Source organism: Gobio gobio (assembly GCF_949357685.1).
Source record: "Gobio gobio genome assembly, chromosome: 23".
NCBI classification, from domain to species: Eukaryota; Metazoa; Chordata; class Actinopteri; order Cypriniformes; family Gobionidae; genus Gobio; species Gobio gobio.
The window spans coordinates 44,379,082-44,451,170 of record NC_137119.1 but is presented as its reverse complement, the minus strand read 5'-3'; the positions used below and the strand labels follow the sequence as shown (position 1 = coordinate 44,451,170).

At 45.9% G+C, this 72,089-nt stretch overlaps 2 protein-coding genes across 2 annotated transcripts in view; both read left to right on the top strand.

The window, feature by feature from the left end:
• The window catches only part of l3mbtl4 (L3MBTL histone methyl-lysine binding protein 4), an 88,153-nt gene extending 79,877 nt beyond the window's left edge, over positions 1–8,276 (top strand). Inside the window, exons 19-20 of the mRNA XM_079806420.1 lie at positions 4,320–4,382; positions 6,898–8,276. Coding sequence (XP_079662546.1) covers positions 4,320–4,382; positions 6,898–7,053 — 219 coding nt within the window. The 3' untranslated portion in view covers positions 7,054–8,276. The remainder of the gene's footprint in view (positions 1–4,319; positions 4,383–6,897) is intronic.
• Positions 8,277–24,658: 16,382 nt separating this feature from the next.
• On the top strand, positions 24,659–66,953 carry tmem200ca (transmembrane protein 200C-a). Its single transcript, XM_079805863.1, has 3 exons — positions 24,659–24,939; positions 58,601–58,796; positions 61,650–66,953. Exon 3 carries the CDS (start codon positions 61,671–61,673, stop codon positions 63,201–63,203), a length of 1,533 nt encoding a protein of 510 aa, XP_079661989.1. The 5' UTR covers positions 24,659–24,939; positions 58,601–58,796; positions 61,650–61,670; the 3' UTR covers positions 63,204–66,953.
• Positions 66,954–72,089: the final 5,136 nt, after the last annotated feature.

The following is a 72,089-nucleotide window of genomic DNA, read 5'->3' as shown; positions in this document are numbered from 1 at the left end:
CTGGAGGTCATGTGATCCGACTCAGAGAGAATAAACACTTCCAGTGGTTTACTGGCTGTCAGCGCGCAGTAGTTTCAGGCTGTTTGTCATGGTGATGTTGGGCTGCAGAGGTGAAATCGAGCCTCTTCATGCCGCCGGGGACATGATGGGATGGTTGTCATAGTAACCAGGTGCGGCTGAAACTCTGACCCCGGGCCATGAGGATGAACGGAGCGCAGAGATAAACACACACGGCACGTGTTGAACTGCAGGCTGTGTAAATATCAGCCGCTCGCTCCTCAAACAGGCTGAGGGATTGTGGGATGGTGTGTGAGGATGTGCAATTCGTTAACTAAACGAGTTCAGAGGTTTTGGCTCACCAAGGCGGAATTGATTTGGTCAAAAATACAGTAAAAATGTGGAAAAAAAAGATGGCAGCAGATGGCAATCTGATTTCTTTCAAAGATCTCTGGAATGGTAGTCTGTGGTGATTGGCTGATACCAGTGGCGGCTGGTGATAATTATCTCTGGGGGGGGGGGTTTACCTTTTTACACATTCATTTCCCACATATAATTGAATGAGGAAAGGAAAAACAAAAGAATATAAAAAAGCATGTTGACCACTTGAACATACGTTTGTCTCTCCTTTCTGTCTGGCCAGCACATTTCTCAATAACTCTGACTAAAGTCCGTCATCTCAGTAGTGTCATGACGTCTGCATTGTTCAGATATTTGAGGTCTCTTACCCTCGCTGTCCACAAACTTCAGTACCGACACTTAGAAATAAAAGACAGGAAAGCAATAAAGGGCATTAACAACACATCAGCCTCCTCCGTTTCTCATGAGTGTGTGAAGCTCAGAGTGCAGCTGCTCTCTCATTGGCTGATGCTGGATCTGTAAATCGTGTTGGTCTGGTTCGGGATTCTTTTATCCTTTGTTTTCTTCCAGCGAACGCCTTGTGAAAGGATTGGGTTAAACTGCTGCCATCTCTACGAAACTGATCATCCTAAAGGTTTTGGCGGAGTCGGAGTGACGTCGCTCGCGCACTTTCGCTTTAGTGGCCAAGAGCGGAAGGTTGAGTGACAGGTGACGAGAACCAATCAGATTGGATAAAATAACACGCATTCTTATTCGCCAGGGACGCAGCGACCTGCGTCTGGAGGAGGATCTTTAAGAACCAATCAGAGACCAGCTTCAGGTCACATGCTGCCCGTAGATTTTTAGACTCTGATAGACGTCCATTAGTCCGGCGTCCCTCACACATGAGACATATTGAAGAACATATAAAATAATTCAGCCATCAAAGCCCGTTTTTATTAAATGCTGAGGCTCTTACTAACAGCGGCACATCGTATGAGTAAACTATTTTATTTTTATTTCACTTTTACATCATTTTTGAATACATGTATATTTCTGTAATTTTGATGGGGGCGGAGCCCCAGCGCCCTCTATTGACCAGCCGCCATTGGCTGATACTCTAGAGATGATATTTGCATGAGTTCTGTTGTGGAAGCGTCTCTGGTGTGTCTGAATGTCGGCTGTCGTTCGAGCTCTTCTAACTGTGCCATTAGCATATCAGACGAACACAAGCTCTAAATGGACATGACCAGGTCATTTTGCAGCGGTCAGAGCATCTAATGGATCCGGCCAGGAGTTCTAGTTCTGTCCCTGTGCTCTCTGGCAGTATGAAAGCCGGATCGATCTTACACAAATATAGATCGCTTCAACGTTACGTTTGAAGGCTTGTATTAAAGGGTGTGATGGTAGAAGAGTCCGCTTGGATTGAGTCTTAATCTGCGGCCGCTCTCGGGTCATTAGAGACACACACACGTCTTCATTATCCGCAGCAGACAGGCCTTAAATCTGCTGATGCATTGGAGACGCGACTGCACATCAATGAGCGCATGCAGCAGAACTCAAAGCGTCTGATCTGAGGACTGCAGAAGGGCGATCTGGTGTCTTGGCACTCATGCTGCTTTATAATAAATGGAGTTTGTTTAATTAAAGTCCGGCGCGGCTCCAGAGACGCTCTTCCTGTGATTGTGCGCTGAGGGGTTTGAGTCCGATCTGAGCACATCAGGGATGTCCTTCAGAACCTCTTTAACCAGAACTACTGTTACAATCACGAACGGAAACAACAACAGCGTTCAATCTTCATTAAATGACACTAAACCCACCAGTAGGTGGCAGCAAATCATTTTCTTAACGAGTCATTGCATCATTCACTCAGACGAATCATTCACTCACACGATTCGCTGAAGTGAGTGAGTCATAGAATCATTCACTCAAATTAATCATTCACTCTGACGATTCGCTGAAGTAAGTGAGTCATTTGCGATTTGTTCAAAACGGCTGATTCATTCAGGGACAAAGCAGTAGTGAGTCGTTGAATCATTTAGTCAGACAAATCATTCCCTCAGACAATTCACTGTAGTGAGTGAGTCATCGAATCACTCACTCAGACAAATCATTCACTCAGACGATTCGCTGAAGTGAGTAAGTCATAGAATAATTCACTCAGACAAATCATTCACTCAGACGATTCGCTGAAGTAAGTCATAGAATAATTCACTCAGACAAATCATTCACTCAGACGATTCGCTGAAGTGAGTGAGTCATCGAATCACTCACTCAGACGAATCATTCACTCAGACGATTCGCTGTAGTGAGTGAGTCATTGAATCATTCACTCAGACAAATCATTCACTCAGACGATTCGCTGAAGTGAGTAAGTCATAGAATAATTCACTCAGACAAATCATTCACTCAGACGATTCGCTGAAGTGAGTGAGTCATCGAATCACTCACTCAGACGAATCATTCACTCAGACGATTTGCTGTAGTGAGTGAGTCATTGAATCATTCACTCAGACGAATCATTAACTCAGACGATTCGCTGAAGTGAGTGAGTCATTTAATCAATGGCTCTAATGTTTGGAACTGTTGGCAAATGAGAGGAAAAATTAGACGATATTGATTTGTAAAGTGCAAGTCCCCTAATAGCCTATTAACTTAATGTCAATTGAATTGTATAAAATCAATATCACATTTGCAAACGTACTGATATTCGGGAAAACGTCACTTTTGCTCATATTGCTTATAAACATTAAAAGCGAGTTCTACAGAGGCTGTTTCTGGAAGCATTTGTGTTAATTTTGGAAGCTCTTTTTTGGGCAAGCTGGCTCTGGTTCCTCCATCGATGGCCTCCTCCCTCACTCCTGCGGATATTCTTAGCACAGATGATTGTTGGAGATCCCTGAGCGGAGAAGATGTTTCTGAGTGTGTTTCTCTGTAAACGCTGCAGGATATTCTGTGCTGCTGCTGCTGACGCTGCAGAAGAATCTCTCTCACACAAACACACACACACACAAACACACACACACACACACACACACTTCGGCTGAGCTGACCCGTCACACACACACACACACACACACACACACACACACACACACTCACTCACTCACTCATTCACTCACTCACTCACACACACACACACACACACACACACACACACACACACACACACACACACACACACGTTTGTATTTGTGAAATGTGAGGACATTCCATAGGCGTAATGGTTTTTATACCGTACAAACCGTATTTTCTATCCCCTTACACTGCCCTTAAACCTACCCATCACACACACATACACACACACACACACACTGCCCCTGCCCCTAAACCTACCCATCACACACACACACACACACACACACACACACACATACACACACACACACACACACACACACACACACACACACACTGCCCCTTAAACCTACCCATCACACACACACACACACACACACACTGCCCCTGCCCCATCACAGGAGACTGTGCAGTTCACTTTCTGTGTAAAAAACCTCATTCTGTGATTTATAAGCATTTTGAAAAGTGAGGACATGGGGAACGTCCTCATATTTCACCCTCTTTTTGTAATACCCATGTCATTATACACATTTGTGTCCTGATATTTCACAAAAACATGCCCACACACACTCACACACACACACACACACTCACACACACACACACACACACACACACACACAAGCTCGCTCGCTCGCTCACACACACACGTTTTGTTCATTATTAATACATATAAGTATTTTATGAGCATGTACTGTAAATTGACTTGACACATATATGTTATGTGTGTGTGTGTGTGTGTGTGTGTGTGTGTGTGTGTGTGTGTGTGTGTGTGTGTGTGTGTGTGTGTGTGTGTGTGTGTGTGTGTGTGTGTGTGTGTGTGTGTGTGTGTGTGTGTGTGTGTGTGTGTGTGTGTGTGTGTGTGTGTGTTTGCGTGTGCGTGCGTGTGTGTGTGTGTGTTTCAGGTGGCTGATTTCATCCATTCTCTACCCGGCTGTGAGGAACAGGCCAAGCAGTTCAGAGAGGAGGTGCGTGTGGAGTCGATCATCAAACACTGATGAGAGAACACACACTCTTTATGATTTATGATTCTGAAATCATATCTGCCACATCTCAAGCGAATGCTCCTAATCAGTGTGTGTGTCTCCGCTTCCAGTCTAAGTATCAGAAGAGAGTGTGTTCGGCTGTCCGAAGCATTTTAAAAATAGATTCACTTGAGACGCATATGTGAGAAATCATAAAAGTTCGATTTTCGAAGCCTGCATTAAAGGCACAGTATGTAAGATCTCCTCTAGATCAGTGTTATATATTGTATTATATATACTTTATATATACTTCATCCCAAATGTGTCCAAGAATGCCCATCAGTGACATCATCCCCGCGTCGCCCTCCGGTGTTATTGTGTAGTAACCATGGCAACACTAGCGGCGCTTTAATATCTGCTGTGTTTTATTAGCCACTGTTTGGATCATTGATGGACAGAAACTCCTCATTGTTCTCCAGCTCAACACAGTTAGTCTGATTGTGTAAATCTGCTGTTGTTGATTTACCCAGAATGCCATGTTTTACCGCCTCATATGATCTCGCTCACTGCAGTGTGAACAAGTGTCTCATAGTAGCGCCCAGCCAACATTACAACATCACTTTAACACACTCAAACACACACACGCATGAGCGGAAGAAGCAGAAGCGCTCGCAGCAGAATAAAAGCTCCGCCCACTCAAGAGTCAAGACACGCCTTTGAGTTGAGTAATTACACACTGTGCCTTTAATTTGATCAAAATCGGTCTAACAGTTTATTTTGTCATATTTTGCGAAGGCTTCTATTGAAATTGTTAGCGTTCTTATTATTCTTCTTCTTCCCTCTTCCGCCATTGGAGTCTATGGCAGCCCGTAGAACCGTTTGAGGGAAAGTTATGAAATTTAGCACACAGATAGAGGATAGTCCCAACTGTCTCAGTAGCAAATTTGGAGTCTCTAACTCAATCTCTCTAGCGCCACCACCTGTCCAAAGTTGCACTCGTGTTTATGCGAATAACTTTTGAACCTAAAATTTCCCTCCATTTTTAATTAACCAAAAAAGCATGCTTTTGCGAACTCCTCCAAGGCCGATACTCCAATTTTCACAATAATTGAACCAGATCATCTTCAGACAGTGCTGACAAAAAGTTTTTTTTTCGTCAAATTGTTTTCGATAAACACACAAACAAATTTTATGTAGCGGTTGCGAAAACACACTTAAGGCAATATCTCTGCAACGCTTTATCGTATTCAAACCAAACTTGGTACATGTCATCACAAGCATGACCTGAGGCAACATGCAGCGTTTCGGCACAGCGCCACCTACTGGTACAGAGATACGAAAAATGCTATTTTTGCTTATAACTTCTGAACCGTTTGTCTGATATCCAATTTTAACTTATCGGCCATTTTGTCTGTCGGCCATTTTGAATTATGAGCTAAAATGCTGTATTTTATGAACACATGAACGGATTGAACACATGAACGGATTGTTATGAAACTCAGTATGGGTCATCAGCACGATGCCCTGAAGGAGCCTGAGAAGTTTCGAAACAGCGCCACCTAGTGGATAATTTTTTTCAAACGCTTATAACTTTGGGTGTGTTTGACTTATTTTCATTGGAGTAACTTTTTTCGTCTCCTGAATCCTCGCCGAGTCCAACGATACCAGACTTGCCAGGTTTCGGCGTATGGTTTGCGCAGTGTTGTAATTAAACGCTTAAAAAACGTTAGCTGATATCTTGGAAACCGCTAGTCCGATCGAGACGAAACCAGCGTCAGAAGTTCAGAAACATAGGTCGATAGCTGAACGATAATGCACAAATATTAAAATATTGATAGTAAGGGGGAGTAAAATCCAATCAAAGTCAGGGGTCAGTCATATTTTACGTGTTTTTTTCATATAAGTGTCTATAACTCCAAAAACAAAATGAGATTTTCACCGAAATTGACACAACATGTATGGGCTCACTCCGGACACACAAAAACATGGTAGGATTGTGCCTCTTGGTGGCGCTATAATAGAACGAAATATGACATTGGCTCTATACAACTCAATGTGGGGTTTTAACATTTTTGCTTAATTGTCTTCACTCATTTTTTCAGTTGGTCTGCTGCTAACTTCCTTGTTTGCTTCTGTTGCGCTTAGCCCTGGTATTTATATGTGTCCCTGGACCACAAAACCAGTCATACGGGTCAATTTTTTTTAAATTGAGATGTATAGATCATTGATGTGGTTTGATAGGACAATATTTGAGAATCTGAGGGGGGCAAAAATATCTAAATATTGAGAAAATCTCCTTTAAAGTTGTGCAAATGAAGTCCTTAGCAATGCATATTACTGCTAATAATACATTTATGATATATTTACGGTGGGACATTTACATGGAACATGATCTTAATATCTTTTGGCATAATAGAAAAATGTATAATTTTGACCCGTACAATGTATTGTTGACAAATATACCCGTGAGACGTTTATGATTATGATCATCGTCATGTTTTCTCGATTCCCTCTCTAGCAAATCGACGGGAAGGCGTTTCTGCTGTTGACGCAGCGAGACATCGTGAAGATAATGAGTGTGAAGCTCGGCCCCGCCCTCAAGATCTACAACTCCATCCTGATGTTCAGACACGGCGAGGACGACCAATCAGCAGCCGGCGACAGCAACACATGAGGCCAGAGCGACCAATCGCAGCCCCTGCACCCCTCCCCCCCTGCGAGATCTGCTGTATTGATGCATTCCGACACCTCTCGTGCCCCAAACTCCGCCTCGATCAGGTTCCTGTGTGTTCCCGGTTCTGCCTTTAAACAGACGTCGTGGACCGTCCTCCCGCTTCAACTCAACGGCATGACAATCAACCAGACATCAGGGGTTTCTCCGTCACGGTGCTATTTCTATTCAAAACACAACAGGTGAACAGCGACAGGACGAGTGTGTGTGTGTGTGTGTGTGTGTGAGATGACTTTAAACGAATAGTTCACACACTAATGATCGTTCTGTCATCGTTTACTCACCCTCGTGTCACTTAGAACATCCATTTAATGCGAGGAAACGAGACTGGATGTGTTTGAGCAGCATGTGATCATATTTAATAGCTTTGAATATTGATCTCTCTCCAATTCAGGGGAAGATTATCAGTGAATAATTCTGTATATTATCATGTAGTTGTTTTGGTCACACGAGGCGATGACGACGATGGAACGATGATTTGCGTCTGAACTGTAATACTCAGAGAATTGTGCCCTTTCTGTTACTTCCTCTAATTTTATTCTGTTTTGTACAGTACTGTCTGATTTTGCTGTACCTGATGAATCGCCGTTTATTTATTGTGCTAAACCTCCGTATGTTTGCACAGTGAAGGATAATAATAATAATATATTGTATATGATCAATTTCAAATGCCAAAAGGATTTGTTTTAAATTGAAGAGTGTTTATTTTTGTGATGTATTGCACAGAGCCCGGTATACGACGACTCCCCGCTTATGTTTAATTAAATATTATAAAACTTTATTGGAGTGTGAATGCTGCGCTCTCATTGGCTCTGTTAGATGGAGCAGGTCACGTGATCTGAATTTTCTGATGATTATTTAAAGACTTGCTATAATGCACAAAGCAAACGATATATATTTGCTATGAATTTCGACATTAATGTGTCTCATTTTGAACGTTTATTTCTTTAGCCAAGCGTCAGGAATGTACGTCCATCTTGCGTGTTGTAGTTGAGTTTCACACCCCAGAATGAAGATGATCAGTTGTGTTTTCATTGCTGTATTAGTTCAGTCCATTCCTCCACGATGATTGATTTATTGATTCTGAACATATTTATGAACCCTCTTTCTTACACAGAATTCATTCGGTCCACATCAGCACCTAATAAACAGTGCAAATCTCCTCATTCTGTCGTCTGTCTGCTTTATATAAAACTATTGGTGGATGTTCTTGGGAAAAACACAAGACGTGTGTGTGTGTCATCTCATCTCCGGCAGCAGCATTAGTGGAAGAACACATTGATTTATCCGCGTTTATTAATAGAGTTCAGCTCAACCAGAGTGAAGCGGAAGAATCCGCTGACCTAAAGCAGCCGGACGCTTGCTCTGAGACATCTGGATCAGGGTCAGAATATGAATGTGAAGTCAGTGAATGTTGCTCAGTTTGAGTTTGTGCAGCTCAACGGCCTTCAGATTTACATGAACCTTCACGAGCGGTCATGGGTAAATCAACCGATCATGTTAACACTTTATTTACTGACTTATAAACCACTTATCATGTGCCTGCGTGTGTTAAAGAACATGCTTTTCATTACAGATTATAGAAATAAAGGTTTAGTGGGGTTCTATATAGAACTCTAAGGTTCTCGACTCAACTTTAAAGAACACTACACCAAAAAGGTTCTATATTGAACTCTAGGATTCTCGACTCAACTTTAAAGAACGCTTTACGCCAAAAAGGTTCTACATAGAACTCTAGGGTTCGCGACTCAATTTTAAGAACGCTCTACGCCAAAAAGTTTCTATATAGAACTCTAGGGTTCTTGCCACAACCTTAAAGAATGCTTTACGCCAAAAAGGTTGTATATGGAACTCTAGGCAGTCCTTCCAGAAAAATGCGGCTTTTTTTTGTGATTGTTGCGGGCAAAAATCCTTGATTATGCGGCACGTTTTCTTAAAAAATGCGATGAAAAATGCGGGATATTTATGCAATATTATGCGATAAAATTGCGGGAACTTGCAAAAACTGCGGTTTGATGAGAAAGAGAAAAAAAGCACTACATCACAGAAAGTGCTGGAATATTTAAGTTCTCATCTTGTTTTATTGAAGACCTTAATAATGGCTCAAATTTAAAAAACATTTAGTCAATCAAGTTCTGTAGCTTTACAAAAGGAATATGCTACAACTTCTGAAAAAATTAATAAATAACTTCCTGTTTTACAGATGTCGCTATACAAAACAGACATTTGAGTGCTTCCAATGCACAAAGTGCAATCTCTTAAAGGGTTAGTTCACCTAAAAATGAAAATTCTGTCATTAATGACTTCCCTTTATGTTGTTGGACACAAATTAAGATATTTTAGTTGAATTCCGATGGCTCAGAAAGGCCTCCATTGGCACAATGTACACTCTCAAGACCCATAAAAGGTAGCCTACTAAAGACGTCGTTACAAAGTCCATCTCACTACAGTGGTTCTACAATAACTTTATGAAGCGACGATAATAGTTATTGTGTGCAAAAAAAACTAAATAACGACTTATTTAGTGATGACTGATTTCAAAACACAGCATCATGATGCTATGAATCATCGAGTCGATTCATGATTCGGATCGCGTGTCAAACTGCTGAAATACGTGACTTTGGCGATCCAACCCGCTGAATCGACTCATTGATTCATAACGCTTCAAACCGCTGAATCAACTCATTGATTCATAACGCTTCAAACCGCTGAATCGACTCATTGATTCATAACGCTTCAAAGCTTCATGATGCTGTGTTTTGAAATCAGTCAGCACACAGGGAAACTGCTTTGCTCTTTTGCTGTTATTTTTGTTGGCCAATGGGAGTTTGTGCTTCATCATGGTTTCACCGGTATCTATGGTTTCTCCGCGGGGTTTGAAGCTTTTCGATGACGTTCGCGTCGGGTAATCACGTCACTTCAAAACGTTCCCATGGCAATAGGCGGAAATGGCGGCTCTTGTGTGAAGTAAACGAACATTTTTCAACTTTCTGCTAATATATATGACTTTTTTTGCAACGAAAATGCGGGGATTATGAAATCGTGCTAGCCCCGCATATTTTGCACGCGGAAATAGGCAATTTATGCGGCGAAAGTGCGGCGTATTTGAAAAAATGCGGCCCCCGCATGAATATGCGGACTTTGGCTGATTATGCGTTAAATCACGCGATCGCATAATCGCGTTTTTCTGGAGGGACTGTCTAGGGTTCGCGACTCAATTTTAAGAACGCTTTACGCCAAAAAGTTTCTTTATAGTACTCTAGGGTTCTCGACTCAACTTTAAAGAACGCTTTTCTTGCCTCAACCTTAAAGAATGCTTTATGCCCAAAAAGGTTCTATATGGAACTCTAGGGTTCTTGACTCAATTTTAAAGAACACTTTATGCCAAAAAGGTTCTATATAGAACTCTATGGTTCTTGACTCAATTTTACAGAACGCTTTATGCCAAAAAGTTTCTTTATGGAACTCTAGGGTTCTCCACTCAGTTCTGAAGAACACTTTATGCCCAAAAGGTTCTATAGAGAACTCTCTTAAGGTTCTCGACTCAATTTTAAAGAACACTTTATGCCCAAAAGGTTCTATATAGAACTGTAGGGTTCTCGACTCAATTTTAAAGAACACTTTATGCCCAAAAGGTTCTATATAGAACTCTAGGGTTCTCGACTAAACTTTTAAGAACACTTTATGCCAAAAAGGTTCTATATAGAACTCTAGGGTTCTCGACTAAACTTTAAAGAACACTTTATGCCAAATATGTTCTTGTGTTGTCCTTAAGGGTTTTAATTTTCAAATATCTACTAAATATTTGTTGATGTATATCTTCAGGCAGAAAATGAGAAGTTAATAATTACTTTTCATTTAAAGGAAATCGTTTATAGAACCACTTATTCTTATCATGTGATGTCACTGCCTGTTAAGTCACTACCTGTTAAGTCACTTCCTGTTAGCCCTTCCTGCATGAAACTGACATGGTGTGCTCTTGTCATCAATCCATTCGCATCCGCTACAAAGCATCATAGAGGCAATGCCGTAAGTTAACTTGTATGACTTTTGATGTGTTAAAGGTTGTATATCAGGAAGTATTTTGTGAAAAGGATGATGTTTGATGAATTTGTATACTATTGTGTATAGCAATGCTAATAGCTATTGTAACTGGGAACAGCAGTGTGTACATGTTAGCCATTCAATGCAATGTTATTCAAGAAATGGACACTGATTACTGTTGTATTGTTTTATTACAGTTTTCACCGGTATACGCTTATGAGGAATTGTGACAGTAAATGATCAAGCTTACTACGACTCTGTCTTCATTTGCAACGTTTTAACTTGGTGTTTAGTCAGAGTTTCAACACACTGCACGAGAACACTACAGTGAAAAGGCACCATTTGATGTTCTGAAGCGGTCAAGATGGCAACGAGCAGCAAGTCGTCTGGGCGTAGCAGTAGTAGTGGAGAGTCATCCTCGTCAACGGCGAGTGCAGCCCATGCACGGGCCAGAGCTGAAGCTGCCAAAGTGAGAGAGTCATATGCCAGCCAAGAGGCTAAACTGAAAATGGAAAAGGCTGCTAGAGAAGCTGAAAGGATCAAAAGAGATGCCCAGAATCAGCTGGAAACCGTAAGAATAGACACTGAGCTGGAAATGTTAACGTTACATCGAGAGGCTGATGCGGCTGTGGCGGAGGCACAAGTGCTGGAAGATGAGCTGGCAATGCATGCTGCAGTGGAAAGAAGAGGATCTGAATCAGCAAAAGTTAAAATTGAACGTACCAGTGAATTTGTCAATTCTCAAATCAACCTTCGGAGTCATTCTCCCTCTCCACACTTACCAGCCTTACCTGTTGATCCTCCATTCCATGCTGACTCCCATAACAGCTTAGTAACGTGGAGTCCGTCAGTGAGAGACATGTCACAATTACAGTCTATTAACAAGAAGCCGAAGTCTGAGGAGGCGGAGAGTTTTCACTTACCTACACCAAACCTACCTGTTCCGTCTGTAGGTGCAGTGAAGTCTGAAGTCAGAAGAACAAGCCCCATCATGAACGTTCATGCTAAGTCATATGTTCCTCAATATAATCCTCCAGCTAACACGCCACCTCAGGTAGAGCCTTTGGCACAGTATTTAGCACGACGAGACCTTGTCAATTCAGGACTGTACCAGTTTGATGATAAACCAGAGAATTATCGGTCATGGTATTCCTCATTCACCAGTGCAGCTCATGAAGTTCACCTCACAGCAACCCAAGAACTGGACCTCATGACTAAATGGCTGGGAAAGGAATCTGGTGAACAGGTGAAACGCATTCGCTCAGTGCATGTCAGCAACCCCAATTTGGCTGTATACAAAGCATGGGAGAGACTACATGAATGCTATGCTGCACCAGAAATCATTGAAAAGTCACTGTTTCAACGGTTAGACAGCTTTCCTAGGATTTCAGCTAAAGACCACACCAAATTACGTAAACTTGGGGATTTGCTTAGGGAAATCCAAGGTGCTAAAGAAGATGGTTATCTTACAGGTCTGTCGTATCTCGACACGTCACGTGGAATTGGACCAATCGTAGACAAGCTTCCATATGGGCTTCAGGACAAGTGGGTGACTTCTGGGTCATGGTATAAAGAAGAGAATTCTGGTCACTTTCCTCCCTTTGAGTATTTCTGTAACTTTGTGTGCAAGGAGGCAAAGAAACGAAACGACCCTAGCTTTATGCATCAAAGCAGTGCTACAACACCCATAAAACAAGACCGAAACATTATGAAGAGTGTCCACACCAACAAACCCATCTCAGTGCACAAAACAAATGTGTATGCAGCCAATGATGACCCTAACAAAATCTGTCCATTGCACAATAAACCACACCCTCTGAAAAAATGCAGAACATTCAGAAACAAACTGCTCGAAGAAAGAAAGGCCTTCCTCAGGGAGAAAGGAATATGTTTTAAATGCTGTTCTTCAGTCTCTCACCTTGCTAAAGAATGCAGGTCTTCTGTGAAGTGTACTGAATGTGGCAGCATATATCATGATTCGGCCATGCACCCTGGTCCATCACCCCAAATAGTCAAGGCTCCTTCACAGTCACAAGAGGATGGCGGGGAGGGAGAAGATCGATCTAACATGGCTGTTGTCAGTGCAAGCTGCACAGAAGTTTGCGGCCCAGGTCAGTGGAGCCGCTCATGCTCAAAAATCTGCCTTGTGAAGGTATACCCCAAGGGTTCCAAAGATTTGGCCATCAAAGCCTATGTAATTATGGACGACCAAAGCAATCGTTCATTAGCCAGTCCAGAGTTCTTCAAGCTGTTCAACTTGGAGAGCAAACCATTCTTATATCATCTCAGAACTTGCTCTGGTATCACCGAAACATCTGGCAAGAAAGCAGAAGGATTCCAGATTGAGTCACTGGATGGAAAAGTTTTCATCTCTCTTCCACCACTCATTGAGTGTCATGAGATCTTGAATAATCGGTCTGAAATTCCAACGCCAAGTGCAGTTCTACACCAGCCTCATCTCCGACACATTGCTAAGTACATCCCAGAATTGGAACCAGAAGCAGAAATACTGCTGCTACTAGGAAGAGATTTCATTAGGGCACACAAGGTTAGATAGCAAGTAAATGGACCAAACAACGCTCCCTTTGCCCAACGACTGGACCTGGGCTGTGTAGTAGTCGGAGAAGTGTGCCTGGGTAATGTGCACAAGCCAATGGTTAACACATTCAAGACCAGTGTGCTGGAAAATGGTCGCCATTCAATCTTTCAACCCTGCACAAGCTTCATTCAGGTCAAGGAGATGCAGCCAAGCTGTAACATGTCTGCTAGAGTAACTGAGAAGACACTGGGACAGACAGTGTTCAACAGAACTGAGCATGACAACAAACCTGCTCCATCAGTTGAAGACCTAGCTTTCCTAAAGATAATGGACACAAATGTCTACAGAAATGATGCTAACAGCTGGGTAGCTCCTCTACCGTTCAGAGAACCACACCAGCCCTTGCCAAACAACAAAGTGCAAGTAGTTAACCGGTTCACATCTCTGCAACGTACTCTGAAGAGGAAACCTGAGATGCAGCAACAGTATGTGGCTTTCATGGAAAAGATCTTCACTAATGGACATGCTGAGGTTGCACCGCCACTAAGTGAAGGGGAGGAATGCTGGTATCTTCCAACATTCGGAGTCTACCATCCACAAAAACCCAATCAGATCAGGGTGGTCTTTGATTCCAGTGCTCGATACTCTAGTGTCTCTCTCAATGACGTGCTCCTCACAGGCCCTGACCTTAATAACTCCCTCGTAGGTGTTCTACTACGCTTTCGGAAAGAGAGGGTTGCAATTCTAGCGGACTTTCAACAGATGTTCCATTGTTTCTTGGTGCGTAAAGACCATTGTAACTTCCTCTGTTTCCTATGGCACAAGGACAATGATACAAACAAGGAAGTTGTGGAGTATCGGATGAAGGTCCACATCTTTGGCAATGGGCCATCTCCTGCTGTGGCAATTTACAGACTGCGAAGAGCCATCAGAGAAGGCGCACAGAAGCATGGTGCTGATACTGTCAGGTTTGTGGAAAGACATTTCTATGTTGATGATGGCTTGGTATCTATGCCGTCTGAAGCTGAGGCAATAGATTTGCTCCAACGAACACAGACCTCACTTGCTGAGTCAAACATTCGCTTACACAAGTTTGCTTCAAACTCCCAAAAAGTCATGGAAGCTTTCCCACCTGAAGATTGTGCTCCAGTAATCAAGGACCTAGAATTGAGTGGAGAGACCCTACCCACTCAACGGAGCTTGGGTCTATTGTGGGAGATCACGAATGACACATTCACTTACTCTGCATCCACCATTGGCAAACCGTTCACCCGCCGTGGAGTTCTCTCCACTGTCAACAGTGTTTTCGATCCTCTGGGTCTATTGGCACCTGTCACGATCCAGGGAAGAGCCCTTCTCAGAGAACTTACCTCTGAACTCTCAGACTGGGACACACCCCTCCCAGAAGACAAACTGAACAGATGGGGAGCCTGGAGAGATTTGCTCCAAGAGCTAAAACGGCTTCATGTACGGCGTACATACACAACTACCTCCCTCACTGAAGCAGTGCACACAGAATTGTGTTTTTTCTAGGATGCGTCGACCAAGGCCATAGGTGCTGTGGCGTACCTGAGAGCACTTCAGAAAGATGGGGAAGTAGAAGTAGGATTCGTTATGGGCAAGGCAAAGTTAGCACCCCTGTCCGAGCCTACAATTCCAAGGCTTGAACTGTGCGCTGCTGTTTTGGCAGTAGAACTGGCAGATCTCATCCAGGATGAGCTGGATCTAAAGTAGGATGACATAAAGTTCTTTACAGACAGCAAAGTGGTGCTTGGCTATATTTATAACGAGACAAAACGATTCTATGTGTATGTTCACAATAGAGTCCAACGGATCCGTCAGTCCTCGAGGCCTTACCAATGGCACTATGTGCGTACAGAGGAAAACCCAGCGGATTATGCATCAAGATCTTTACCTGCATCCCGCCTGGTGCAAGCTTCTTGGTTCAACGGTCCCTCTTTCCTGCGCCAACCACCTGCAGAGAAAACACAAACGAGATAGCCATTTGAGCTAATTGAACCTGAAAAAGATTCAGAAATCAGACCTCAAGTACAAACCTGTGCTACTAACCTGAAAGAACCAGAGCTTACTTCTGACCGCTTCCAACGGTTCTCCACCTTCACATCCCTAGTAAGTGGAGTAGCATTTTTAGTTCACATAGCAAGATCTTGCAAACACACAAACCAAAACAGCAAATGTAAAGGTTGGCACAGATGTAACTTACCTCGTACTCCAGATGAATGGAACCAAGCAAAGAATGTTATCCTTAAAGCAACACAAAAGGCTTCGTTTGCAAAAGAACTGTCAGTCCTCCAAGTTAACCAACCAGTATCCAAAAGTAGCCGCTTGTGGAAACTCAGTCCAATCATGGAGGACGATTTCATTTGTGTTGGAGGTCGACTAAAACACTCTCAGGTTGCACCAGCAGAAAAGAACCCAATAATCCTGCCTAAAGATAGCCACATCTCCCTTCTGCTCACAAGACATCATCATGAGCAAGTGAAACATCAGGGTCGTCACTTGACAGAAGGAGCGATCAGAGCTGCAGGACTATGGATCTTGGGATGCAAGACGCTAATCAATTCAGTACTCCACAAATGCATAATCTGTCGCAAGCTGAGTGGAAAGATGGAAGAACAACGCATGGCGGACCTACCGTATGAACGCCTCTCAACCTGCCCTCCCTTTACGTATGTGGGGCTTGATGTATTTGGACCTTGGTCGGTGACAACCAGACGCACCAGAGGAGGACAGGCGGAGAGCAAGCGGTGGGCCATCACGTTCTGTTGTATGAGTTCGAGAGCTGTACATGTAGAAGTCATCGAGTCTATGGACATATCAAGCTGCATAAACGCTCTAAGGCGATTCTTCGCACTCAGAGGCCCTGCGAAACAGCTCCGTTCCGATTGTGGTACCAATTTCATTGGAGCGTGCAAGGAGCTTGGAATGGACAAAACGGTGCAGAGGTACCTCAGTGAGCAAGGATGCAGCTGGGAATTCAATCCACCCCACAGTTCTCATATGGGAGGCTCGTGGGAGCGCATGATTGGCATTGCCAGAAGAATCCTAGATTCAATGTTTCTACAGCTGAACACTCGCTTAACCCACAAAGTTCTTTGCACCCTAATTGCAGAGGTGACTGCTATCATTAATGCACGGCCACTCTTACCTGTGTCCTCAGACCCAGAACAACCTTTCATACTTTCACCATCAATGCTCCTCACACAGAAGACAGGAGTTCTATCGGTAACACTTTATTTTGATGGTCCCTTTTGAACATTATGTTGACTATAAGTAACTTTGCAACTACATGTCAACTAACTCTCATTAGATTATCAGTAGACTGTCTTCTTAATGTCTGCTAACTCTTTATTGTGATGGTCCTCCAACAGACATTCTACTGACTATAAGTAACTTTGCAAGTACATGTCAACTTATTCTAACCCTAACCCTACCAGTCTACTACTACTCTACTAACACTCTAATGAGAATTAGTAGACATGTAGGTGCAATGTTATTTATAGTCAACAGAATGTGTTAAAGGGACCATCAAAATAAAGTGAAACCGTTCTATCTCCTCCTGGAGACTTCTCGGCAAAGGATCTGTACACGAAGCAATGGAGACAAGTTCAGGCTCTTGCAAACCAGTTTTGGACCCTCTGGAGTCGTGAATACTTACCTTGTTTGCAACACAGACCGAAGTGGACAGAACCTCGCAGAAATCTTCAAGTTGGAGATCTAGTTCTGCTCAGGGACAAGCAGATAGCTCGCAACTGCTGGCCCATGGCCAGAATCACAGCCACATTCCCTGGAAAGGATGGACATGTAAGGAAGGTTGAGGTGACGACGAGTGACCAAGGCAATGTAAAAATCTTTCTTAGGCCAATTGCAGAAGTTGTTTTACTTCTACCCAAAGACTGATCTGGAGATTAAGATTTTTGCACTCTATTAAGTTCATAGTGACCTTACATTGGTCAGGCGGGGAGTGTGTTGTCCTTAAGGGTTTTAATTTTCAAATATCTACTAAATATTTGTTGATGTATATCTTCAGGCAGAAAATGAGAAGTTAATAATTACTTTTCATTTAAAGGAAATCGTTTATAGAACCACTTATTCTTATCATGTGATGTCACTGCCTGTTAAGTCACTACCTGTTAAGTCACTTCCTGTTAGCCCTTCCTGCATGAAACTGACATGGTGTGCTCTTGTCATCAATCCATTCGCATCCGCTACAAAGCATCATAGAGGCAATGCCGTAAGTTAACTTGTATGACTTTTGATGTGTTAAAGGTTGTATATCAGGAAGTATTTTGTGAAAAGGATGATGTTTGATGAATTTGTTTACTATTGTGTATAGCAATGCTAATAGCTATTGTAACTGGGAACAGCAGTGTGTACATGTTAGCCATTCAATGCAATGTTATTCAAGAAATGGACACTGATTACTGTTGTATTGTTTTATTACAGTTTTCACCGTTATACGCTTATGAGGAATTGTGACAGTAAATGATCAAGCGAACAACGACTCTGTCTTCATTTGCAACGGTTTAACTTGGTGTTTAGTCAGAGTTTCAACACACTGCACAAGAACACTACAGTTCTATTTAAGGAGCAAGGTCTTCAATGATTGCATAATATTTTCATGTTTGTTTATGAGCTGTTTAATTCATACAATTGAATGAAAATTAAATATGAACCAAAAGTAAAACTAAAAGAAGTGCCTGACGGAACCCTCTAAGGTTCTTTTCTTCTAAGAGTGAGTACGTCAGGTTTAAGGCTGTTATGTGGTGTAATCATTAAAGGTGTGTGTTTGATGTTTGTGTTTGGCTCTGATTGGCTGCTCGCTGAGGAAACACCTGAAGGCTCTTCATGCAAATGTGACAGAAACACGGTCACTTTAAAAGAGTCTGCTGTAACAGCAGATGTTCAGCAAGAGGGAATAATAATGCGGCTGTTTCAGGAAATGTGAATTTAATTATTAGGGTGTGAAGCTCAGGCAGACAAAACACAGCAGAACATCAACACTAACAACAGGCACAGCGGACAGAACATACATCATCCCATCATGTCAGAGGTTCTACAGCCGTTGAATCACACAAGGGTTTGTAGCTCCTGACGGTGTTTTGGTGCAATCTAATGACGTTTTGTGATTGACAGTGTCCTTCAATGCTCATCCCTCATGATTAACCGCTGGACGTAGATGGAGATGTGAGTAGATCTGACAGGAAAACGCTCGGGTTTGTTGTGGTTTAACTGTAAAAAGAGCTGCACGATATTATAAATCAGATTTCATGATGTCTGTGGGAAACTCCTCTGAAAGACTCTTAGATTATCATTTACTCACAGATCTCGGTGTTTGCGACAGAATGATAATTTTTGGTGAATTATTCCTTTAATGGTTGAATTCTCATTCATAATGACAGATGTGCTTCTCTGTCGCAGGAAAGAAAATATATTTACATGTTTTTTACATGTTACAGTATTACCAGGTAACACACGAACACTTTGTTACAGTGTCATTTGTTACATATTTCACATGCGGGTACTATAGTAATAACTATAAATTATGCATAATTACATATAACTAACCCCGAACCCTAACCCTATAGTAAGTACATGTAGGTACTCAATATTGCTCAGTACTTAAATATTTAGTTACACTGTAACAAAGACACCTCAAAATAAAGTGTAACCTGTAACACATGTACTTCCTATAATAATAAATGATGCATAATTGCACATAATCAAACTGTAACCCTAAGTCAATGATGTTCATTAATATTACTCAGTACTTAAACGTCCCTTAAAGTAAAGTGTAACATATTTTGGTAACACTTTATTTTACAGTGTCCATGTTACACATTACATATAGTTACTGTAGTAATAACTATAAATTATGCATAATTGCATGCAACTAACCCTAAACCAAACCCTAACCCTATAGTAAGTACATGTAGTTAATTAATATTACTCAGTACTTAATGTATAGTTACAGTGTAACAAAGACACCTTAAAATAGAGTGTAACCGGTAACACATGTACTTCCTGTAATAATAAACGATGCATAATTGCACGTAATCAAACCCTAACCCTAAGTAAATTATGTTAATTCATATTACTCAGTACGTTAATGTACCTTAAAGTAAAGTCTAACCTATTTCGGTAACACTTTATTTTACAGTGTCCTTGTTACACATGTAGTAATAACTATTAATTATACATAATTACATGCAACTAACCCTCAACCAAACACTAATCATAACCCTATAGTAAGTGCATGTAATATTACTCAGTACTTAAATATATAATTACACTGTAACAAAGACACCTTAAAATAAAGTGTAACCGGTAACACATGTACTTCCTATAATAATAAATTATGCATTATTGCACGTAATCAAACTCTAACCCTAAGTAAATTATGTTAATTAATATTACTCAGTACGTTAATTAATATTACTCAGTAATATTAATGTACCTTAAAGTAAAGTGTAACATATTTTGGTAACACTTAATTTTACAGTGTCCTTGTTACACATGTAGTAATTACTATAAATTATGCATAATTACATGCAAACAACCCTCAACCAAACCCTATAGTAAGTACATGTAGTTAATTACTATTACTCAGTACTTATTTACACTGTAGCAATGACATCTTATTGTAAAGTGTAACCCATAGTGTTCTTAACTCGTTTGGATTTGTGAGTTTTGCCTTCCATTCCCTTTACGGTTCTAGTTAAACGTGAACTAAGTGTATGTGTAATAACCAGCTACTACTGTAAAATTAATGATACTATTGGCATTTTAGTTCACAATATTATCCTGATTTTAGACCTTCAAGGATTCGATAAATCAACATGCCGGAGTCCCAGTTATAGTGTTTAGCCTTCGAGTTTTATTTTCCCTGTAAACGAAAATAACCCTCAGGTCCTGTCTCATGAGGCGTCTCTGGAACACACTGAGGATTATGGGGGAATTTGATGACGCAGGTCTTTCCTGGGAATAAGTTGTCCCGCGGACACGTGACCAGTGCGCTGTTGGTGAGATCCTTCGGCTGTGGTGGGAGAGGGAAGCTGTTTCCTGACAGATCCCAGAGGAGCGCTGGAGCTTGTTAAATGCACTCGGCCATCGGTGAGCGTTTCCGAAGACTGTGTTCCTTGATTGTGTCTGGAGGCGAGATGTAGCAGAGAGAACTTCAAAGGCTGTGGAGGTTCGGATAATAAGCATCTCTCTGAGGATCTCGGCCTTCTTGGTTTTGAAGCGTTTCATCTTTATCCTGAGCTCAACGTCTACAGGAAACACTTTAGGTGCGTTTATTACGGAGGATGTGAAGAGTTACCAATCAGATATGCTGGCGTTGTCAAGACTGAGAATGCGATACAGATATTGCCATCCCTTACACTCTTACAAATAAAGGTTACAAAAGAGGGTTTCACAGTGACAGAAGAACCAATCTAAAGATCCTTTTGTGTGGTGGATTACACACCGATCACTCAACTTTAAAGAACGCTTTACACCCAAAAGATTCTATATAGAACTCTAGGGTTCTCAAATCAACTTTAAAGAGCGCTTTACACCCAAAAGGTTCTATATAGAACTCTAGGGTTCTCGACTCAACTTTAAAGAACGCTTTACGGCCAAAAGGTTCTATATAGAACTCTAGGGTTCCTGGCTCAACTTTAAAAAATGCTTTATGGCCAAAAGGTTCTATATAGAACTCTAGGGTTCTCGACTCAACTTTAAAGAACGCTTTACGGCCAAAAGGTTCTATATAGAACCCTAGGGTTCTCAACTCATCTTTAAAGAACGCTTTACGGCCAAAAGGTTCTATATAGAACTCTAGGGTTCTCGACTCAACTTTAAAGAACGCTTTACAGCCAAAAGGTTCTATATAGAACTCTAGGGTTCTCAACTCAACTTTAAAGAACGCTTTATGCCCAAAAGATTTTATATAGAACTCTAGGGTTCTCGACTCAACTTTAAAGAGCGCTTTATGCCCAAAAGTTTTAAAGTGCTCCAAGGAAGGAACAGTGGAGAACCGGCCACAGGGTCATGGGCGGCCAAGGCTCGTTGATGCACGTGGGGAGCGAAGGCTGGCCCGTTTGGTCCGATCAATAAACAGAGGACCAACACAATATTATGTTATACCTGATAAAGTTATAACTTTATACGGTGTATAAAGGTTCTTCATGGAACTAAAGTTGGGAATTCATCAATTATGAATTCAATTAAATCTGTTAATTAGCCCAACAGAAGACAATAGTGCCAGTATTCAGGGGTGTGTTTCCCGATAGCGTCGTTGGCCAACTATGGTCGCAAGTTCCGTCGTTATCAGCATCGTTCAACGAGTCGGTGTTTCCCGAAATCATCATTCCAACGAACGTTCGCAAACATCGACAGCTCTCGACCTGCGGTTAGAAGCAGAGTTTCTTGTTTGCAGAACACGTGGACTTAATAAATCCTTCTCTTGAGCAAAATAAGCAATTCAGTACAACCTATATCTTTTATTTAGAATACATACTAATGTAATTTAAGACTTTTATTTTGTGATGAGATTTAAAGCAGTGTTTTTAAAGAGTGCGCATGTGCGGACGTGCTCTAGTGCGTAAGGACGAGCCAATAATAGATTGTGGAAATAAAGCAAAATAAGTGAGAAAAATTTGAATTAGTCCTCAGATGTTCATAGTTTATAGCAAAAAAAAACTAGCATTAATTCAACTATATGCATCAATTCAACTATATGCATTAATTCAACTATATGCAAAATTAACAATATTAATTTTCATTCAATTTTATGAATTAAACAGCTCATAAACAAACATGAAAATATTATGCAATCATTGAAGACCTTTCTCTTTAAATAGAACATATTTGGCATAAAGTGTTTTTTAAAGTTGAGTCGAGAACCCTAGAGTTCTATATAGAACCTTTTGGGCATAAAGCATTCTTTAAAGTTGAGTCGGTAACCCTAGAGTTCTATATAGAACCTTTTTGGTTTAAAGTGTTCTTTAAAGTTGAGTCAAGAACCCTAGAGTTCCATATAGAATCTTTTGGGCGAAAAGCATTCTTTAAAGTTGAGTCGAGAACCCTAGAGTTCTATATAGAACCTTTTGGGCCTAAAGCGTTCTTTAAAGTTGAGTCAAGAACCCTAGAGTTCCACATAGAATCTTTTGGGCGTAAAGCATTCTTTAAAGTTGAGTTGAGAAACCTAGAGTTCTATATAGAACCTTTTGGGCGTAAAACGTTCTTTAAAGTTGAGTCGGTAACCCTAGAGTTCTATATAGAACCTTTTTGGTTTAAAGTGTTCTTTAAAGTTGAGTCAAGAACCCCAGAGTTTTATATAGAATCTTTTGGGCGAAAAGCATTCTTTAAAGTTGAGTCGAGAACCCTAGAGTTCTAAATAGAACCTTTTGGGCGTAAAGCGTTCTTTAAAGTTGAGTCAAGAACCCCAGAGTTCTATATAGAACCTTTTGGGCGTAAAGCGTTCTTTAAAGTTGAGTCAAAAACCCCAGAGTACTATATAGAACCTTTTTGGTTTAAAGCGTTCTTTAAATGCACAGTTGGCTAAAATCAACTAGCTACTAACGACTGTCGCAAATCTGTTGTTCAACCGGTTGATGATGTCACGCAGGCGGTGTAGTAATAACTTATTTTATTGAATCGGTTTAAAGTTGAATTAATGCCAGATTTTTTTGCTATAAACTATGAACATCTGAGGACTAATTCAAATGTTTTGCTCTATTTCCAGATTCAATCATTGGCTCATCCTTACGCACTAGAGCACGTCCGCACATGCGCACTCTTTAAAAACACTGCTTTAAATCTCATCACAAACTAAAAGACTTAAATGACATTAGTATGTATTCTAAATAAAAGATATAGGTTGTACTGAATTGCTTATTTTGCTCAAGAGAAGGATTTATTAAGTCCACGTGTTCTGCAAACAAGAAACTCCGCAGGTCGAGAGCTGTCGATGTTTGCGAACTTTTGTTGGAGCGATGGTTTCGGGAAACACAGACTCGTTGAACTACGACAGATCTTGCGACCATAGTTGGCTAACGACGATTTCGCAAAACGCCTCAGATCAGTTCAATAACTTTGTGAAGGTCATCAATTATGAAAACAGTTCACGTAATTCAGATCGAGTAAGTTTAACCACAGTTTTACTACAAATACCATATTTAAACTATGGTTAGTGTAGGACTAACATGACATACCAGGAGGGGATGGTTTGAGTCCGAGTTTGGAGTTTGAGTGTTTGTTTATTAAATAGTTCCTTTTCCTACTCAACACTTGCCAATTACTGGTTTAGATCCCTTAAGCTGATCATTGATCTCTGGCCTCTGGAATGATATTGATCCTATAATGGTATTGATTTAACCCTATACACTCCTCTTCAAACAATTACTTGCATTTAATGAGTTGATCAGCATTTTATTGATCATGCTTTAGAAATGTTCCTCGGAAAGGTACCATCACGATGTTTTGAATTTGGCTATACAGTGTTTTTGGTCATGTTGTGTTCTTTCGGGGGGAAAGTACTGGATGTTCCTTTGCCGTTGTACTTTTGTTGTCAGTGGTGAATTTCATGTCTCAATGTTTTCGTTTTTTCCAAACGCCGCATGAATATGTTGTGTGTTTTTTTCTTGCATATTTGACCAACAGGAAGTGGCACGACGCGACAAAACTAGTGAACCCACGTCGCATCGCGCAGGTAAGCGCGCGTCACCATCTCTCTCTCTCTCTCTCTCTCTCTCTCTCTCTCTCTCTCTCTCTCTCTCTCTCTCTCTCTCTCTCTCTCTCTCTCTCTCTCTCTCTCTCTCTCTTTTTTTCTGCTGACCGGCTCTGATGGCGTTACGCGCGTTTGAGCATCACGAGCTCCGTCATTCATGGGGTTAAACAGTTTAGAAGGCAATTATTCAAATCCTGCAGCACTTCCACTGGATTTCGGGCTGCGGTATCATAGCAACAACACCCGAGAAGCGCATCAGCTGCATCACCCGAACCTGAAGCACAAAACTCTCTGGATCAGAAAACCCGCGCGCGCGACACTCCCCACAGAAAAGCGCGAGACGAGCGCGCGCGATTAAAAACGGCTGAGAGGAGCGCGGGAATATTCCTGACTGGAAATAACGGAAATAACGAACTTATTTTTTTTATACCTTCGCGCAAAATGTTCTCGTCTGAAGGGAGAAAGTTTTCGTTTAAATGCCCGAATACGAATTCATTAGCCTTGTTTGACGGTAAGCGATCGTTTATTGTTCCTTCACTGTGTCGATTACATTGCTTTATCGATGAATGATATAAATGATTAACATATCAACGCATGACTGTCTATATCTTGTGTTTTGTGTATTTTTAGGGCTCGTTAAATGTACCGAATGTCACGAGCTGTTACGCACGTTATATTCTACGCATAAACCCCCTGATTTTCCAGTTTCTATTCAGTTTTACGTTCGTTTTGAACAGCAGGATGATTTAAATCACCGTTATTCATCATTTCGTTTAATTCCTTCGACAGAAATCCCTTTAATTGCGGCAGTTCATCCGAGCAGTAGCTCACAATCCCCATTTTAGGTGGAAATATCAATAAAACTCTAATATTTACATTCAAATTTGTCTCTTTTCGTGATCCCCGTGTCTATATTGAGATCAGAAACGTGTGGTAACATTACAGAAAACTATTAAATACGAACATTATACCTTAATTGACTATAAATCAGCTCATTATCGACCTGTTAGAAGACACGGAAGAGTAGGTAAGGTTATTCATTGTTGATTATTATTGGGCTGAATACTGTGTGGTAACACTGAGGTAAACCTGTCCATTTTACAGGTTTAAAAGGCTCTCAGGTCATACATGATCAATGCATGTTATGTTATGTTATGTGTATTTTACTTTCTTTTATATGTCTTCTAGGATGCTAAGAACAGTGAATAACTACCAATTGATTTCACCATTAAAGGGGCTATATGCGTTTTTCTGAAATTTAAACTCGCGACTGACACCTGTGGCCAAAAAACAGAACTGCTCTCATTTTCTGCTCGCTCTCGCAGCGGTGGTGACGTCACATCCGCAGACAGCGCGGGAAAAGACGACCCGCCAGAAAATAGGAAAAATAGGATACAGGCTTATAGGTGCACCCACTGTGAGCGGACAAGGTGTCAGTATGCTCATCAGGAGACGTTTGAGTCATAAATGGTAAAATAAAAAGGCTATTGTTACGTTTATTTTGGGGAAAAAGTTGCATATAGCCCCTTTAACAGTAGCATGTATGCAGTTTTTGTGCCAGACTTTGTGCTGTTGAGGACAGTGTTTAATGCATAAGTTTGTTATGATTTGATATTGTCAGTGCAATAACCAATGCAGAAATGCCTGAGAGGTTGTTTGTGCTATCAGAGCTCATTAATGCATCCAGTGTGCAATAAAGCGCACGAGAATCTGTTCAAGCTGACCAAAAATATGGAATAGCAAGTGCAGTGTAAAGTGATCGACATACATTAATCGCAGATCCACACGCATTAGTTCTGGCGTATATGCTGGAAACCACTAAGTGGTTCTTAGCTTACATTACAGACCGGCAGGCGGTTGAAACAAACCCATAACCAAGGGTTTCTTTCACTTAAGGGATTTGCTGCAACTGGCCTTGCATTAAAGCGCAGATTCCTTATTACAGTCCCACATTAGAGACCAGATCCATCTAGGGTCAGTATGGATTGCATATTTAATTTGATGCAAATGAGACGGTGAGAGGTTGATTGATTCAAAGTCTAATGTTCACAACCTTTTTGTCCTCTAGATAGAATTTGACCCTGGACCACAAAACCAGTCATAAGGGTCAATAAATAAAAAAAGAAGAGAGATTTATGTATCATCTGAAAGCTTAATAAATTGATGTGTGGTGAATTATGATAGGATAATATTTGAAAATCTGAGGGGGGCAAAATAATCTAAATATTGAGAAAATCTCCTTTAAAGTTGTGCAAATGAAATCCTTAGCAATACATATTACCACTAATAATCAGGGTTTCTGCAGGGTCTTAAAAAGTCTATCATTTCAAAATCACAATTTTTGGCCTTAAAAAGTCTTAAATTCGCCGAAGTATTCTGTTCTAGGTCTTAAATCATTTTAAACAGGTCTTATTTTTCCTACGTCCATGTAACGCTACCTCTAATGCTCATTGAAATCCTGCAGCACTTCAAATAGTCCAAATATAATTTGCTGTACTAAATATAATACGACTACAAATGAGACCAACATGCAGCTCATATTGCTGCCAATCAGCTTTCGTGTTATTGGAGTTTGTACCACAGGCGCATAAAAAAGATTTTTTCGTGTTCCTGCGATTACTAAATATAATGAAAAATCAACATGCATTTTTTTGAGAGCCTGCATTATTTGTAAACCAAAATAAACAGGATTTATGTATTTTGTTTGTTCTATTGTCACGTGTGGCTATTATGCATCGAACATAATACATAATATGGTAAATGTGGTGTCCTAATTATGAAAAAAAAATGGAAATTATAATTTTGATCTCAAAAATCACCCAAAAAAGTTGCGAAATCCTGGTGAGATTGCGCTATGAGGAAGTGCAAGTTTATCGATTTGTTCAATTTGAATAAATTAATTTACTTTGCAAGTAAATTTGTGACTGCATTTCCTTTATAGGTCTTAAATTTCATTCATAATGGTCTTAAAAAGGTCTCAAAAAGTCTTACATTTGACTGCAGAAACCCTGAATAATACATTTATGATATATCTAGAGTAGGACTTTTACATGGAACATGATCTTAATATCCGAATGATTTTTAGCATAAAAGAAAAATGTATAATTTTGACCCGTACAATGTATTGTTGACAAATATACCCAGGATTGAATAAACTGCATCTGTCCCTCATTAGTTTCAATTAAACCGAGAGTTCAATAATGGATGTGTTGATCCTTTTAAAGTCGAACTGAAATCTCGTTTCTTTATTGATTGCAACTCACACATTGTACAACCCAAACCTAGAGAAGGAGAAGCATCTGTACAGGAGCACATATTTCAGATGGATTTTGCCTTTGTGAACAGCATATCATTCATTTCCCGCCCACGAATGAATGTCAGCAGCATATGCTGGGTGAAATTTGTTTATTTGTGTGCGGAGTATTGTTTGTTGACTTGTGCGCCCCACGTTTGTGAGTGGAATCGGATGGTAATAGCCGTCATTTTTAGCTCCATTACCTTTATGTTTCCCTGCACCGATGATGGAGCTGGCGGGAAATCACATTTCTGCTACGTCTACAAGCAAACTCATTCTGGCAGTTTTGCGCGATCGCTGTCATTTTGTGTTTATTTCCATCTCGGCTGGCCTTCATCCAGCCCTTCAGATATGAATGTAAAGGTCATTGTGATCCATAAATCCTTCCCGTCCGTGTTTGAGATGTCATTGATGTGTGAAGTCTCTGTGGATCCCGCCGGCCGGTTCTCTGTTCGCTCAGATCCTCTGCTGTTTGCTTTGATGTGGAAGGATCCACACACACCTTTGAACTCCGTCTGTGTGTCTGGACTGTCAGAGAGTTTTCAGCTTTATTTGATTAAACGTGGAGTCCTTCGCTGCCAAACACTCTCAGGAATTCATCACATCTATAAATCTTTGTGGCTGGAAAAACAGAAGCGGTGCCAGCACAGAAGCCTTGTTTCTTAAAAGCGGTTCTGTAACATCTGAGCGTTGATTTGTTAATATTATGCCCTCAAAGTCTTCCTGTCTCCAGGTTTTCCGGCATTATTTCCTCATTGTTGCGGCTCCTCTCTTCCCAGTCTGTCAGTAACGCTCTGCTTACTTCCTGTCTCTATGAAGCCCCGCCTTCTGAAAGCACACTGTGCTCTGATTGGTTGGCTGGAGCGGTGTGTTGTGATTGGTGTTTGGGAAATGTCCCGCCTCTTACTATAACCGGCCGTTTCAACACACGACTAATTAACTCACGCAGGCTCCGCCCCTTTATTCCGCGCATTAATTATTATAATGAGGAATATTTGCTTATCCAATTATCAAATGCTTTTTTAACACTGACTTGTGGTGATAAAGGTTTTCAGTGTAATAATGCGGTGCTAGAAATGTTCAGGCGCAATCTGAATGTTTATGTCATTAAATATTCATAAGCTTTGTACAGCCGTATGAACATTATCATTATGATTTGTCCGATGAAAATGATTAAAGTGAGGAAGAGACTCACATAAAGCAGCATGCAGCAAATATTTTGATTGTATGATTGATTATGTAATGTTGTATCTCAGGCATAACATTATGACCAGTGAATAACACTGATGATCTGATATATTAGGCAGCAAGTGAACATGTTGTCCTCAGAGTTGGTGTGTTAGAAGCAAGAAAAATGGGCAAGCGTAAGGATTTGAGCGAGTTTGGGCCAAATTGTGACGGCTAGACGACTGGGTCAGAGCATCTCCAAAACTTGACTTGGCCTTTAAATTCCCCAGATCTCAATCCAATCGAGCATCTGTGGAATGAGCTGAACAAACAAGTCTGATCCACCTCGCAACTTACAGGACTTAAAGGATCTGCTGCTAACATCTTGGTGCCAGATACCACAGCACACCTTCAAGGGTCTAGAGGAGGCCAGGGGGACCAACACAATATTAGGATGTTATGCCTGATCAGTATATAAAGGTATATATGCTCAACTATATGTGACCGATGCTGGCAAAATGAGTCAAAAATGAGTTATTTTCACATTCTCTATATAAAAATCCTTCAAAATGATATGATTTGTTGGAATCAGACACAATATGACCTGTTTGAAGTCGATAGAGTCAATTCTGAGAAAAATCGAGTTAAAGTTTTCTGAAGGTTCAATAACAAAATCACCAGCAACCATCCCTTAAAATCCCTGGGAATAACACCAGAACAGTACACACACAGTACAACCCAATGAACTCAATCAGGTGCCTCACATTTTTTAAGATAAGAAATTAAACGTTTAAGTAAGCAGAACTTGCAGATTTTTATTTTGTAATCATACATGGTAATCGCTCTGAACTTTAAATATTTGAGTAAGATCATTGTAATCTCAAATGTTTAGTAGTGGAAACTTGACTAGCTTTAACTAGCTAATTCAATAAATGCCACATTGCTAATTAGTTACACAATGCTTTGGTAGCATTAGCATAGCACTCGCTGAATGAGGACGACAATAAAACACATTTAACATAAATCTGTTCTCAAACTAAGCTCATGATGGTGACCCTACAAAAAACAACATTACAGAAACTCTTCTAAACTAGCATAACAAAACATTAAACACTGCTAACATTCATCTTGCACAACAGTTCACATTACTTAAAATGTGTGAGTTTTGAGAACTCAAAAGAAAGAGAAAGTTATAAATACTCATGAAAGTTCATTAGTTTGAACTAGGGTTGGGTACCGTTCACATTTTAACCCGTATCTGTACCGCTACCCAACGGTACCTTTTTTCGGTACTTTAGGGATGTTTGCATAAATAACTAAAGAACCTGTAAGTCATTTATAAAAGTGTTATTGACATTATGCCTGAGCTGCCATGCTCTCTGTCTGCCACTGTCTGTGATGTTTGATTACTGTAATATTTACTAGTAAATAGTAGCCTACTAGCTACTTAATTTAATTTATAAAAACAACCATACTATTATTTTTTCTTTTTAATTTCATTTCTATGAATTGATTTCCCACAAATTATGTGTTATGTATTTTCTGGTCATCAAATGAAGATTGAAATTGATGAAATTTAATTTATCTTTCAATTTAATTAAACTTCTTTTGTCCAAAGTGCTGCACAACATGAAGAAAAATTGTAATTTAGAAAAAAAAAACTTTAAAATTAAAGTTTTGATCATTTATTATTATGACATTAGTGTTAGTATTATTTCATCAGTGTTAGTATTATTATTACATTGAGACGTATCTAAATTCTACTGTACAACAGTAATTTATTTGTCAAGTTAGCCAAACTTTTATTTTGACGGGTTGCCGTGAATTTGAGTTTCTGTGTGTTTATGATATGACGGTAGTTTTTCTCAAATGAAACGATAAAATGCTCATGAAGCCACTCTCAGTGGCTCTGGAGATGACGTTTGTGCGTTCATGTCCTCATATGAGAGGCAGAGATAGAAACATATGACCGTCACGCGTGATTCTGAGTGAGTGAGTGAGTGTGTGTGTGTGAAGTAAACCCATAGACTGTAAACCGCGCGTCTACTCATTCATTCGCACAGACACGCAGGATTTGTGTTTAAATGGTCTTTTCGCGGTTTAATATTCACACACATTTGTCTATATCACAATATGCGTTCTCAGGTACCGAAATTTGGTACAGATTGATTTAATGTGAATCGGTACTCGGTAGTACCGACGTAATTCGGTCGGTGCCCTTAAAAGTACCGAGTTTGAACTAATTTGTTTAATTTGAGTTGGCTCTACTCAAACCAATTAATTATTCTGAGCATTAGGGTTTACAGTGCACATATATACACTCACCTAAAGGATTATTAGGAACACATACTAATACTGTGTTTGACCCTTTGGCCTTCAGAACTGCCTTAATTCTACGTGGCATTGATTCAACAAGGTGCTGAAAGCATTCTTTAGAAATGTTGGCCCATATTGATAGGAGAGCATCTGCAGTTGATGGAGATTTGTGGGATGCACATCCAGGGCACAAAGCTCCCGTTCCACCACATCCCAAAGATGCTCTATTGGGTTGAGATCTGGAGACTGTGGGGCCATTTTAGTCCAGTGAACTCATTGTCATGTTCAAGAAACCAATTTGAAATGACTGGAGCTTTGTGACGGTGCATTATCCTGCTGGAAGTAGCCATCAGAGGATGGGGACATGGTGCTCATAAAGGGATGGACATGGGCAGAAACAATGCTCAGGTAGGCCGTGGCATTTAAACCATGCCCAATTGGCACTAAGAGGCCTAAAGTGTGCCAGAAAACATCCCCCACACCATTACACCACCACCAGCAGCCTGCACAGTGGCAACAAGGCATGATGGATCCATGTTCTCATTCTGTTTACGCCAAATTCTGACTCTACCATCTGAATGTCTCAACAGAAATCCAGACTCATCAGACCAGGCAACATTTTTCCAGTCTTCAACTGTCCAATTTTGGTGAGCTTGTGCAAATTGTCGCCTCTTTTTCCTATTTGTAGTGGAGATGAGTGGTACCCGGTGGGGTCTTCTGCTGTTGTAGCCCATCCGCCTCAAGGTTGTGTGTGTTTTGGCTTCACAAATGCTTTGCTGCAGACCTCGGTTGTAACGAGTGGTTATTTCAGTCAAAGTTGCTCTTCTATCAGCTTGAATCAGTCGGCCCATGACCTCTGACCTCTAGCATCAACAAGGCATTTTCTCCCACAGGACTGCTGCATACTGGATGCTTTTCCCTTTTCACACCATTCTTTGTAAACCCTAGAAATGGTTGTGCGTGAAAATCCCAGTAACTGAGCAGATTGTGAAATACTCAGACCGGACCGTCTGGCACCAACAACCATGCCACGCTCAAAATGGCTTAAATCTCCTTTCTTTCCCATTCCGACATTCAGTGTGGAGTTCAGGAGATTGTCTTGAGCAGGACCACACCCCTAAATGCATTGAAGCAACTGCCATGTGATTGGTTGATTAGACAATTGCATTAATGAGAAATTGAACAGGTGTTCCTTATAATCCTTTAGGTGAGTGTATATAGGGAAAATATATATTAAACTTTTTTTCCCATGATACCACAGTTGTTTGATTAACATTGAGACGGTCTATATATTCAGATCTACTGTACCGCATGGATCTAATATAATGTTGGGATACACCTCAACAGTTAACCAAACGTTTACTTAAGACACAACTGATATAACGTGAATACTCGCCATGGCAGATATTTTTCAATACTGTAATTGTGTGTGTTTGTGCGCACGCTTCAGGTCGGTCAGATCGTGTTGTTTACATCAGCACGAGTTTAAAAATCACATGCCATCGAGAACTCACTAAGAAAGTTGGAACTGCGCTTTAAAACGATACCAAACTTGAGAGGAAGCTCCAGTCGTGGAGAAGTGAGCAGAGGAAAACTGCATTATTCATTAGGAAAGGAAAGGTTCCCCTCTCAGAAAGCGTACAGATGAAGACACGTTTAGACGTGTAATGGCTGTTTGGAGCACCGAGGGGTTAATGAACTACATTTTTGTGAAAACCTGAAATTCGACCAAAATTTACATTTTTGTTTACATGTTTACATGTTTTGCCTGTAGATTGTAATAAGCACAGTCCCACTCATTTTGTCAGCACAGGTCACACACATATATATACACCGATCAGGCATAACATTATGAAGTGAATAACACTGATGATCTGATAGTGGGTGGGGTATATTAGGCAGCAAGTGAACATTTTGTCCTCAGAGTTGATGTGTTAGAAGCAGGAAAAATGGGCAAGCGTAATGCTGCTTTCACACCAAACGTGAATAGAGCGTCAAAATCACGTCCACCGCGTCTAGTTGGACGCTTGAACATTTTGAATCCATTTGCGCGTTTAAATCGAGCGTTTGAAGCGGAATCGCGTGTTCAAGGCGCTCCAGGAGAAATATGTCATAAAACACCACTCTGCCTCTTTTAATTTTCATTAAAAATATATATTAAACATTAACAGATACACAAACTTGGTCCAGGCAACCTGGATCTCACAACTCCAAAAACGCCTTTTTTTTTTAAAAGGCGGAATCGCGTCCATCACGCCGCAAGACCTCCAGACGCGCGTCAACGCACCTTTCTATTAACTTAACATTGAAATCACTCGCTCCAGACGATCTATTCGCGTTTAGTGTGAATGCAGCAAAAGTATTTGAGCGAGATTGACAAGGGCCAAATTGTGATGGCTTGACAACAATGTACAATGATGACAAAATGTTCACTTGCTGCCTAATAAATCCCACCCACTAACTAAGAGATCATCAGTGTTTTTCACTTCACCTAATGTTGGTCATAATGTTGTGCCTAATCTGTGTAAATATATATATAGTGAATCTCAACTGCCTGTTTTTTCGAGATTCATTTTATAAGAATGTCCAAAGTACAGTCATCTAAAGCGATGTATACTATTTAGAAAAACTGATTGTTTATGGCATCGCAAAATGCAACTATATTATTGTCCAGCTCTGATCTGCTAAATTAAGGCATTAAGATATTATAAACATTAACATCATGATTTTCTGTAAAGCTGCTCTGAAACGATGTGTTTTGTGAAATGCACTATACAAGTAAATCCGTCTTGATTTAAAGACGAGCCGTGCGCTTCCACAGATTGACCAGCCATAAACTTTAAGTAGTAAATTTAGTGCAGGACCATAAACGCTCATAAAGTATTTTTGTTTTCTTGACAGGAGGGAAAGTGAATATTTCTCTCGCATTTTTCCTGATCTAGATCACATAAACCGAGGGACAATAAAAGTGCAGCATCATTCACCCGACATAAGAGTTAAATATCGCTTTCTAGAATCATAGCAAAGTCAATTGATGTTCTGTTTACTGGCTGATAGATTCATGACAGACGAGAACACGTAATTACACGCTTCATGTTTGTTTACTCTCATCAGGTTTATGAAGCCTCGGAGGGTCATTATCACGTTGAATCTGCTGATTCATGTTAAATCAATGCCTATCTAATGCGTGGAGAGACGAGAAATGGACACTCAGTGAGAACCAATGCACTTTTCTCCCCTGGTGATCCAGAACTAATGAACCCCCGGTGCTGGAGACTCAAATTTGTATTTTCCCCTGGAAGTCCCTTTTGGAAGACAACATAAAGATTTAATTGGTGCCATAAATTATTAGGTTCTACTGCAGAAAAGTGGATGGGTTCACAAAGGCCACTGCAAAGTCTGTTTTGATTAAGAACATGTAATAAACACACAGTGTGTTCTTCAGGACTAGACAGTCTCTACAAGCTTTAATGAGGCTGTGTTTGGGTCAGACCCTTGAGAAAGACTAATAAATCTGAATCTTTGGGAGTTTATTTAGAGCGACACCATGAAAGGGAAGTTGCGCTCGTCTTGTCTTCTCTGTTACGCCACATATACGAGTGTGACCCGTGCTGGCAAAATGAGTGGGAATGCGTACGGGAGAATTTGTGCTACAGGCAAAAAAAGTGAAAAATGTCAATTTTGAGGTTTTCACAAAAATGTATTCATTAACCCCTTGTCTAGCCATTTCGATGCTCCAAATAGCAATTAAACATCTCAGCCTATCTTTATTTGTGTTTTCACAGAGGAGTACCTTTCCTTTGTCCATGAAAACGATCTCACTCGCACTTGTGATTGGACCCAGGTGATTGGACCCAGTATAGCTCATAAGCCCCACCCCTCCATGTCAAACTAAACAATCAAATTACACTTCAAATCGTTTTTTTTCCAAAGATGGCTTCTGTCACTACTGCGCAGACTCTGTCCTGAGGTCACTACTGCGCAGACTCTGTCCTGAGGTCACTACTGCTCAGACTCTGCCCTGAGGTCACTACTGCGCAGACTCTGTCCTGAGGTCACTACTGCTCAGACTCTGCCCTGAGGTCACTACTGCTCAGACTCTGTCCTGAGGTCACTACTGCGCAGACTCTGCCCTGAGGTCACTACTGAACAGACTCTGTCCTGAGGTCACTACTGCGCAGACTCTGCCCTGAGGTCACTACTGCGCAGACTCTGCCCTGAGGTCACTACTGCACAGACTCTGTCCTGAGGTCACTACTGCTCAGACTCTGCCCTGAGGTCACTACTGCTCAGACTCTGCCCTGAGGTCACTACTGCGCAGACTCTGCCCTGAGGTCACTACTGCGCAGACTCTGTCCTGAGCTCACTACTGCTCAGACTCTGCCCTGAGGTCACTACTGCTCAGACTCTGCCCTGAGGTCACTACTGCTCAGACTCTGCCCTGAGGTCACTACTGCGCAGACTCTGCCCTGAGGTCACTACTGCGCAGACTCTGCCCTGAGGTCACTACTGAGCAGACTCTGCCCTGAGGTCACTACTGCGCAGACTCTGTCCTGAGGTCACTACTGCGCAGACTCTGTCCTGAGGTCACTACTGCTCAGACTCTGTCCTGAGGTCACTACTGCGCAGACTCTGCCCTGAGGTCACTACTGCGCAGACTCTGTCCTGGGGTCACTACTACACAGACTCTGTCCTGAGGTCACTACTGCTCAGACTCTGCCCTGAGGTCACTACTGCTCAGACTCTGCCCTGAGGTCACTACTGCGCAGACTCTGCCCTGAGGTCACTACTGCGCAGACTCTGCCCTGAGGTCACTACTGAGCAGACTCTGCCCTGAGGTCACTACTGCGCAGACTCTGTCCTGAGGTCACTACTGCTCAGACTCTGCCCTGAGGTCACTACTGCGCAGACTCTGCCCTGAGGTCACTACTGTGCAGACTCTGCCCTGAGGTCACTACTGAGCAGACTCTGCCCTGAGGTCACTACTGCGCAGACTCTGTCCTGAGGTCACTACTGCGCAGACTCTGTCCTGAGGTCACTACTACACAGACTCTGTCCTGAGGTCACTACTGCTCAGACTCTGTCCTGAGGTCACTACTGCTCAGATTCTGTCCTGAGGTCACTACTGCGCAGACTCTGTCCTGAGGTCACTACTGCGCAGACTCTGCCCTGAGGTCACTACTGCGCAGACTCTGCCCTGAGGTCACTACTACACAGACTCTGTCCTGAGGTCACTACTGCGCAGACTCTGCCCTGAGGTCACTACTGCGCAGACTCTGCCCTGAGGTCACTACTGCGTAGACTCTGCCCTGAGGTCACTACTGCACATACTCTGTCCTGAGGTCACTACTGCGCAGACTCTGTCCTGAGGTCACTACTGCTCAGACTCTGCCCTGAGGTCACTACTGCTCAGACTCTGTCCTGAGGTCACTACTGCTCAGACTCTGTCCTGAGATCACTACAGCACAGACTCTGCCCTGAGGTCACTACTGCGCAGACTCTGCCCTGAGGTCACTACTGAGCAGACTCTGTCCTGAGGTCACTACTGCTCAGACTCTGCCCTGAGGTCACTACTGCGCAGACTCTGTCCTTAGGTCACTACTGCTCAGACTCTGTCCTGAGGTCACTACTGCGCAGACTCTGCCCTGAGGTCACTACTGCTCAGACTCTGCCCTGAGGTCACTACTGCGCAGACTCTGTCTTGAGGTCATTACTGCGCAGACTCTGCCCTGAGGTCACTACTGCGCAGACTCTGTCCTTAGGTCACTACTGCTCAGACTCTGTCCTGAGGTCACTACTGCGCAGACTCTGTCCTTAGGTCACTACTGCTCAGACTCTGTCCTGAGGTCACTACTGCGCAGACTCTGCCCTGAGGTCACTACTGCGCAGACTCTGTCCTGGGGTCACTACTGCGCAGACTCTGCCCTGAGGTCACTACTGCGCAGACTCTGTCATGAGGTCACTACTGCTCAGACTCTGCCCTGAGGTCACTACTGCGCAGACTCTGTCCTGGGGTCACTACTGTGCAGACTCTGTCCTGAGGTCACTACTGCGCAGACTCTGCCCTGAGGTCACTACTGCACAGACTCTGTCCTGAGGTCACTACTGAACAGACTCTGTCATGAGGTCACTACTGCTCAGACTCTGCCCTGAGGTCACTACTGCGCAGACTCTGCCCTGAGGTCACTACTGCGCAGACTCTGTCCTGAGGTCACTACTGCGCAGACTCTGCCCTGAGGTCACTACTGCGCAGACTCTGCCCTGAGGTCACTACTGCGCAGACTCTGCCCTGAGGTCACTACTGCTCAGACTCTGCCCTGATGTCACTACTGCGCAGACTCTGTCCTTAGGTCACTACTGCTCAGACTCTGTCCTGAGGTCACTACTGCGCAGACTCTGTCCTGAGGTCACTACTGTGAAGACTCTGCCCTGAGGTCACTACTGCTCAGACTCTGCCCTGAGGTCACTACTGAACAGACTCTGTCCTGAGGTCACTACTGCTCAGACTCTGCCCTGAGGTCACTACTGCGCACACTCTGTCCTGAGGTCAGTGCTGCGCAGACTTTGCCCTGAGGTCACTACTGAGCAGACTCTGCCCTGAGGTCACTACTGCGCAGACTCTGCCCTGAGGTCACTACTGCGCAGACTCTGCCCTGAGGTCACTACTGCGCAGACTCTGTCCTGAGGTCACTACTGCTCAGACTCTGCCCTGAGGTCACTACAGCACAGACTCTGCCCTGAGGTCACTACTGCGCAGACTCTGCCCTGAGGTCACTACTGCGCAGACTCTGTCTTGAGGTCATTACTGCGCAGACTCTGCCCTGAGGTCACTACTGCGCAGACTCTGTCCTTAGGTCACTACTGCTCAGACTCTGTCCTGAGGTCACTACTGCGCAGACTCTGTCCTTAGGTCACTACTGCTCAGACTCTGTCCTGAGGTCACTACTGCGCAGACTCTGCCCTGAGGTCACTACTGCGCAGACTCTGTCCTGGGGTCACTACTGCGCAGACTCTGCCCTGAGGTCACTACTGCGCAGACTCTGTCATGAGGTCACTACTGCTCAGACTCTGCCCTGAGGTCACTACTGCGCAGACTCTGTCCTGGGGTCACTACTGTGCAGACTCTGTCCTGAGGTCACTACTGCGCAGACTCTGCCCTGAGGTCACTACTGCACAGACTCTGTCCTGAGGTCACTACTGAACAGACTCTGTCATGAGGTCACTACTGCTCAGACTCTGCCCTGAGGTCACTACTGCGCAGACTCTGCCCTGAGGTCACTACTGCGCAGACTCTGTCCTGAGGTCACTACTGCGCAGACTCTGCCCTGAGGTCACTACTGCGCAGACTCTGCCCTGAGGTCACTACTGCGCAGACTCTGCCCTGAGGTCACTACTGCTCAGACTCTGCCCTGATGTCACTACTGCGCAGACTCTGTCCTTAGGTCACTACTGCTCAGACTCTGTCCTGAGGTCACTACTGCTCAGACTCTGTCCTGAGGTCACTACTGTGCAGACTCTGCCCTGAGGTCACTACTGCTCAGACTCTGCCCTGAGGTCACTACTGAACAGACTCTGTCCTGAGGTCACTACTGCTCAGACTCTGCCCTGAGGTCACTACTGCGCACACTCTGTCCTGAGGTCAGTGCTGCGCAGACTCTGCCCTGAGGTCACTACTGAGCAGACTCTGCCCTGAGGTCACTACTGCGCAGACTCTGCCCTGAGGTCACTACTGCGCAGACTCTGCCCTGAGGTCACTACTGCGCAGACTCTGTCCTGAGGTCACTACTGCTCAGACTCTGCCCTGAGGTCACTACTGCGCAGACTCTGTCCTGAGGTCACTACTGCTCAGACTCTGTCCTGAGGTCACTACAGCACAGACTCTGCCCTGAGGTCACTACTGCGCAGACTCTGCCCTGAGGTCACTACTGAGCAGACTCTGTCCTGAGGTCACTACTGCTCAGACTCTGCCCTGAGGTCACTACTGCGCAGACTCTGTCCTTAGGTCACTACTGCTCAGACTCTGTCCTGAGGTCACTACTGCGCAGACTCTGCCCTGAGGTCACTACTGCTCAGACTCTGCCCTGAGGTCACTACTGCGCAGACTCTGTCTTGAGGTCATTACTGCGCAGACTCTGCCCTGAGGTCACTACTGCGCAGACTCTGTCCTTAGGTCACTACTGCTCAGACTCTGTCCTGAGGTCACTACTGCGCAGACTCTGTCCTTAGGTCACTACTGCTCAGACTCTGTCCTGAGGTCACTACTGCGCAGACTCTGCCCTGAGGTCACTACTGCGCAGACTCTGTCCTGGGGTCACTACTGCGCAGACTCTGCCCTGAGGTCACTACTGCGCAGACTCTGTCATGAGGTCACTACTGCTCAGACTCTGCCCTGAGGTCACTACTGCGCAGACTCTGTCCTGGGGTCACTACTGCGCAGACTCTGTCCTGAGGTCACTACTGCGCAGACTCTGCCCTGAGGTCACTACTGCTCAGACTCTGCCCTGATGTCACTACTGCGCAGACTCTGTCCTTAGGTCACTACTGCTCAGACTCTGCCCTGAGGTCACTACTGCGAAAACTCTGCCCTGAGGTCACTACTGCGCAGACTCTGTCCTGAGGTCACTACTGCGCAGACTCTGCCCTGAGGTCACTACTGAACAGACTCTGTCCTGAGGTCACTACTGCTCAGATTCTGCCCTGAGGTCACTACTGCACAGACTCTGCCCTGAGGTCACTACTGCGCAGACTCTGCCCTGAGGTCACTACTGCGCAGACTCTGCCCTGAGGTCACTACTGCGCAGACTCTGTCCTGAGGTCACTACTGCGCAGACTCTGCCCTGAGGTCACTACTGCTCAGACTCTGCCCTGAGGTCACTACTGAGCAGACTCTGCCCTGAGGTCACTACTGCGCAGACTCTGTCCTGAGGTCACTACTGCTCAGACTCTGCCCTGAGGTCACTACTGCGCAGACTCTGCCCTGAGGTCACTACTGTGCAGACTCTGCCCTGAGGTCACTACTGAGCAGACTCTGCCCTGAGGTCACTACTGCGCAGACTCTGTCCTGAGGTCACTACTGCGCAGACTCTGTCCTGAGGTCACTACTGCTCAGACTCTGTCCTGAGGTCACTACTGCTCAGATTCTGTCCTGAGGTCACTACTGCGCAGACTCTGTCCTGAGGTCACTACTGCTCAGACTCTGCCCTGAGGTCACTACTGCGCAGACTCTGCCCTGAGGTCACTACTACACAGACTCTGTCCTGAGGTCACTACTGCGCAGACTCTGCCCTGAGGTCACTACTGCGCAGACTCTGCCCTGAGGTCACTACTGCGTAGACTCTGCCCTGAGGTCACTACTGCACATACTCTGTCCTGAGGTCACTACTGCGCAGACTCTGTCCTGAGGTCACTACTGCTCAGACTCTGCCCTGAGGTCACTACTGCTCAGACTCTGTCCTGAGGTCACTACTGCTCAGACTCTGTCCTGAGGTCACTACAGCACAGACTCTGCCCTGAGGTCACTACTGCGCAGACTCTGCCCTGAGGTCACTACTGAGCAGACTCTGTCCTGAGGTCACTACTGCTCAGACTCTGCCCTGAGGTCACTACTGCGCAGACTCTGTCCTTAGGTCACTACTGCTCAGACTCTGTCCTGAGGTCACTACTGCGCAGACTCTGCCCTGAGGTCACTACTGCTCAGACTCTGCCCTGAGGTCACTACTGCGCAGACTCTGTCTTGAGGTCATTACTGCGCAGACTCTGCCCTGAGGTCACTACTGCGCAGACTCTGTCCTTAGGTCACTACTGCTCAGACTCTGTCCTGAGGTCACTACTGCGCAGACTCTGTCCTTAGGTCACTACTGCTCAGACTCTGTCCTGAGGTCACTACTGCGCAGACTCTGCCCTGAGGTCACTACTGCGCAGACTCTGTCCTGGGGTCACTACTGCGCAGACTCTGCCCTGAGGTCACTACTGCGCAGACTCTGTCATGAGGTCACTACTGCTCAGACTCTGCCCTGAGGTCACTACTGCGCAGACTCTGTCCTGGGGTCACTACTGTGCAGACTCTGTCCTGAGGTCACTACTGCGCAGACTCTGCCCTGAGGTCACTACTGCACAGACTCTGTCCTGAGGTCACTACTGAACAGACTCTGTCATGAGGTCACTACTGCTCAGACTCTGCCCTGAGGTCACTACTGCGCAGACTCTGCCCTGAGGTCACTACTGCGCAGACTCTGTCCTGAGGTCACTACTGCGCAGACTCTGCCCTGAGGTCACTACTGCGCAGACTCTGTCCTTAGGTCACTACTGCTCAGACTCTGTCCTGAGGTCACTACTGCGCAGACTCTGTCCTTAGGTCACTACTGCTCAGACTCTGTCCTGAGGTCACTACTGCGCAGACTCTGCCCTGAGGTCACTACTGCGCAGACTCTGCCCTGAGGTCACTACTGCGCAGACTCTGCCCTGAGGTCACTACTGCGTAGACTCTGCCCTGAGGTCACTACTGCACATACTCTGTCATGAGGTCACTACTGCGCAGACTCTGTCCTGAGGTCACTACTGCTCAGACTCTGCCCTGAGGTCACTACTGCTCAGACTCTGTCCTGAGGTCACTACTGCTCAGACTCTGTCCTGAGGTCACTACAGCACAGACTCTGCCCTGAGGTCACTACTGCGCAGACTCTGCCCTGAGGTCACTACTGAGCAGACTCTGTCCTGAGGTCACTACTGCTCAGACTCTGCCCTGAGGTCACTACTGCGCAGACTCTGTCCTTAGGTCACTACTGCTCAGACTCTGTCCTGAGGTCACTACTGCGCAGACTCTGCCCTGAGGTCACTACTGCTCAGACTCTGCCCTGAGGTCACTACTGCGCAGACTCTGTCTTGAGGTCATTATTGCGCAGACTCTGCCCTGAGGTCACTACTGCGCAGACTCTGTCCTTAGGTCACTACTGCTCAGACTCTGTCCTGAGGTCACTACTGCGCAGACTCTGTCCTTAGGTCACTACTGCTCAGACTCTGTCCTGAGGTCACTACTGCGCAGACTCTGCCCTGAGGTCACTACTGCGCAGACTCTGTCCTGGGGTCACTACTGCGCAGACTCTGCCCTGAGGTCACTACTGCGCAGACTCTGTCATGAGGTCACTACTGCTCAGACTCTGCCCTGAGGTCACTACTGCGCAGACTCTGTCCTGGGGTCACTACTGTGCAGACTCTGTCCTGAGGTCACTACTGCGCAGACTCTGCCCTGAGGTCACTACTGCACAGACTCTGTCCTGAGGTCACTACTGAACAGACTCTGTCATGAGGTCACTACTGCTCAGACTCTGCCCTGAGGTCACTACTGCGCAGACTCTGCCCTGAGGTCACTACTGCGCAGACTCTGTCCTGAGGTCACTACTGCGCAGACTCTGCCCTGAGGTCACTACTGCGCAGACTCTGCCCTGAGGTCACTACTGCGCAGACTCTGCCCTGAGGTCACTACTGCTCAGACTCTGCCCTGATGTCACTACTGCGCAGACTCTGTCCTTAGGTCACTACTGCTCAGACTCTGTCCTGAGGTCACTACTGCGCAGACTCTGTCCTGAGGTCACTACTGTGCAGACTCTGCCCTGAGGTCACTACTGCTCAGACTCTGCCCTGAGGTCACTACTGCGCAGACTCTGCCCTGAGGTCACTACTGCGCAGACTCTGCCCTGAGGTCACTACTGCTCAGACTCTGCCCTTAGGTCACTACTGCTCAGACTCTGTCCTGAGGTCACTACTGCGCAGACTCTGTCCTTAGGTCACTACTGCTCAGACTCTGCCCTGAGGTCACTACTGCTCAGACTCTGCCCTTAGGTCACTACTGCTCAGACTCTGTCCTTAGGTCACTACTGCTCAGACTCTGCCCTGAGGTCACTACTGCGCAGACTCTGCCCTGAGGTCACTACTGAACAGACTCTGTCCTGAGGTCACTACTGCTCAGACTCTGCCCTGAGGTCACTACTGCGCACACTCTGTCCTGAGGTCAGTGCTGCGCAGACTCTGCCCTGAGGTCACTACTGAGCAGACTCTGCCCTGAGGTCACTACTGCGCAGACTCTGCCCTGAGGTCACTACTGCGCAGACTCTGTCCTGAGGTCACTACTGCTCAGACTCTGCCCTGAGGTCACTACTGCGCAGACTCTGTCCTGAGGTCACTACTGCTCAGACTCTGTCCTGAGGTCACTACAGCACAGACTCTGCCCTGAGGTCACTACTGCGCAGACTCTGCCCTGAGGTCACTACTGCGCAGACTCTGTCTTGAGGTCATTACTGCGCAGACTCTGCCCTGAGGTCACTACTGCGCAGACTCTGTCCTTAGGTCACTACTGCTCAGACTCTGTCCTGAGGTCACTACTGCGCAGACTCTGTCCTTAGGTCACTACTGCTCAGACTCTGTCCTGAGGTCACTACTGCGCAGACTCTGCCCTGAGGTCACTACTGCGCAGACTCTGTCCTGGGGTCACTACTGCGCAGACTCTGCCCTGAGGTCACTACTGCGCAGACTCTGTCATGAGGTCACTACTGCTCAGACTCTGCCCTGAGGTCACTACTGCGCAGACTCTGTCCTGGGGTCACTACTGTGCAGACTCTGTCCTGAGGTCACTACTGCGCAGACTCTGCCCTGAGGTCACTACTGCACAGACTCTGTCCTGAGGTCACTACTGAACAGACTCTGTCATGAGGTCACTACTGCTCAGACTCTGCCCTGAGGTCACTACTGCGCAGACTCTGCCCTGAGGTCACTACTGCGCAGACTCTGTCCTGAGGTCACTACTGCGCAGACTCTGCCCTGAGGTCACTACTGCGCAGACTCTGCCCTGAGGTCACTACTGCGCAGACTCTGCCCTGAGGTCACTACTGCTCAGACTCTGCCCTGATGTCACTACTGCGCAGACTCTGTCCTTAGGTCACTACTGCTCAGACTCTGTCCTGAGGTCACTACTGCGCAGACTCTGTCCTGAGGTCACTACTGTGCAGACTCTGCCCTGAGGTCACTACTGCTCAGACTCTGCCCTGAGGTCACTACTGAACAGACTCTGTCCTGAGGTCACTACTGCTCAGACTCTGCCCTGAGGTCACTACTGCGCACACTCTGTCCTGAGGTCAGTGCTGCGCAGACTCTGCCCTGAGGTCACTACTGAGCAGACTCTGCCCTGAGGTCACTACTGCGCAGACTCTGCCCTGAGGTCACTACTGCGCAGACTCTGCCCTGAGGTCACTACTGCGCAGACTCTGTCCAGAGGTCACTACTGCTCAGACTCTGCCCTGAGGTCACTACTGCGCAGACTCTGTCCTGAGGTCACTACTGCTCAGACTCTGTCCTGAGGTCACTACAGCACAGACTCTGCCCTGAGGTCACTACTGCGCAGACTCTGCCCTGAGGTCACTACTGAGCAGACTCTGTCCTGAGGTCACTACTGCTCAGACTCTGCCCTGAGGTCACTACTGCGCAGACTCTGTCCTTAGGTCACTACTGCTCAGACTCTGTCCTGAGGTCACTACTGCGCAGACTCTGCCCTGAGGTCACTACTGCTCAGACTCTGCCCTGAGGTCACTACTGCGCAGACTCTGTCTTGAGGTCATTACTGCGCAGACTCTGCCCTGAGGTCACTACTGCGCAGACTCTGTCCTTAGGTCACTACTGCTCAGACTCTGTCCTGAGGTCACTACTGCGCAGACTCTGTCCTTAGGTCACTACTGCTCAGACTCTGTCCTGAGGTCTCTACTGCGCAGACTCTGCCCTGAGGTCACTACTGCGCAGACTCTGTCCTGGGGTCACTACTGCGCAGACTCTGCCCTGAGGTCACTACTGCGCAGACTCTGTCATGAGGTCACTACTGCTCAGACTCTGCCCTGAGGTCACTACTGCGCAGACTCTGTCCTGGGGTCACTACTGCGCAGACTCTGTCCTGAGGTCACTACTGCGCAGACTCTGCCCTGAGGTCACTACTGCACAGACTCTGTCCTGAGGTCACTACTGAACAGACTCTGTCATGAGGTCACTACTGCTCAGACTCTGCCCTGAGGTCACTACTGCGCAGACTCTGCCCTGAGGTCACTACTGCGCAGACTCTGCCCTTAGGTCACTACTGCTCAGACTCTGTCCTGAGGTCACTACTGCGCAGACTCTGTCCTGAGGTCACTACTGCGCAGACTCTGTCCTGAGGTCACTACTGCGCAGACTCTGCTCTGAGGTCACTATTGAGCAGACTCTGTCCTGAGGTCACTACTGCTCAGACTCTGTCCTGAGGTCACTACTGCTCAGACTCTGCCCTGATGTCACTACTGCGCAGACTCTGTCCTTAGGTCACTACTGCTCAGACTCTGCCCTGAGGTCACTACTGCGCAGACTCTGCCCTGAGGTCACTACTGCGCAGACTCTGTCCTGAGGTCACTACTGCGCAGACTCTGCCCTGAGGTCACTACTGAACAGACTCTGTCCTGAGGTCACTACTGCTCAGACTCTGCCCTGAGGTCACTACTGCACAGACTCTGCCCTGAGGTCACTACTGCGCAGACTCTGCCCTGAGGTCACTACTGCGCAGACTCTGCCCTGAGGTCACTACTGCGCAGACTCTGTCCTGAGGTCACTACTGCGCAGACTCTGCCCTGAGGTCACTACTGCTCAGACTCTGCCCTGAGGTCACTACTGCGCAGACTCTGCCCTGAGGTCACTACTGCGCAGACTCTGTCCTGAGGTCACTACTGCGCAGACTCTGCCCTGAGGTCACTACTGCTCAGACTCTGCCCTGAGGTCACTACTGCTCAGACTCTGCCCTGAGGTCACTACTGTGCAGACTCTGCCCTGAGGTCACTACTGCTCAGACTCTGTCCTGAGGTCACTACTGCGCAGACTCTGCCCTGAGGTCACTACTGCTCAGACTCTGTCCTGAGGTCACTACTGCGCAGACTCTGCCCTGAGGTCACTACTGCTCAGACTCTGTCCTGAGGTCACTACTGCGCAGACTCTGCCCTGAGGTCACTACTGCTCAGACTCTGCCCTTAGGTCACTACTGCTCAGACTCTGTCCTGAGGTCACTACTGCGCAGACTCTGTCCTTAGGTCACTACTGCTCAGACTCTGTCCTGAGGTCACTACTGCGCAGACTCTGTCCTTAGGTCACTACTGCTCAGACTCTGTCCTGAGGTCACTACTGCGCAGACTCTGCCCTGAGGTCACTACTGCGCAGACTCTGTCCTGGGGTCACTACTGCGCAGACTCTGCCCTGAGGTCACTACTGCGCAGACTCTGCCCTGAGGTCACTACTGCACAGACTCTGTCCTGAGGTCACTACTGAACAGACTCTGTCATGAGGTCACTACTGCTCAGACTCTGCCCTGAGGTCACTACTGCGCAGACTCTGCCCTGAGGTCACTACTGCGCAGACTCTGCCCTTAGGTCACTACTGCTCAGACTCTGTCCTGAGGTCACTACTGCGCAGACTCTGTCCTGAGGTCACTACTGCGCAGACTCTGTCCTGAGGTCACTACTGCGCAGACTCTGCTCTGAGGTCACTATTGAGCAGACTCTGTCCTGAGGTCACTACTGCTCAGACTCTGTCCTGAGGTCACTACTGCTCAGACTCTGCCCTGATGTCACTACTGCGCAGACTCTGTCCTTAGGTCACTACTGCTCAGACTCTGCCCTGAGGTCACTACTGCGAAAACTCTGCCCTGAGGTCACTACTGCGCAGACTCTGTCCTGAGGTCACTACTGCGCAGACTCTGCCCTGAGGTCACTACTGAACAGACTCTGTCCTGAGGTCACTACTGCTCAGACTCTGCCCTGAGGTCACTACTGCACAGACTCTGCCCTGAGGTCACTACTGCGCAGACTCTGCCCTGAGGTCACTACTGCGCAGACTCTGCCCTGAGGTCACTACTGCGCAGACTCTGTCCTGAGGTCACTACTGCGCAGACTCTGCCCTGAGGTCACTACTGCTCAGACTCTGCCCTGAGGTCACTACTGAGCAGACTCTGCCCTGAGGTCACTACTGCGCAGACTCTGTCCTGAGGTCACTACTGCTCAGACTCTGCCCTGAGGTCACTACTGCGCAGACTCTGCCCTGAGGTCACTACTGTGCAGACTCTGCCCTGAGGTCACTACTGAGCAGACTCTGCCCTGAGGTCACTACTGCGCAGACTCTGTCCTGAGGTCACTACTGCGCAGACTCTGTCCTGAGGTCACTACTACGCAGACTCTGTCCTGAGGTCACTACTGCTCAGACTCTGTCCTGAGGTCACTACTGCTCAGATTCTGTCCTGAGGTCACTACTGCGCAGACTCTGTCCTGAGGTCACTACTGCGCAGACTCTGCCCTGAGGTCACTACTGCGCAGACTCTGCCCTGAGGTCACTACTGCGCAGACTCTGCCCTGAGGTCACTACTGCGTAGACTCTGCCCTGAGGTCACTACTGCACATACTCTGTCCTGAGGTCACTACTGCGCAGACTCTGTCCTGAGGTCACTACTGCTCAGACTCTGCCCTGAGGTCACTACTGCTCAGACTCTGTCCTGAGGTCACTACTGCTCAGACTCTGTCCTGAGGTCACTACAGCACAGACTCTGCCCTGAGGTCACTACTGCGCAGACTCTGCCCTGAGGTCACTACTGAGCAGACTCTGTCCTGAGGTCACTACTGCTCAGACTCTGCCCTGAGGTCACTACTGCGCAGACTCTGTCCTTAGGTCACTACTGCTCAGACTCTGTCCTGAGGTCACTACTGCGCAGACTCTGCCCTGAGGTCACTACTGCTCAGACTCTGCCCTGAGGTCACTACTGCGCAGACTCTGTCTTGAGGTCATTACTGCGCAGACTCTGCCCTGAGGTCACTACTGCGCAGACTCTGTCCTTAGGTCACTACTGCTCAGACTCTGTCCTGAGGTCACTACTGCGCAGACTCTGTCCTTAGGTCACTACTGCTCAGACTCTGTCCTGAGGTCACTACTGCGCAGACTCTGCCCTGAGGTCACTACTGCGCAGACTCTGTCCTGGGGTCACTACTGCGCAGACTCTGCCCTGAGGTCACTACTGCGCAGACTCTGTCATGAGGTCACTACTGCTCAGACTCTGCCCTGAGGTCACTACTGCGCAGACTCTGTCCTGGGGTCACTACTGTGCAGACTCTGTCCTGAGGTCACTACTGCGCAGACTCTGCCCTGAGGTCACTACTGCACAGACTCTGTCCTGAGGTCACTACTGAACAGACTCTGTCATGAGGTCACTACTGCTCAGACTCTGCCCTGAGGTCACTACTGCGCAGACTCTGCCCTGAGGTCACTACTGCGCAGACTCTGTCCTGAGGTCACTACTGCGCAGACTCTGCCCTGAGGTCACTACTGCGCAGACTCTGCCCTGAGGTCACTACTGCGCAGACTCTGCCCTGAGGTCACTACTGCTCAGACTCTGCCCTGATGTCACTACTGCACAGACTCTGTCCTTAGGTCACTACTGCTCAGACTCTGTCCTGAGGTCACTACTGCGCAGACTCTGTCCTGAGGTCACTACTGTGCAGACTCTGCCCTGAGGTCACTACTGCTCAGACTCTGCCCTGAGGTCACTACTGAACAGACTCTGTCCTGAGGTCACTACTGCTCAGACTCTGCCCTGAGGTCACTACTGCGCACACTCTGTCCTGAGGTCAGTGCTGCGCAGACTCTGCCCTGAGGTCACTACTGAGCAGACTCTGCCCTGAGGTCACTACTGCGCAGACTCTGCCCTGAGGTCACTACTGCGCAGACTCTGCCCTGAGGTCACTACTGCGCAGACTCTGTCCTGAGGTCACTACTGCTCAGACTCTGCCCTGAGGTCACTACTGCGCAGACTCTGTCCTGAGGTCACTACTGCTCAGACTCTGTCCTGAGGTCACTACAGCACAGACTCTGCCCTGAGGTCACTACTGCGCAGACTCTGCCCTGAGGTCACTACTGCGCAGACTCTGTCTTGAGGTCATTACTGCGCAGACTCTGCCCTGAGGTCACTACTGCGCAGACTCTGTCCTTAGGTCACTACTGCTCAGACTCTGTCCTGAGGTCACTACTGCGCAGACTCTGTCCTTAGGTCACTACTGCTCAGACTCTGTCCTGAGGTCACTACTGCGCAGACTCTGCCCTGAGGTCACTACTGCGCAGACTCTGTCCTGGGGTCACTACTGCGCAGACTCTGCCCTGAGGTCACTACTGCGCAGACTCTGTCATGAGGTCACTACTGCTCAGACTCTGCCCTGAGGTCACTACTGCGCAGACTCTGTCCTGGGGTCACTACTGTGCAGACTCTGTCCTGAGGTCACTACTGCGCAGACTCTGCCCTGAGGTCACTACTGCACAGACTCTGTCCTGAGGTCACTACTGAACAGACTCTGTCATGAGGTCACTACTGCTCAGACTCTGCCCTGAGGTCACTACTGCGCAGACTCTGCCCTGAGGTCACTACTGCGCAGACTCTGTCCTGAGGTCACTACTGCGCAGACTCTGCCCTGAGGTCACTACTGCGCAGACTCTGCCCTGAGGTCACTACTGCGCAGACTCTGCCCTGAGGTCACTACTGCTCAGACTCTGCCCTGATGTCACTACTGCGCAGACTCTGTCCTTAGGTCACTACTGCTCAGACTCTGTCCTGAGGTCACTACTGCGCAGACTCTGTCCTGAGGTCACTACTGTGCAGACTCTGCCCTGAGGTCACTACTGCTCAGACTCTGCCCTGAGGTCACTACTGAACAGACTCTGTCCTGAGGTCACTACTGCTCAGACTCTGCCCTGAGGTCACTACTGCGCACACTCTGTCCTGAGGTCAGTGCTGCGCAGACTCTGCCCTGAGGTCACTACTGAGCAGACTCTGCCCTGAGGTCACTACTGCGCAGACTCTGCCCTGAGGTCACTACTGCGCAGACTCTGCCCTGAGGTCACTACTGCGCAGACTCTGTCCTGAGGTCACTACTGCTCAGACTCTGCCCTGAGGTCACTACTGCGCAGACTCTGTCCTGAGGTCACTACTGCTCAGACTCTGTCCTGAGGTCACTACAGCACAGACTCTGCCCTGAGGTCACTACTGCGCAGACTCTGCCCTGAGGTCACTACTGAGCAGACTCTGTCCTGAGGTCACTACTGCTCAGACTCTGCCCTGAGGTCACTACTGCGCAGACTCTGTCCTTAGGTCACTACTGCTCAGACTCTGTCCTGAGGTCACTACTGCGCAGACTCTGCCCTGAGGTCACTACTGCTCAGACTCTGCCCTGAGGTCACTACTGCGCAGACTCTGTCTTGAGGTCATTACTGCGCAGACTCTGCCCTGAGGTCACTACTGCGCAGACTCTGTCCTTAGGTCACTACTGCTCAGACTCTGTCCTGAGGTCACTACTGCGCAGACTCTGTCCTTAGGTCACTACTGCTCAGACTCTGTCCTGAGGTCACTACTGCGCAGACTCTGCCCTGAGGTCACTACTGCGCAGACTCTGTCCTGGGGTCACTACTGCGCAGACTCTGCCCTGAGGTCACTACTGCGCAGACTCTGTCATGAGGTCACTACTGCTCAGACTCTGCCCTGAGGTCACTACTGCGCAGACTCTGTCCTGGGGTCACTACTGCGCAGACTCTGTCCTGAGGTCACTACTGCGCAGACTCTGCCCTGAGGTCACTACTGCACAGACTCTGTCCTGAGGTCACTACTGAACAGACTCTGTCATGAGGTCACTACTGCTCAGACTCTGCCCTGAGGTCACTACTGCGCAGACTCTGCCCTGAGGTCACTACTGCGCAGACTCTGCCCTTAGGTCACTACTGCTCAGACTCTGTCCTGAGGTCACTACTGCGCAGACTCTGTCCTGAGGTCACTACTGCGCAGACTCTGTCCTGAGGTCACTACTGCGCAGACTCTGCTCTGAGGTCACTATTGAGCAGACTCTGTCCTGAGGTCACTACTGCTCAGACTCTGTCCTGAGGTCACTACTGCTCAGACTCTGCCCTGATGTCACTACTGCGCAGACTCTGTCCTTAGGTCACTACTGCTCAGACTCTGCCCTGAGGTCACTACTGCGCAGACTCTGCCCTGAGGTCACTACTGCGCAGACTCTGTCCTGAGGTCACTACTGCGCAGACTCTGCCCTGAGGTCACTACTGAACAGACTCTGTCCTGAGGTCACTACTGCTCAGACTCTGCCCTGAGGTCACTACTGCACAGACTCTGCCCTGAGGTCACTACTGCGCAGACTCTGCCCTGAGGTCACTACTGCGCAGACTCTGCCCTGAGGTCACTACTGCGCAGACTCTGTCCTGAGGTCACTACTGCGCAGACTCTGCCCTGTGGTCACTACTGCTTAGACTCTGCCCTGAGGTCACTACTGCGCAGACTCTGCCCTGAGGTCACTACTGCGCAGACTCTGTCCTGAGGTCACTACTGCGCAGACTCTGCCCTGAGGTCACTACTGCTCAGACTCTGCCCTGAGGTCACTACTGCTCAGACTCTGCCCTGAGGTCACTACTGTGCAGACTCTGCCCTGAGGTCACTACTGCTCAGACTCTGTCCTGAGGTCACTACTGCGCGGACTCTGCCCTGAGGTCACTACTGCTCAGACTCTGTCCTGAGGTCACTACTGCGCAGACTCTGCCCTGAGGTCACTACTGCTCAGACTCTGTCCTGAGGTCACTACTGCGCAGACTCTGCCCTGAGGTCACTACTGCTCAGACTCTGCCCTTAGGTCACTACTGCTCAGACTCTGTCCTGAGGTCACTACTGCTCAGACTCTGTCCTGAGGTCACTACTGCCCTGAGGTCACTACTGCGCAGACTCTGCCCTGAGGTCACTACTGCGCAGACTCTGCCCCGAGGTCACTACTGCGCAGACTCTGGCCTGAGGTCACTACTGCTCAGACTCTGCCCTGATGTCACTACTGCGCAGACTCTGTCCTTAGGTCACTACTGCTCAGACTCTGTCCTGAGGTCACTACTGCGCAGACTCTGTCCTGAGGTCACTACTGTGCAGACTCTGCCCTGAGGTCACTACTGCTCAGACTCTGCCCTGAGGTCACTACTGAACAGACTCTGTCCTGAGGTCACTACTGCTCAGACTCTGCCCTGAGGTCACTACTGCGCACACTCTGTCCTGAGGTCAGTGCTGCGCAGACTCTGCCCTGAGGTCACTACTGAGCAGACTCTGCCCTGAGGTCACTACTGCGCAGACTCTGCCCTGAGGTCACTACTGCGCAGACTCTGCCCTGAGGTCACTACTGCGCAGACTCTGCCCTGAGGTCACTACTGCTCAGACTCTGCCCTGAGGTCACTACTGCGCAGACTCTGTCCTGAGGTCACTACTGCTCAGACTCTGTCCTGAGGTCACTACAGCACAGACTCTGCCCTGAGGTCACTACTGCGCAGACTCTGCCCTGAGGTCACTACTGCGCAGACTCTGTCTTGAGGTCATTACTGCGCAGATTCTGCCCTGAGGTCACTACTGCGCAGACTCTGTCCTTAGGTCACTACTGCTCAGACTCTGTCCTGAGGTCACTACTGCGCAGACTCTGTCCTTAGGTCACTACTGCTCAGACTCTGTCCTGAGGTCACTACTGCGCAGACTCTGCCCTGAGGTCACTACTGCGCAGACTCTGTCCTGGGGTCACTACTGCGCAGACTCTGCCCTGAGGTCACTACTGCGCAGACTCTGTCCTGGGGTCACTACTGCGCAGACTCTGCCCTGAGGTCACTACTGCGCAGACTCTGTCATGAGGTCACTACTGCTCAGACTCTGCCCTGAGGTCACTACTGCGCAGACTCTGTCCTGGGGTCACTACTGTGCAGACTCTGTCCTGAGGTCACTACTGCGCAGACTCTGCCCTGAGGTCACTACTGCACAGACTCTGTCCTGAGGTCACTACTGAACAGACTCTGTCATGAGGTCACTACTGCTCAGACTCTGCCCTGAGGTCACTACTGCGCAGACTCTGCCCTGAGGTCACTACTGCGCAGACTCTGTCCTGAGGTCACTACTGCGCAGACTCTGCCCTGAGGTCACTACTGCGCAGACTCTGCCCTGAGGTCACTACTGCGCAGACTCTGCCCTGAGGTCACTACTGCTCAGACTCTGCCCTGATGTCACTACTGCGCAGACTCTGTCCTTAGGTCACTACTGCACAGACTCTGTCCTGAGGTCACTACTGCGCAGACTCTGTCCTGAGGTCACTACTGTGCAGACTCTGCCCTGAGGTCACTACTGCTCAGACTCTGCCCTGAGGTCACTACTGAACAGACTCTGTCCTGAGGTCACTACTGCTCAGACTCTGCCCTGAGGTCACTACTGCGCACACTCTGTCCTGAGGTCAGTGCTGCGCAGACTCTGCCCTGAGGTCACTACTGAGCAGACTCTGCCCTGAGGTCACTACTGCGCAGACTCTGCCCTGAGGTCACTACTGCGCAGACTCTGCCCTGAGGTCACTACTGCGCAGATTCTGTCCTGAGGTCACTACTGCTCAGACTCTGCCCTGAGGTCACTACTGCGCAGACTCTGTCCTGAGGTCACTACTGCTCAGACTCTGTCCTGAGGTCACTACAGCACAGACTCTGCCCTGAGGTCACTACTGCGCAGACTCTGCCCTGAGGTCACTACTGAGCAGACTCTGTCCTGAGGTCACTACTGCTCAGACTCTGCCCTGAGGTCACTACTGCGCAGACTCTGTCCTTAGGTCACTACTGCTCAGACTCTGTCCTGAGGTCACTACTGCGCAGACTCTGCCCTGAGGTCACTACTGCTCAGACTCTGCCCTGAGGTCACTACTGCGCAGACTCTGTCTTGAGGTCATTACTGCGCAGACTCTGCCCTGAGGTCACTACTGCGCAGACTCTGTCCTTAGGTCACTACTGCTCAGACTCTGTCCTGAGGTCACTACTGCGCAGACTCTGTCCTTAGGTCACTACTGCTCAGACTCTGTCCTGAGGTCACTACTGCGCAGACTCTGCCCTGAGGTCACTACTGCGCAGACTCTGTCCTGGGGTCACTACTGCGCAGACTCTGCCCTGAGGTCACTACTGCGCAGACTCTGTCATGAGGTCACTACTGCTCAGACTCTGCCCTGAGGTCACTACTGCGCAGACTCTGTCCTGGGGTCACTACTGCACAGACTCTGTCCTGAGGTCACTACTGCTCAGACTCTGCCCTGAGGTCACTACTGCGCACACTCTGTCCTGAGGTCAGTGCTGCGCAGACTCTGCCCTGAGGTCACTACTGAGCAGACTCTGCCCTGAGGTCACTACTGCGCAGACTCTGCCCTGAGGTCACTACTGCGCAGACTCTGCCCTGAGGTCACTACTGCGCAGACTCTGTCCTGAGGTCACTACTGCTCAGACTCTGCCCTGAGGTCACTACTGCGCAGACTCTGTCCTGAGGTCACTACTGCTCAGACTCTGTCCTGAGGTCACTACAGCACAGACTCTGCCCTGAGGTCACTACTGCGCAGACTCTGCCCTGAGGTCACTACTGAGCAGACTCTGTCCTGAGGTCACTACTGCTCAGACTCTTCCCTGAGGTCACTACTGCGCAGACTCTGTCCTTAGGTCACTACTGCTCAGACTCTGTCCTGAGGTCACTACTGCGCAGACTCTGCCCTGAGGTCACTACTGCTCAGACTCTGCCCTGAGGTCACTACTGCGCAGACTCTGTCTTGAGGTCATTACTGCGCAGACTCTGCCCTGAGGTCACTACTGCGCAGACTCTGTCCTTAGGTCACTACTGCTCAGACTCTGTCCTGAGGTCACTACTGCGCAGACTCTGTCCTTAGGTCACTACTGCTCAGACTCTGTCCTGAGGTCACTACTGCGCAGACTCTGCCCTGAGGTCACTACTGCGCAGACTCTGTCCTGGGGTCACTACTGCGCAGACTCTGCCCTGAGGTCACTACTGCGCAGACTCTGTCATGAGGTCACTACTGCTCAGACTCTGCCCTGAGGTCACTACTGCGCAGACTCTGTCCTGGGGTCACTACTGTGCAGACTCTGTCCTGAGGTCACTACTGCGCAGACTCTGCCCTGAGGTCACTACTGCACAGACTCTGTCCTGAGGTCACTACTGAACAGACTCTGTCATGAGGTCACTACTGCTCAGACTCTGCCCTGAGGTCACTACTGCGCAGACTCTGCCCTGAGGTCACTACTGCGCAGACTCTGCCCTTAGGTCACTACTGCTCAGACTCTGTCCTGAGGTCACTACTGCGCAGACTCTGTCCTGAGGTCACTACTGCGCAGACTCTGTCCTGAGGTCACTACTGCGCAGACTCTGCTCTGAGGTCACTATTGAGCAGACTCTGTCCTGAGGTCACTACTGCTCAGACTCTGTCCTGAGGTCACTACTGCTCAGACTCTGCCCTGATGTCACTACTGCGCAGACTCTGTCCTTAGGTCACTACTGCTCAGACTCTGCCCTGAGGTCACTACTGCGCAGACTCTGTCCTGAGGTCACTACTGCGCAGACTCTGTCCTGAGGTCACTACTGCGCAGACTCTGCCCTGAGGTCACTACTGCTCAGACTCTGCCCTGAGGTCACTACTGCTCAGACTCTGCCCTGAGGTCACTACTGTGCAGACTCTGCCCTGAGGTCACTACTGCTCAGACTCTGTCCTGAGGTCACTACTGCGCAGACTCTGCCCTGAGGTCACTACTGCTCAGACTCTGTCCTGAGGTCACTACTGCGCAGACTCTGCCCTGAGGTCACTACTGCTCAGACTCTGTCCTGAGGTCACTACTGCGCAGACTCTGCCCTGAGGTCACTACTGCTCAGACTCTGCCCTTAGGTCACTACTGCTCAGACTCTGTCCTGAGGTCACTACTGCGCAGACTCTGCCCTGAGGTCACTACTGCTCAGACTCTGTCCTGAGGTCACTACTGCTCAGACTCTGTCCTGAGGTCACTACTGCTCAGACTCTGCCCTGAGGTCACTACTGCTCAGACTCTGTCCTGAGGTCACTACTGCGCAGACTCTGCCCTGAGGTCACTACTGCTCAGACTCTGCCCTTAGGTCACTACTGCTCAGACTCTGTCCTGAGGTCACTACTGCGCAGACTCTGCCCTGAGGTCACTACTGCGCAGACTCTGCCCTGAGGTCACTACTGCGCAGACTCTGTCCTGAGGTCACTACTGCGCAGACTCTGTCCTGAGGTCACTACTGCTCAGACTCTGCCCTGAGGTCACTACTGCTCAGACTCTGTCCTGAGGTCACTACTGCGCAGACTCTGCCCTGAGGTCACTACTGCTCAGACTCTGCCCTTAGGTCACTACTGCTCAGACTCTGTCCTGAGGTCACTACTGCGCAGACTCTGCCCTGAGGTCACTACTGCTCAGACTCTGTCCTGAGGTCACTACTGCGCAGACTCTGTCCTGAGGTCACTACTGCGCAGACTCTGTCCTGAGGTCACTACTGGGCAGACTCTGTCCTGAGGTCAGGGACAAGCACATGAAAAGGATTAATGTCGAGCCCTGCATTATTTTGAAGGTTTTTAATAGAGAATTAAAATAACAAAAAATACATATATAAAATTGCGACTCATTTGCCAGCACGTGTCACAAATGTAGGGCGGGGCTTGATTTTGTCCGTTTGGAATTGATTGGATGCCGTTGGTTTGCTATTGGTGGATCTCATGTGAGTGACAGGTTGCCCCGCCCTGAGATGTCTGTTATGTCACAACTGGTCAGTCCCTCCAGAAAAACGCGATTATGCGATTGCATGATTTAATGCATAATCAGCCAAAGTCCACATATTCATACGGGGGCCGCATTTTTTCAAATACGCCGCACTTTCGCCGCGTAAATTGCCTATTTCCGCGTGCAAAATATGCGGGGCTAGCACGATTTCATAATCCCCGCATTTTCATTGCAAAAAAGTCATATATATTAGCAGAAAGTTGAAAAATGTTTGTTTACTTCACACAAGAGCCGCCATTTCCGCCTATTGCCATGGGAACGTTTTGAAGTGGCGTAATTACCCGACGTGAACGTCATGGAAAAGCTGCAAACCCCGTGGTGATGAAACCATAGATATCGCTGAAACCATGACGAAGCACGCAAATTCCCATTTGCCAACAAAAATAACAGCAAAAGACCGTGCAAAGCAGTTTCCCGTTGTGTTGACCGATTTCAAAAAACAGCATCATGAAGCTTCGAAGCGTTATGAATCAGTGAGACGATTCAGCGGTTCAGAGCATTATGAATCAGTGAGCCGATTCAGCGGTTTGGAGCGTTATGAATCAGTGAGTCGATTCAGTGGTTTGGATCGCCAAAGTCACGTATTTCAGCAGTTTGACACGCGATCCGAATCATGAATCGACTCGCTGATTCATAACGCTTCGAAGCTTCATGATGCTGTTTTTTGAAATCGGTCATCACTATATAAATCGTTATTTAGGTTTTAGCACAAAAACTATTCTCGTCTTCATAAAGTTATTGTAGAACCGCTGTAGTGAGATGGACTTTGTAACGACGTCTTTAGTACCTTTTATGGGTCTTGAGAGTGTAAAGTGCATTGCACAGGGCCTTTCAGAGCCATCAGATTTACACTAAAATATCTTAATTTGTGTTCCGACATGAGGCTCAGTCATTAATGACAGAATTTTCATTTTTGGGTGAACTAACCCTTTAAGAGAGATTGCACTTTGTGCATTGGAAGCACTCAAATGTCTGTTTTGTGAAGCTACCTCTGTAAAACAGGAAGTTATTTATTCATTTTTTCAGAAGTTGTAGCATATTCCTTTTGTAAAGCTACAGAACTTGTTTGACTCAATGTTTTGTAAATTTGAGCCGTGTGTTTATTAAGGTCTTCAATAAAACAAGATGAGAACTTAAATATTCCCAGCACTTTCTGTGATGTAGTGCTTTTTTTCTCTTTTTCATGATCATCAAACCGCAGTTTTTGTAAATTCCCGCAATTTTATTGCATAATATTGCATAAATATCCCGCATTTTCCATTGCATTTTTTAAGAAAACGTGCCGCATAATCAAGGATTTTTGCCCGCAACAATCACAAAAAAAGCCGCATTTTTCTGGAAGGACTGACTGGTTACTTCTTTATTTATTTGATCCCATGTGAATTTAAAGCTTTAATTCAGTGTTTTTTGATTGAGTCTGTCTGGAAAGGACCTTCAAAAGCCTATAGATCATGTTTACCCGCTGACATCAGTAAGTGAATCATTGACTGACAGACAGTGATGTTATTTACGCTCACTCATTCCCACAGTGATAGAATCAGCTTTTATGTCAAATCAACACCAAACAGATGCTTTTCCTCTGTATGTTTGGAGTCTGAAGTGAATCATGTCATCTGTCTCCGCCACACACTGCTCATGTGATCGCTGCTGTGTGTTTGTGCTGCATTAACCCACACCGTCCATATGCCGTTCACAGGAATCAGCCTGTCGCTCCCACTCATCGTGCCGGAGAGTCCAGAGAACACTCGCCTGAGACGGAGCTTCGCCTCGCCTGCTTCGTGTTCGTCCTCTCTCGTGTTCAGCCTTCCGGATCTGACAGAGCTTTCATCAAGATAAGCCAGCTTCTGGAACGTCCATCTGATGAGGAACCAATAGGAGCACAGCAAATGCTGGTGTGTGACATTCGTTGAAAAAGGGTGACACTCACAAGCAAAAATAAGTATTTTCTGCTCACCAAGGCCGCATTTATTTGATCAAAAATACAGGAAAAATTGTGAAATATTATTGATATTCAAAATGGCTGTTTTCTATGTGAATATATAGTAAAATGTAATTTATTCCTACGATCAAAGCTGAATTTTGTCTTCAGTGTCACATGGTCATTCAGAAATCATTCTAATATACAGTTTTTTTGCTCAAGAAACATTCATGATTCATATTTTTGTGGAAAACCTGATACTGTTCAAAAGTTTGGGGTAATATAAAAAAAACACTTTAGTTGCATGAAATTGATCTAAAGTGACAGAAAGACATTACAGTTTTTCTCGATTGTTTACACACATTTTTTGAAAGCATGCCTCATATTCTCAGAACTCAACACACAAATCCAAATCCAAAAACACACACACAATGGGCAAAACCCCTCAATTCTCCTGCAAAATGCAACTTTACATTCAAAACAATGTTATTTATTTTCAAAATGGACATTTGTTTTCAAATGACACACACAAACCATCATATGAATAGACATTTATAAGAACCAGTTGAACACTGATGTGCTCAATGGAAAACACTATGATGAATGGAAAACACTTCTTCTCCTTTCATCAGAATGACTTAGGTCTTTTTTGGTTCAGTGTTACACTTACAACAGACAGTACATTCATAAGTGTGTTGTAAAATATTTGAGAATATTGTTTTCATACTCAGAACACACAAATACACGGTAACAAATATATTTTATTTTTCCCACAAAAACAATGTACACAGTGTACATCCCAACCAACACAAAGTTGCACATACAGTGGTCTACATACAAAACAACAGAAGAATTTACTGTACAGTTACAGTAAAAAAAAAAAAAAAAGATTTACCTATGCTGCATCCTCTCTTCAGTTTCTCACCTGTTGCCCTTTGATGCTAAAGCTCTGATTGCTGATTGTAAAACTGTGTGACGGGTGTTTGCCCATGTGAAGAGTCAGTGTGTGTGTTTGAAAGGGATTTTCTGCATGAAAACTGTGCCAAATGCAGAGAATTGTGTGTAGTGTTTTGAAAAAAGTGTGTTTTAGAACTGCAATTTGAGTGTAAAGCAGGAATTGTGCTTGTAGTTTAGCAGAATTGGTTCAGGGTTGGTGCATGAGTTACATGTTGTGGTCATTGTGTCTCAAGGACCAGTATTTGTGTGTAAACAATTGAGAAAAACTGTAATAATGTTACAAAAGATTTTATTTCAAATAAATGCGGTTCTTTTGAACTTTATATTCATCAAAGAATCCCGGAAAATACAATGAATCACATATAATCATAAATGTCATCATATGAGAATGATTTGTGAAGGATCATGTGACACTGAAGACTGGAGTAATGATGTTAAATGCAGCTTTGCACACAGGAATAAATTACACTTTACTATACAGGGCTCGACATTAACGCTTGTCCGCTTGTCCGGGACAAGTGGATTTTTTGAAGGGGCAAGTGAAAGAGAATTTTACTTGTCCGACGGACAAGTGAGTAAAACTTCAAAAACAAAAAAATATCTAGGGAATCACCAAAATGCAAGAATGATTCTGCATCCATAAGTGGCGATCGATAGTAGATAATAACATACATAATGTAATGAGCTGATGGTAACAAACTTGCGCTGTTGATGCTCGCGCAGCCTCTGGAGGAGAAATCACAACAAAACAGAGAAACTCAGTTAATATACTGCGGTAAAAATGTGTTTAAAAAGGAGTTTTTATATTTTTAACATATGATACAGTTACGCAACACCACACGAGCAAGAGTGCTGTTTTCCAGAATACCATCACGACTGAACATGACACTGATTTCATATGACAGTTCCATCAACAGTTCATTAACATTAAGTCACTTACATTTTAGATGCAATATGGACTGTTTTTGTTCGATTTCAGCAGTGAAAATAGTTCCAAACAAAGATCACCGCAGAACCATAACGCATCTCACAGCAACAGTGTGTGTTACAGAGTGATTCAGTGTTTTGAACGAATCGTTTGAATCAAAGATTCACTGACCTATTCATTCCTGAACAAATCAGCCGTTTGAACGAATCGACTCAATGGCTCGCTCATTCAGATGGTCACCTGCGCCCCCTACTGGCAGATTAGTTTCATGTTTAAACATTCTTTCCAACTTTTCTTATTTGTATATTTAAAAAATATTTACAACAATATCATAACATTATTTAATACAGTTGTAATTTTTTCAGTGTAAATTATTTAATTTGATTGGTAACAGCCCTATAGTAATCTAGTTTAATTTATTGATCAAATGTAAGAATATAAATTTAAAGCTGAACCATAGCCTATATTTAATAAGATTATGGGAAAAAATGCCCTTTATAAAAGGTAAAAAATATCACAAATATGCAGATTTAAATATGTCAAAGCTGATTGAACACTGGTGAGAATATTGCTTTAGAATAAATTACACACATACACACACAAAAGTAATAAAATACAAATATCCGGACAAGCTAATTTTTTACTCAGACAAGTGAATGACAGATTTGGCTTAATGTCGAGCCCTGCTATATATTCACATAGAGAACAGTTAATTTACACTATAATAATATTTAACTTTTTTTTAAATCAAATTAATGCAGCCTTGGTGAGCAGAAGAGATTCCAAACTTATTTGTATGGCAGCGTGTATGTGTTTTTGTTTGTGATTAGATTATTTGTGGCTGCTCGTATATGCACATGCTATATTTAGTGAGTATGTGTCTAGATCTCATGGCTTTTCCAGCCCACACTAATGTTCTCATGTTTTTCCTATCTTTTCCAGGATGATTAATTGAGCGCCATCATGATTGCCACAGGGGGTCTGCTGCGGATATCTTCCAGGCGACAGGACTCCCTCCGCGCTAAGAACCACGCGGAAAACAAGCGCAAGAGGAAAGCGAAGAAAAAGAGGAAGAACGAAGTGGTTGTGGTTAAAGGAAAGCTGAAGCTGTGCTCCGTATCCGGACTGGTCGCTGCCATTGGGATTCTGGTGCTGCTGGTTGGCGTGGCCATGGCCGTGTTGGGCTACTGGCCCAGAGAGAGTGTGCTGTATCCGGGATTGGTGAACACACAGAGCGCTCAGAGTGAATTAGTCAATGTGACCGTCAGATGGGATCTACTAGATAAAGACTTCAGGAGCTATAATGGCTCCAATGGCACTGCTGAGCTGGATTCGCCTAAGCTTGGCGCATTTGCTAGGTTTATAAACAGATACTTGTATTCAGACAAGCTGAAGGTGTTCGGACCTTTGATTATGGGCATTGGGATCTTCCTATTCATTTGTGCTAATGCAGTACTTCATGAAAACAGAGATAAAAAGACCAAAATCATTAACCTCAGAGACATCTACTCAACGGTGATTGACATTCATAGTTTGCGGAGCAAGGAGTCCGGGCCGCTGAACGGTTTCGTGAACTACTGCCAATCGAAAGAGAACAAATCTCATAAAGGCTCCTGGCCTTCTCCAGGCTCCGGTCAACACGACGCAAGTAGCATAATCTCATCCCGACGGGTGTCTACCACCATCCCACGAGTGTCGTCTTTGGAAAAGCAGAGCTTTACGGACACCGTCTACAGTATCTATCAAGATCAGAACCGAATCCCACCTGAGCTCAAGCAGTGGGAAACCAGAACCATCGTGTCCACTTCGGTCAACGCTTTCACCCTGCCAATGATGAAGCTCAACAACCGAGGAACGTCCGAAAGAAGGGGGTCGGACAAAACCGGAGAAGCCAAGAGAGAGTTTTTGGACGCCGAGGCCATTTGCAGACGTTTGGAGGATCTGGTAGCGTCTAGGACCATCACGAAGGCCAAAGTGGAACCGGCTCGAACTCATCCAGAGCTTCCTCAGGACTCGGTGGAGGTTTACAGGAGTAGCGGAAGTTTGCAAGGAGCACCTCGAGTTTCTCTGCAGGGCTCCCAGGTTCAACTGCTTCCACCGTGTTCGCCAGGACGCAAGGCCACCGGATCTCACCTGTCTTTAAGCGCTTTGTCGGACTACTCCAGGTCTATCGATCTGGATATCTGTGCATCTACCCCGTCAGACCGGCAGGTGCGATTGAGACGGCTCAGCTGCCCTCGACTGGAGGGCCTCGGTGGCGGAGGCTACACCAAACTCGAGGGCCTGGGCGGCGAGTCCTTCGAGTCCACGGACAATGCGATGTTTAGTCGTGGGAGTTCTGTTGAGGTTTTGGAAAAGGACCAAGAGCATCACAATCAGACGGACCAAGAGGAGAGCGGTGTGGTCAGACAATATTCAAAGAAACAAAAACTCATAATGGTTTCTCAATCGGACACTACTTTAGAGGATGTGGAAATGGACAGTGTAGAGATTTAACAAGGTGATTTGCTCGAGACTCTTGGCTGATATGAAACTAAAGGTACGGTCACATTGCCGGAATTTGTTCTGTGAATCTTCACAAGCGAAATCAAGTCGTTTCAAGAGGAATCCACATGATTGGGAATTTCACCACATGGATTTCACATTGGTAGTCTAGGACCATCACAAAGGCCACACATTTCTAGTTTAAGTTATACTCTGTCCATTTGATGGGCCTCTGACTGGATTTTGCTTGTGAAAATTTGCTGAAATTACTTTCTTTTGAATAGGAATCCACACGCTTGGGTATTACCAGACATGGATTTCGCATTGGTAGAGTCTAGGACCATCACAAAGGCCACAAATCTCTAGTTAAACTTCTACTCTCTCCATTTGATGGTCCTTAGAATGTAATTTCAGTGAATTTTCACAACCGAAATCCAGTCATTTCAAGAGGAATCCACGGGATTGGGAATTTCCCCACATGTATTTCGCATTGGTAGAGTCTAGGACCATCACAAAGGCCATGGATTTCTAGTTACATTTCTACTCTGTCCATTTTATGGTCTTCAGAAAGTAATTTCAGCAAATTTTCACAAGAGAAATCAAGTAAATTACTTTCTGAGGACCGTCAAATGGACAGAGGAGGAATGTAACCTTTGTGAGGGTTGCACTTTGGCCTTTGTGATGGTCCTAGACTTTACCAATGTGAAATCCATGAGGGAAATTCCCAATTGTGTGGATTCCTATTGAAAATACTTAATTTCTCTTGTGAAAATTTGCTGAAATTACTTTGTTTTTAATAGGAATCTACACAATTGGAAATTTCCCCACATGGATTTCGCATTGTTAGAGTCTAGGATCATCACAAAGGCCACAAATCTCTAGTTAAACTTTTACTCTGTCCATTTGATGGTCCTTAGAAAGTAATTTCAGTGAATTTTCACAAGCAAAATCCACTCGTTTCAATAGGAATCCACACAATTGGGAATTTCCCCACATGGATTTCGCATTGGTTGAGTCTAGGACCATCACAAAGGCCATGGATTTCTATTTAAATTCTAATTCAATTTCTACTCTCTCCATTTGATGGTCCTCAAAAGTAATTTCAGCGCATTTACACAAGTGAAATAAAGTAATTTTTTCCCCACACGGATTTCGCATTGGTAGAGTCTAGTACCCAGAATCACAAAGACCAAAAATTTCTAGTTAAATTTATACTCTGTCCATTTGATGGTCCTCTGACTGGATTTTGCTTGTGAAAATTTGCTGAAATTACTTTCTTTTTAATAGGAATCCACTCGATTGGTAATTTCCCCACATGGATTTCGCATTGACTACCAATCTTGGACCATCACAAAGGCCACAAATTTCTAGTTAAACTTCTACTTTCTCCATTTCATGGTCCTTAGAAAGTAATTTCAGCGCATTTACACAACCGAAATCCTGTTGTTTCAATAGGAATCCACACGATTTGGAATTTCTAGGACCATCACAAAAGCCAAAGTGCAACCCTCACAAAGGCCATGAATTTCTTGTCTATTCAAATTTCTACTCTGTCCATTTGCTGGTCTTCAGACAGTAATTTCAACGAAAGTTTGCTTGGCATAAAAGGTTAATCGTCCATTACTAGTGTAGCGATGTGTGAAAGCCACTTTCTGATGGTCAACGTGGTGAATTTGCCAAATCTGCGTTGGGGAAATCTTTCGCCCTCACATGGATTACTATTGAAATGGCTGGATTTTGCTGAGCAATGGTAAATGTGGCCGCACCTTGAGTAATTTCCGTGACATTACACGCAGCGACGGTCTTCAGAAAGAGAGCAAACGTTGCCTGAAATGATGCTAATATGTTAGACCCAAAGGTCAGTCTTTAATACTGTTTCCTAAAGGAACTTCAAGCAAAAAGCAGACGGACGTACCAGTCTCAGACTCTCAGCATGATAGCTCAGCTATGCTCCACTAGATTAAAACATTACTTTAAACTTCCAGTAGTAGAATATTTGTGGCTGTTTAGTTTATCGGTGAAGTCTGGCTGTCTGAGCAGCATGTTTTATACCGTCGTCTACTTGCACTTTTTTTAACCACCAAATTTACTGATTATTTTTAGAGATTAACTTAATAGCAATATCTCATTTGAAATGTTCCCTGCTTGTGTGGGAAATATTTATCTTTGCATTTTAACTTACACATGTATGCTGTCAGGTTTTACTTACTTTTTGTTTGTTTTTTTACTTGAATGAACTCGAACGAACCAAATCCAGACGCGGTGGTTCATGTAGTAATGTCTGAGATGTGATGTCCATTACAGTATATTCAAAATATCACGGTGACAGATGGGTTTTGGGGTCAATTAATTAAAGATGAATCTTTAAAACAGCCCAAGAGAAGCATTAATGCAGCGTTCCATCCAAAACCAGATGTTTGAACCAGGAAAAATCAAGTAACCTCTGGGGAAATGAGTGTTTAGAGTTAAACCCGATGGCTCATTATGGAGTTGTGTAAACATGCACTAACCATCACAGTGCACATACTATTACTGTTCCCAGTTTCAAATGTATTTCAATCCTATTCTATGATAACTCAGACTGTCTTGAGTTGAATGGAACGCAGTGTGATCCTAATGTTAAAGGATTAGTTAGGATAAATCCTGATGATTTACTCACCCCCATCTCATCCAAGATGTTCATGTCTTTCTTTCTTCAGTCGCAAAGAAATGACGTGTTTTGAGGGCCCTCATTTATCAACAGTGCGTAGAAAAGGTTCTATATTTTGTCCTACGAATGAAATTTAGAATGTGTCTGAGCACAATAAACCCTGTATTTTTCAAACATGCGCACAGTTCTTACGCACATGAGTAAGCAATCATTGTCGATAAATCCCACACGGTCACCATATATGGTGACAACGCTTCCCTAAAAATCACGTGATTGTGTTTTTTCCTCACCGCAATAATGGCTCAGAAGAGGAACTTCACAAACACAGAATGAGTTGCGAACAAATTTCCAGTCTATGTTTGGGAATCTGGCGATAGCATGAAAGCTAATTTTATTCCAGCTTGTTGAGGACTTCGGTAAGGGAACTGGATGTAGGTTTGGGTCTAAGGAAACAATCGCATCCAACATTTGTCACAGCCGTCTTTTATAGGGTTTGACACCAATTACGCAAACTACAAACATGATAAATTGAGTGTTTTGTAATAAAAGGACTGCATACATATCTTAAATGCTTTTTATGTGTAGTGTCGCTGTTCTACCACTACACTGAAAAAAATGCTTTTCTTACTTAGTATTTTTGTCTTGTTTTCAGTCCAAATATCTAAAAAATCTTACATTAAGAAGTATTTACTAGACAAGCAAAAGTTTTTGTCTTGTTTTGGGGGAAAATAACTCAGAATTAAGGAAGTTTTTGCTTAAAATAAGCAAAATAATCTGTCTATGGGGTAAGCAAAATAATCTTAATTCAAACAGAGAACAAGATTATTTTACTCACCCCTTACCCCGTACAGAGTTTTCCTCTTTTCCACTGAAGGAAGAAAGACATGAACATCTGGGATGAGATGGGGTGAGTAAATGATCAGGACATGTTCATTCTGAAGTGAACTCATCCTTTAATGAACAGACGCTCATGTGGGAGTGTGTGTTTGTCGCGGTGTTAGAATATAGCGGTAAACTCTCCTAAAGCTTCCCATGTTCAGTCCTCATGTCTCCATTTGCCTTTGATAGAACAATCAGATTCTGCTGTTTAATAAACACATCGAATGCGACTGAAAACAACAGCAAGCGCCGTGTTTGATACTCCAGTGTGTGTGTGTGTGTGTGTGAGTGTGTGTGTGTGTGTGTGTGTGTGTGTGTGAGTGTGAGAGTGTGTGTGTGTGTGTGTGTGTGTGTGTGTGTGTGTGTGTGTGTGTGTGTGTGTGTGTGTGTGTGTGTGTGTGTGTGTGAGTGTGAGAGTGAGTGTGAGTGTGAGTGTGTGGGCATGTGTTTGTGAAATATCAGGACACAAATGTGTATAATGACATGGGTATTACAAAAAGAGGGTGAAATATGAGGACGTTCCCCATGTCCTCACTTTTCAAAATGCTTATAAATCACACAGAATGAGGTTTTTTTCACAGAAAGTGAACTGCACAGTCTCCTGTGCTAGGTTTAGGGGCAGGGGCAGTGTGTGTGTGTGTGTGTGTGTGTGTGTGTGTGTGTGTGTGTGTGTGTGTGTGTGTGTGTGTGTGTGATGGGTAGGTTTAGGGGCAGTGTAAGGGGATAGAAAATACGGTTTGTACGGTATAAAAACCATTACGCGTATGGAATGTCCTCACATTTCACAAAAACAAACATGTGTGTGTGAGTTTGTGTGTGTGTGAGTGTGAGAGTGAGTGTGAGTGTGAGTGTGTATGTGTGTGTGTGTGTGTGTGTGTGTGTGTGTGTGTGTGTGTGTGTGTGTGTGTGTGTGTGTGTGTGTGTGTGAGTGTGTGTGTGTGTGTGTGTGTGTGTGTGTGTGTGTGTGTGTGTGTGTGTGTGTGTGTGTGTGTGTGTGTGTGTGTGTGTGTGTGTGTGTGTGTGTGTGAAATCATCCATTGACAGATATGCCGGTCCAGAAACTCCTGTGGATCATATTAAACTCAGTCTATCACGATTAAAGCTCAGCGTTTTGTTTCATCACGAGGGGAACTTTAGATTTTGATTTCTTGTAAGCAAATGTAAGCAAAGTCTCAATATAACTTTCCATCCTGCCAGTCCTTGGCGGAACGACATCATCCCGCAGGAAGTGACATCATTTTGGAGGGAAAACCACAGAATAGACATCAGTAAGTATGGATTTAATGGATTCTGGGAGGGTTACAAGATCAACATGATATTCGTCTCCATTCATAATCTGCTCATTTCCTCAAGTGATGTTGTGTGTTTGTTCTGATGGAGTAAAGAATGATATAAACAAACGTAAAAGTTTTTGGTCAAAAATGCCTGAAGTGCATCAGAAATGTTCTCACACTGTTGAACATTATTCATGGAACGTTTAGTTGGACGTTCATCGAATATTTTAAAAGTTGCTCTTGTTTCAGAGAACATTTAAAAGTAACATCCCATAATGTGTGAAGAATGATGCAATGGAACAAGTGTTTTTGGACGTTTTGAGAGGAACATTCTGATCATGTTCTTAAATAATAACAGATAAAGTTAAAGATTTACCAGAAAGTCTTTAAATGTGTAACCCATTTTATTCTCTCTCTCTCTCTCTCTCTCTCTCTCTCTCTCTCTCTCTCTCTCTCTCTCTCTCTCTCTCTCTCAGATCTGTCTCTCTCCTGTACACTCTAAAAAAAGAGGTTCTATATGGCACCAAAAATGGTTTTTCGTCGTAATCATAGAGGAACCACTTTTGGGGGCATATCTTAACATGTTCTGTATATGGTAGTGGTGCTATATAGCACCTTAGTCAAAGAACCTCTGAAGAACCGCTGAAGAGCCTCTGAAGAACCGATGAAGAACCTCTGAAGAACCGATGAAGAACCTCTGAAGAACCGGTGAAGAACCTCTGAAGAACCGGTGAAGAACCTCTGAAGAACCTCTGAAGAACCGGTGAAGAACCTCTGAAGAACCGCTGAAGAACCTCCTGAAGAACTGGTGAAGAACCTCTGAAGATCCTCTGAAGAACCGGTGAAGAACCTCTGAAGAACCGGTGAAGAACCTCTGAAGAACCTCTGAAGAACCGCTGAAGAACCTCTGAAGAACCACTGAAGAACCTCTGAAGAACCGGTGAAGAAACTTTGAAGAACCTCTGAAGAACCGCTGAAGAACCTCTGAAGAACCGCTGAAGAGCCGGTGAAGAACCTCTGAAGAACGGTGAAGAACCTCTGAAGAACCGCTGAAGAACTGGCGAAGAACCTCTGAAGAACCGGTGAAGAACCTCTGAAGAACCGGTGAAGAACCTCTGAAGAACCGGTGAAGAACCTCTGAAGAACCACTGAAGAACCTCTGAAGAACCGGTGAAGCACCTCTGAAGAACCGGTGAAGCATCTCTGAAGAACCGGTGAAGAACGTTTGAAGAACCGGTGAAGAACCTCTGAAGAACCGCTGAAGAACGTCTGAAGAACCGGTGAAGAACCTCTGGAGAACCGCTGAAGAACGTCTGAAGAACGTCTGAAGAACGTGTGAAGAACCGGTGAAGAACGTCTGAAGAACCGGTGAAGAACCTCTGAAGAACCGCTGAAGAACCTCTGAAGAACCGCTGAAGAACGTTTGAAGAACCGGTGAAGAACCTCTGAAGAACCGCTGAAGAACGTGTGAAGAACCGCTGAAGAACCGCTGAAGAACGCGTGAAGAACCGGTGAAGAACGTCTGAAGAACCGGTGAAGAACCTCTGAAGAACGTCTGAAGAACCGGTGAAGAACCGCTAAAGCACCAAAATTGGTGCTATATAGCACTAAAAAAGGTTCCCCTATGATTACAAGCCAAAAACCATTTTTGGTGCCATATAGAACCTTTTTTTTAGAGTGTATTTCCTCGGATCAATAATGCTGCAGTTTGGCTCAGTCTCTTCTTTTGTGCTGTTGTGATTTATGATCTCTCTCTCTCTCTCTCTCTCTTTCTCTCTCTCTCTCTCTCTCTCTCTGTTATATTCAGCGTCTGCTCTTTCGGTTTGTTCTGTCTAGAGCTGTGATTCTGTAACGGGTCTGACGCCATTAGGAGAGAACGAGCAGACGTGCTGAAGAACGTCAGTGTTGTTTACACAGGGTTGTGTGGTTGTCATGACCCTGTGGCCCCCCATGACCCTGGGGCCGCTCATGACCCTGTGGCCCCCCATGACCCTGGGGCCGCTCATGACCCTGTGGCCCCCCATGACCCTGTGGCCCCCCATGACCCTGTGGCCGCTCATGACCCTGTGGCCGCTCATGACCCTGTGGCCCCCCATGACCCTGTGGCCGCTCATGACCCTGTGGCCCCCCATGACCCTGGGGCCGCTCATGACCCTGTGGCCCCCCATGACCCTGTGGCCCCCCATGACCCTGTGGCCGCCCAAGACCCTGTGGCCCCCATGACCCTGTGGCCCCCCATGACCCTGTGGCCCCCCATGACCCTGGGGCCGCTCATGACCCTGTGGCCCCCCATGACCCTGTGGCCCCCCATGACCCTGTGGCCGCTCATGACCCTGTGGCCCCCCATGACCCTGTGGCCGCTCATGACCCTGTGGGCCCCCATGACCCTGTGGCCCAGAGTCCTGCACGGGTCCGATTTTGAAAACCCGCACCCGCCCGTACCCGCAGTGCTTAAACCCGCATCCAACCCGTTTTCCGACAACAGCACTAATTAAAATCCGCACCCAACCCGCTTAAAATAGAACCGACACCCGACCCGCACCCGCAATAAAATCAGTTTAGCATATCACATTATTGACACACTTACAAAAATGTTTATTGCCAGCATACAGAAGTTATTACACGACCATTAAACACAAGGACAACTTCTGCCGGGAGCTTAACGTGGCTTAATGTACTGTTATTAAGAGACCAAACTCAGTAAATATAATACTAATAACGTATACTATGTACAAAAAATCAGATGAGCCCAGAATATGAACGCAACGCGTATAATTACACGTTAAACGTTTTCCTACCATAGAAAACCATTATAAAAAACACTTAACGTGGCTTGTAGGCCTACTAAGACAGTGTTATTAAGAGACCAAACTCAGGAAACACAAATACTGTTGGATAGAACTGCTTGTGCTTGGTTTGTTACCACAGTTATCTGCGTGCTTCCTCAGCGATGAAGTTCCACATTTGCGGCTCTCTTTTCTTCAACTCCTCATGATCCATCTTGACGGCTGCAGTGCAGGCAGAGCGCGCGCGGTTGTGATTCTTCTGTGAGGGCACGCGCGCGCCGCGCGGCCACAGATGAACTGATATGGATTTGAAATTATTTTATCAACTTGGAATACAGGCAAGGCATATTTTTTTTAGGAACACATCTACAATATACATGCATATATTGTTTATATATAGGCCTATATTCGTTTGCACGTGACTGTTTAAAAACCGTGTTTAGACCCGTGTTTCTCCCTTGTCCGACCCGACCCGCACCCGCATCCGACACAGGAGGATGTTTTTCACCCGTTTCAGCAATATTCGCGGGTCACCCGCACCCGTGCAGGACTCTGCTGTGGCCGCTCATGACCCTGTGGCCGCCCATGACCCTGTGGCCCCCCATGACCCTGTGGCCGCCCATGACCCTGTGGCCCCCCATGACCCTGTGGCCGCCCATGACCCTGTGGCCGCCCATGACCCTGTGGCCCCCCATGACCCTGTGGCCGCCCATGACCCTGTGGGCCCCCATGACCCTGTGGCCGCTCATGACCCTGTGGCCGCCCATGACCCTGTGGGCCCCCATGACCCTGTGGCCGCTCATGACCCTGTGGCCGCTCATGACCCTGTGGCCGCCCATGACCCTGTGGGCCCCCATGACCCTGTGGCCCCCCATGACCCTGTGGCCCCCCATGACCCTGTGGCCCCCCATGACCCTGTGGCCGCTCATGACCCTGTGGCCCCCCATGACCCTGTGGCCGCCCATGACCCTGTGGCCCCCCATGACCCTGTGGCCGCTCATGACCCTGTGGCCCCCCATGACCCTGTGGCCGCTCATGACCCTGTGGCCGCTCATGACCCTGTGGCCGCTCATGACCCTGTGGCCGCCCATGACCCTGTGGCCCCCCATGACCCTGTGGCCCCCCATGACCCTGTGGCCGCTCATGACCCTGTGGCCCCCCATGACCCTGACTGATGAATAGTGATGCTTTTAAGTCTGGAATTGATCCTTTATCAGAAATGACTTGTCTCTGTTTGTGTCTGTAAAATCCAGTTTGAGTCCTGAAAAACCGCCAAATGTTTCACCATCTATGATCCCAAACGCTCCTG

Excerpts from the sequence above, each read along its gene's own strand:
- tmem200ca (XM_079805863.1), top strand. The coding sequence starts at position 61,671 with ATGATTGCCACAGGGGGTCTGCTGCGGATATCTTCCAGGCGACAGGAC.